At 36.4% G+C, this 72,089-nt stretch overlaps 4 protein-coding genes across 8 annotated transcripts; 3 read left to right on the top strand and 1 right to left on the bottom strand.

The window, feature by feature from the left end:
- The first annotated feature begins 17,009 nt into the window (after positions 1 to 17,009).
- On the top strand, positions 17,010 to 20,023 carry hint3 (histidine triad nucleotide binding protein 3). The gene is made up of 5 exons (XM_067393746.1): positions 17,010 to 17,150; positions 18,329 to 18,446; positions 18,638 to 18,707; positions 18,793 to 18,919; positions 19,343 to 20,023. The coding sequence occupies exons 1-5, from the start codon at positions 17,019 to 17,021 to the stop codon at positions 19,379 to 19,381; spliced, it is 486 nt and encodes a 161-aa protein (XP_067249847.1). The 5' UTR covers positions 17,010 to 17,018; the 3' UTR covers positions 19,382 to 20,023.
- A 2,601-nt stretch (positions 20,024 to 22,624) lies between these two features.
- On the bottom strand, positions 22,625 to 25,202 carry si:dkey-29b11.3 (actin-binding Rho-activating protein-like). The gene is made up of 2 exons (XM_067393734.1): positions 24,990 to 25,202; positions 22,625 to 23,890 (listed from the first exon to the last, which is right to left on the bottom strand). Exon 2 carries the CDS (start codon positions 23,842 to 23,844, stop codon positions 23,371 to 23,373), a length of 474 nt encoding a protein of 157 aa, XP_067249835.1. The 5' UTR covers positions 23,845 to 23,890; positions 24,990 to 25,202; the 3' UTR covers positions 22,625 to 23,370.
- A 300-nt stretch (positions 25,203 to 25,502) lies between these two features.
- trmt11 (tRNA methyltransferase 11 homolog) lies at positions 25,503 to 42,343 on the top strand. Of its 3 annotated transcripts, none has more exons than XM_067393714.1 (13): positions 25,503 to 25,580; positions 25,800 to 25,865; positions 25,956 to 26,029; positions 26,977 to 27,058; positions 27,146 to 27,238; positions 27,562 to 27,696; positions 27,890 to 28,046; positions 29,044 to 29,124; positions 29,221 to 29,385; positions 29,700 to 29,772; positions 31,663 to 31,797; positions 38,558 to 38,678; positions 42,132 to 42,343. In XM_067393714.1, the coding sequence occupies exons 1-13, from the start codon at positions 25,503 to 25,505 to the stop codon at positions 42,270 to 42,272; spliced, it is 1,401 nt and encodes a 466-aa protein (XP_067249815.1). In that variant the 3' UTR covers positions 42,273 to 42,343. The 3 variants fall into 3 exon arrangements, with proteins under 3 accessions (XP_067249815.1, XP_067249807.1, XP_067249823.1); XM_067393706.1 differs by having other exon boundaries at positions 25,503 to 25,655; XM_067393722.1 differs by lacking the exon at positions 29,221 to 29,385 and having other exon boundaries at positions 25,503 to 25,655.
- A 4,694-nt stretch (positions 42,344 to 47,037) lies between these two features.
- On the top strand, positions 47,038 to 53,673 carry LOC137026361 (uncharacterized). 3 transcript variants are annotated; one of them, XM_067393684.1, is made up of 8 exons: positions 47,038 to 47,515; positions 47,956 to 47,982; positions 49,501 to 49,637; positions 50,748 to 50,800; positions 50,898 to 51,860; positions 51,949 to 52,116; positions 53,026 to 53,121; positions 53,199 to 53,673. In XM_067393684.1, exons 5-8 carry the CDS (start codon positions 50,898 to 50,900, stop codon positions 53,523 to 53,525), a joined length of 1,554 nt encoding a protein of 517 aa, XP_067249785.1. In that variant the 5' UTR covers positions 47,038 to 47,515; positions 47,956 to 47,982; positions 49,501 to 49,637; positions 50,748 to 50,800; the 3' UTR covers positions 53,526 to 53,673. The 3 variants fall into 3 exon arrangements, with proteins under 3 accessions (XP_067249785.1, XP_067249776.1, XP_067249793.1); XM_067393675.1 differs by having other exon boundaries at positions 49,498 to 49,637; XM_067393692.1 differs by lacking the exon at positions 49,501 to 49,637.
- The last annotated feature ends 18,416 nt before the right edge of the window (positions 53,674 to 72,089 follow it).

Genomic DNA, 72,089 nt, shown 5'->3' with positions numbered 1-72,089 from the left:
CAAACTCAGAATATCGATGACTTGTTTGACTGGTTTGAGTTGGACAAACTTTTTTGAGTTCTGCCAACTTATTAGGGTTTACAATGAAGTAATAACTCATTTAATTTGCAAGAACTCAAAATGAAAAAAAGTTAATTAACTAAATCTTTTATGTTAATTGCTATCAAAATGTATGAGTTAGTTTACTCGGTACTTCAAGTTAGGAGTAATTAACATGCATGAGTGATGAGTGATTACCTCAAATTTTTTGAGTTAGCCCAACTTATTCTGGTTTACAGTGCTCTAAAATGAGAATACTTGCAACTGACTACAAAATAGTAAATCACTGTAATAACGAAAGCTTATTGGCTTTTTACAAAATGGTTGCATCTGAAATCACATACTCTGAGTATTTACTTGGATAAAAGTTCTTTATGTATGAATGTGTGTTTGAATGTAATCCAGACATACTATATTCACATGTTGTCATTATCATGTGACCTACCAGCGTCAGTTGTGTTGCTTCACTGCCATTCACAAATCCTCTCCTGTGGCCTCATGGGATAGTAAATGTAGAATCTGAAGTGTACACTTCAGAATCTCGCCGGAAGAAGTAGGTTATCTAGGTACTTTTTGCCTACTCTTTTTGAGTACTGTGAATTCTGACATAATACTCTTGTCACATGCTGTTTTTAACCTACTTTACAGTAGGGAAGTATGTGATTTCGGATGCAGCCAAAGTGACTTCAGTATGTCCCACTCAAACTTTCTGTTTCAACAGGAAATAAATCAGCACAGACAGAAAAAAAAACTGCTTATAGCGTAACCCCTTTTATACATTTTTAAAATTACATTTAATTATTAACATTAATTATTTATTGATAATTAAACAAACCAAATAATTATTTTAATTATTTTTGAATAGTTAATTTGTGTAAAGAATCACATATGTAGCCACAATTTATATTTGTCTAAAACATTATAAGAAACATAGCGAGTCCAAACTTTTGATTAGTAGTGTAGATGCAGTGCATAGATCCAGAAGAATCCCATCGGATACTCTTTAACAGTTTGGAGCTAGTGCGGTGTCAATTAAAGAACGATTTGTTCACTCAGCCATGAGTGACCGAATCAGCACATCGACAGCACACACGTCACATGGGTAACGGTTTACCTTTTTCATCCAATTTGTGATTGATTCCTATATTACCGATCTGATCAAATTACCCAGATAGCTGCGCATGTTTAACGCCACTCTGCTCTGACAAATTGATAACAGAGAAAAGACAGACAGCGAGTTTGTAGGGAAGAGAGCCTGAGGTCTAATCAGGGCAAAGCCTCTCTATGCTATAATTACGCAAATAACTGAGCAGAGTCACTCATATTTCAAATTCATACTCGCTTGTTTTATTTCAGCACAGCTGCTGAATGCAAATTAAAGTGTGGTATTGCAGAGTCAATGCTTTTTCAAAGCCATAGGCTGTCAAGCATCAGGGTTTTTTTACACTAATTAAAAAAGATTTTACTATGAAATGCCAGTTACTGACACACTGACCACTAGAAGTTTCATATAATAGTTTCCGAAATGTATAAGTCATATATATATAGCCTAAATCATTATAGGTCCTACAACAGTTTGTTCTAGTGTTTGCATGTTTCTGACAGACAGTGGAGATTTTACAGTGATTTTCTGTAGGTTACATTGATACACCAGTAGGTGGAGACAAGTGACTGACTTAATGAGTGAGTCATCAAAAACATTTATTCAACTGATTCATTAAAAAAAGAAAGAAAGAAGTTACTGTGTAGTTAAATCATTTGCTCAGTCAATTAGTTCAAATCACCGATTAATTCAGGAATAAAACCAGTGACAAAACCTGTTTTATAAATCTTCCAATTTTGCAGAATGAGTTAAAGGATTAGTTCACTTTCAAATTAAAATTTTGTAATAATTTACTCACCCACATGTCATCCAAGATGTCCATGTCCTTCTTCCTTTCAAAGAAATTAAGGTTTTTGATGAAAACATTCCAGGATTATTCTCCATATAGTGGACTTCAATGGCCTCCAAATGGTTGTAGGTCAAAATTACAGTTTCATTGCAGCTTCAAAGCATTCTACAATATCCCAGACGAGAAATAAGGGTGTTATCTAGAGAAACCATCACTCATTTTCTAAAAAAATAAATACAAATTTTATAAATTTTAACCATAAATGCTCATCTTGAACTAGCTCTCTTCTTCTTCTTCTCTATTAGAATTCCGGCAGTGTAGACACTCCTAAGTGTATTACTTATGGTTACTGTATGGTTTTCTTTTAGCATTTAGACCCTTATTTTTTCATCTGGGATCACTGTAGAACGCTTAGAAGCTGCAATGAAACTGTAACTGTAATTTTGACCTTCAACCATTTGGAGGCCATTGAAGTCCACTATATGGAGAAAAATCCTGGAATGTTTTCATCAAAAACCTTAATTTCTTTTCGACTGAAGAGAAGGACATGGACATCTTGGATGACATGGGGGTGAGTAAATTATCAGGAAATTTTAATTTGAAAGTGAACTAATCCTTTAAATTGTGTCCTAACCAGGGGTGCGTTTACCGTACAATCACATAACTCGCTGCTTCACTACCATAATACGATCCATCATTGAAGAAATCAACTAACTAGTCACGACTGTTTCCCAAAACTGTATTGTTGCAAACTTTTGTCATTCAACAACATTGGTTAATGATATCACACAGATGGTGGAGTAATAATTTATTTTAATGAATCTGTTTGAGATCAAAATAATGCTAGATCCTTTGCTATAAATTTCAGATATGGCATCTGAGGACTAATTCTCTTTTTTTCTCAGTAATTTTGCTTTATTTCCAGATTCAATCATAGGCTCGTTCTTATACATACCAAAGCACGTACGTACATGCACACTCTTCAAAAAAGGTGCTTTAAATCTCTAGACAAACTAAAAGACGTAAATGACATTTGTATATATTCAACATGAAAGATATAGATTGCACTGAATATCAGCTTGCTTATTTTGCTCAAAATAAGGATTTACTAAAGGTGCAGTGTGTAAATATTAGCGGTGTCTAGCGGTGAGGTTGCGAATTGCTCAGTCCACCGCTCAACCCTCCCTTTCAAAGCACATAGAGAAGCTACGTTGGTCGACACAGGACAAAGATGTTGTCGCCTGAGACAGCAGAGAGTAGCCAGTCAACCAATGAGGATTCTTATTACTTCTAACTATAAAAAAATGGTCTATATCTTTAATAAACCAGATGACTATTACTACTTCTTCTTCGTGTGTATTCAACATAGTGACGATGCAAGCTGCCTCTAAAAACACCAATAAAGAAGAACAACAACATTGCGATGAATCGTGCTCTGTAGAGCAGTTTGTCCGTTTAGGGCTACTGTAGAAATGGCGACTTAACATGTAAGAGGACCCACGGTGTATGTAGATCTGGCTCATTCTAATGTAATAAAAACATAATGTTCATTATGTAAGGTCTTTATACACCACTGAAAACACAGTTATTTGTATTATATTGCATTTCTATCAATAGATTCTCCTAAAATTGACATACTGCACCTTTAAGTCTACATGTCATAAAAACAGGAAACTATGCTTCTAACCACAGCTCGAGAGCCCACACAACTTTGCGATGCTGTTTGCGAATGTTCGTTAGAACTACGGTTTCGGAAAACACAGATTCGCTGAACTATGCTGATAACGACGGAACTTGTGACCATATGGCTAACGATGCTTTTGGGAAATGCTCCGCTGATTGGCTGTTCAGTGTAGCAAACAAGTCAGTGTATGAGAATAAAAGCCAAAGTGATAAAAAGAAGCAAAATAGTAAAGATGGCACAAGACAGAAGGCTGTTGTAATTTTACGTCATCTTCTCTGAGCATTCCAGTATGCAAATAACAGTGATTAACATTGCTACTGTAGCTGAGTTTTTATTATTGTCTAGTTTTTTATGTTGTTGTTCCAGTTGTGACATCACAGAAATTGAACACCGTTTCTAAAACAGGATCCCCCGTTTCTTATCGTGTATCACGGCCGCAGCTGGTTAGGATAAAAACATAGAAAAGATGTTTTTTTGTGTTGCTGCTTCATTGTTACAGTGTCAAAGGTGCTTTCACAGTCCAACAACACACAGGTGTATGAACATGATCCATCCTAAATTATAAACTGTTAATCAATGACATACAATTTGCACCCATTTCTGACAGCGATTTTTCCTTTTCACACAGCAATCTGACAGAAGCGTGTTTTTTCTCCATCCTCGCTGAGAGCTCAGTTAAATATCGCACCGAGCATTTGGTTTTTCCGTTTAAAAACTCCATGTCCTCCCGCATTCGTAAGACTAAATAGCATTTCAATCTGATCTTTGCTATCCTCCATCATCTCTCCATGCCCCTCTCAAATCTCCCAGTAATCCTGTTTAGTCAGGCTGTGTGTGTTTCTGTGAAGCGTGTGTGCGCGTTCAGAGATAGAAATAGGGTGCGAGGGAGAGAATCGGAGAGCAAGCGAGAGTGTGTGAGCAAAAGAGAAAGTCATTCAGCTGTATCAGAGTAGCTGGGGCCATATGCTATTCCTTCTCCAGTTTCCCAGCATGCCTGCTCAAGCCCTCGGCGCTTCAGGGAGAGACACTCACTTAGGGGATGTGAACGGAGTCGCATTGTCCTCTTGCACCAGATGTTATCACGCTCGCTAATTGGCTCAGCAAAAACAAAGCAAGAGGATGGAATGCCTGGCCCACAGGAGCAGTACACAGCCTTCAGCCTAGAGCACCAATAACAATCATACAGACCTCACTGACAGCCCTCTGAAGCAATTAGCAGTCCAGACATTCAACTTCCTCCAGCTCTACTTGTTCTGACACAACATGTCAGTTTTTTATCATTCGTGCCGAAGCTGTAATACAAAAAAGCATGAATAGTCTTCAAACAGGCCTTCGGTTGGCAACGCAGATTTGAGCGGCTGAACAGAGCTCGGTTTTCAACATAGTAGATTTCCCCACTGTACTGAGGTTTCTTGTTATTGTAACAATTAAGGTGTTTCCATAGCCATCCTGTGCAGACACAACTGCTAGAGTCATTAGCTGATTTTACAGTTGAAAAACAGAGAGAAGGAAGGAGGAAAGTGTGAAACTTCCTGCACGTGTACTCATAGTCGTGAACAGCAACATTACAGTTTGTAATTATAGTTTGTTTTTTTTTTTTGGCAAAGTATGATTACACACATACACATATATACACACACACACACACACACATATACATATATAGCTTCACTTTTTTAAACTTTAGTTAGTGTGTAATGTTGCTGCTTGAGCATAAAAAACATCGGCAAAGTTACGATATTATCTTTTACAGAAATCACTTTTTAAGGACTACAACAAATGGCTGGTAGGGACTACAACGAGCTTCTTCCCAGGTTGGTGACATCAAAAACTCCAAAATTTACATAAACTCTGCCCCCAGGAACACGCAACAAAGGGGGTGAGGCCATGTTGGGCTGCTTTAGAGAAGAGGAAGAGTTGTTGTAGTAGTTTGCCATCGTTTTACGCAAATTGCTTCACAAACAAGGGTCGATTCAACGCTGGATTTGCACAAAAGATTAACTTGATGTCCAGAGGTCTCCAAACTTGGTCCTGGAGGACCGCTGTCCTGCAAATTTAGCTCCAACCCCAATTAAACACACTTGAAACAGCTAATCAAGGTCTTACTAGGCATAAAAGAAACTTTCAAGCAGGTGTGTTGGAGCTGGTAGGAGCTAAACTCTGCAGGACAGTGGCCCTCCAGGACCAAGTTTGGAGACCTCTGGACATCAAGTTAACCTTTTGTGCAAATCCGTCGATGAGTTGAATCAACTTCACAGTAACTACATAAATGTATCCACTAACCATTCAGAAACATCCAGTTTCATTCTAAAAGTTGTAACTTCTTCCTGAGTTTCTCCATCAGTGTCCAACTCCGGTTTGAACAATATAAGGCTGAACACAGTTACTGACAATCGTCATTTTGGCTGCGTGAGATTCTCCAGCTTTGTTGTTGTTGAATTGTTAAAGCTCCTCCCTCTTTGGGAAAGTGGGCGGGGAGCAGCAGCTCATTTGCATTTAAAGGGAGTCGGGACACACACAAAAGCAGCGGGTTTTGCACACCCAAATAGTGGCAAATTTGACAAGCTATAAAAAAATTATCTGTGGTGTATTTTGAGCTGAAACTAAAAGGGGCATTACTTTAACCAATCACCACTTAATCATTATTTTAGCAAACTCACATTCAATCTGGCTCCATTCCAATCTTCAGCATCCAATCAATTCTCAATGGATTAAAATCAAGCTCAACCCTACTTTTTTCATATTAAATACCCTGTTTCACTCAGAAATATGTCACATTATGGAATTAAAACTGTTTGCTAACCGCAGTTCACCTTGACTTTTTATTTCTGAAAGTTCTGTTCTCTGGTTCCATGTCAAGTTCTAGTAGTGCTACCCCTCTAAGTGGTAGCAGATGTCTTGTGTGTGTGATCCAGGTCTGGCACTGTTAGCTTGGTTTAAAAACAGTCCAGGTCTTTTTCAAGGGGATTCACTTTGATTGAGAATGTGAGAATTTCACTGTGATGTGTGATAACCTTGAACAGTGTGAAGAGAGGCAGAACTCTAAATATCCTACATCACTCTTGGTGCCGTTCCACAGCCTTGTGCACTTGGTAAACTATTGGTGCAATCCTGCAGCATAACCAAAAGTTATTGAACAAACTGCTTTGCATATAAACATGCTCATCGGTCTTCATACAGCCAGACATAATAAGTGTGCATGTGTTCAATTTATTTTCATTTAAGGTTATGTTTGTGTGGCACAATATGACTCTGGATCATCCTGAATCCCGGATATTCCGCACAAAACAAACATTTTTGTCTCCAATCATTTAATTTGTCACAATTTCTGCTCAAGTTTCATAATTTCTACTTCTGTAATTCAATTCAAAGGGGTTGAAACAGTGCAATAAACTCATCAAAGTCTAAGGCATTTGGATCTGAAGCAGCAAACGTACATTTTCAATTGTATTGAGCTGAAAGGTTTTAGCAGAACAAATTATGTGTAAATCATGCATAAAAATATTTGTATGTAAATTGTCCCATTGAATTTAGGTAGGAATGGTTTTACATACAATGATCGCAGAAATTCTTCTGTAGTGCTTGTATTTCATGAATACGTCCCAATAAAACTGGGAAAGGGCAACAGTTTTTTAATTACAATTCTAGATAAGAGGCTTTTCTCTCATCTCAACAGTGTTGGAATAACTCCAGGTCAATATTATGCATTCATTTTCTGTTTGGCGGTATAATGGAATTACATTTTAACATTCAAGATACAGTCCTACTTTTTAAAGATTTCAGTTTTAAGGGGTTGGTTTCACTCTCTTCTCTGTGCTGGGAACTCAACTGGGGCTGTCGGCACAGAAAAGTTGTATTCTGTCAATCTCCTGTCGTTCTATGATAGATTGCCCTTTGCAAAATGAAAATACAGTCATGCATGATAAGTATTGCTGATATCTGGCCATGTGACTGAAATCCATACCTTATAAACAACTATATTTCAGTACTATGAGGCAAGCAGGGTTTAGCCACTGCTGGTAGATACTAACAAAGAACGTTCTCAGAACTTTAGCTAACATTCTGACAAGGGTCTCTCAAAGTTCTGAACAAACGTTCATCCAGTAACATTAATAGAATGTTCCTTCAAAGTTATAATAATGTTTTAAAAACATTAGCACAAAAATGTTATTTATATGCTTCATGGAGCTTTATTTCCTGTAATGTTACTAACTTATCTAACATTTTTTTTTTAATTATAATACTTGTTTCATAATATTCAGAGAATATTCAAAAGTAACATGTTTGAAGAACCAAGAAAAAACATATTGAGAATGTTCAGATATTATACTGAAATCAAATAATGTTTTCATAGCTTAATGGGAACGTTAGGATAACATTCCTAGAACATTTTTGTTAACCGGATGCATCATTCTGAAGGTAAAATGCATTTGTATTTAGAATATTAGATCAAAAGGGTTTCATTTCAAATGACAGATTAATTGCATAACTAGTTAAGATGAGTGGGGAATGCTAAACGGATTCACTTTCTCCAGGTATTATAAAACGTCCAGGCAATTTATGCCTACATGTGACAGTAAAGCACATTCATGACCCTGATTTTATGACAGACATATTGCATCCTAATATGACAAGTGTATCAGCAACTGTCAATCAGCATTACTGGGCAAATAAAAGCTGCAATCAACCAATCAAAAGAGAGCAATGATTAATTCAGAGGAAAACGTGGTGTGTGTTGGATCTGAAGGAAAGAGGAGAGAGAAATGAACACCAGGTGCATGCATAGACAGCATGTGCAAACCCACAGTAAATGGACTGTGCAGAGAGAAACGAAAAGGAGAGAATGCCTGAAAGAGTGACAGACAGCTGAGTAAACAAGAGAGTTTCATGGTACCTGCTCTCTTTAATTATGCTAACATTTCCATGATATATCTGTCTGGGTAAAAGCAGACACCGATGAAGCTACGTGCGAGAAATAACCATCAACAGTGCATTCATTTTAGCTATGTAAAATCAGTTAATGTGTTGATAGCGCTACTGCTGCTTAAAAACATGTCGTTACCTCAGATGTGGGTCTAGTACATCTACCATGGTTTATCTGAGATGCATACTTGACGGAAAGAATTAGCAGTGCAAATGTTTGAAAAGAACAAACGTGATGAAGCAGCTGAGAGTGAGACGCTGTTCACACTTCAAAGGTTGAGCTGAAGCAGTGTTGCCAGATTGGAAATGTCCAATTATCGTACCAGAAGCTCAAAATGATCGTATTTGGAAGAAAATTATCGTACACGACTTTTTTGTAAAGGTAAATGAACTAAATTAATAACTAATTATTTTTACAACAGAAAGAATCAATACTGAACTAACTTAAGCTGGACAATCACACTATTTTTGCTGCTGTACAGCCAAAATTATGTTCTCTCTATCTCTGTAAAGCTATACTTTGACACAATCTGCATTGTAAAAAGAGCTGTATAAATAAAGGTGACATGAGAGTCAAATGTACATAATACAGCTATTTATCTATAGACCAACAACTTTTTGACATGAACTGTAAATTACCACAATACATAAATAATTATTAGGCGTGCCTTAGTGGGAAACAACTGACCTAAGCGCCGCTGCAGAAACGTTAACTTGGCCTGCGTCTCAATGTGCATACTATCCATCCTAAATAGTATATAGCATTTTCAATACTATTTCGGGCGGATAGGGTGGACAGTATGCACATTGAGATGCAGGGCTGAGCTCGTGAGAGAGATTCATTCTCCACAATGATTGGCCGAGAACACGTAACAAGAGATGAGATGGAAGACGTGCCTAACAAAGTTCAAGTTAGGATCCACACAGCTAGATCAATGAGCCGATTATAACGACCATCATTTTAAGTGTCACAAAATACTGAAATTATCGTACATTATGGGATTTTTTCATTATTGATCGTACATCGTACAGAGGTCAAAATTATCGTACAAATACGATAATTATCGTACGTCTGGCAACACTGAGCTGAAGGATGTTATAACACTGCCTCCTGCTGGCAGAATTTGGCAATACTGACCTAACCTAACAGGTATTTTTTTTATGTTAAAATACTTTGCTATCCCAGTTTATGCAGAGACTACTATAAGTGAGCCATTTGGTGATTTGATTAAAAACACTTTTTGCCTCTGTAGTGCTATCAGAATACTTGGCTAAAGCTAGCTGTTAGCAGTTGCTCAGCTCATGCATGATTCTGCCATCTTTGCTGAATAAAAGTTGTTGAGAGACAATGTTAGCCGTAAATGCCAAGTGACTCTAGAGCCACAGGAAAATGACATCCTGACGACACTATTAACTGACTGATGGCACAGAGATTTTTTTACGATTTTGGAATTAAAGTACTACTTGGAGCTTAAAGTCAACTTGAAATAAAATATGACCCTGTTTACTTGTACATATTCCAGTCAAAATTGTGATTAATTCAGTGCATGATGTTACGAAGTAATTTATATATACACACACACAAGCTCACCATGGCTGCATTTATTTGATACAAACCCGATTCCAAAATAGTTGGGACACTGCACAAATTGTGAATAAAAACAATGCAATGATGTGGAAGTTTCAAATTTCAATATTTTATTCAGAATACAACATAGATGACATATAAAATGTTTAAACTGAGAAAATGTATCATTTTAAGGGAAAAATAATTAGATTTAAAATTTCATGGCATCAACACATCTCAAAAAAGTTGGGACAAAGCCATGTTTACCACTGTGTGGCATTCCCTATTTTATAATGATCTGCAAATGTCTGGGAACAGAGGAGACAAGTTGCACAAGTTTAGGAATAGGAATGGTGTCCCATTCTTGTCTAATACGGTCTTAAGTCTTCTTTGTCGCATCTTCCTCTTTATGATGCACCAAATGTTTTCTATGGGTGAAAGATCTGGACTGCAGGCTGGCCATTTCAGTACCCAATCCTTCTACGCAGCCATGTTGTTGTAATTGATGCGGTATGTGTTTTGGCATTGTCATGTTGGTAAATGCAAGGTCTTCCCTGAAAGAGACGATGTCTGGATGGGAGCATATGTTGTTCTAGAACTTGGATATACTTTTCATCATTGATGGTGCCTTTCCATATGTGTAAGCTGCCCATGCCACACGCACTCATGCAACCCCATACCATCAGAGATGCAGGCTTCTGAACTGAGCGCTGATAACAACTTGGGTTGTCCTTGTCCTCTTTAGTCCGTATGACATGGCATCCCATTTTTCCAAAAAGAACTTCAAATTTTGATTCGTCAGACCACAGAACAGTTTTCCACTTTGCCACAGTCCATTTTAAATGAGCCTTGGCCCAGAGAAAACGCCTGCGCTTCTGGATCATGTTTAGATATGGCTTCTTTTTTGACCTATAGAGTTTTAGCCGGCAACAGTGAATGGCACGGTGGATTGTGTTCACCGACAATGTTTTCTGGAAGTATTCCTGAGCCCATGTTGTGATTTCCATTACAGTAGCATTCCTGTATGTGATCAGGCCCTTAGACGGCACTGCAAGATCACGGGTATTGACCATTACGCACAGAGATTCTCTGAATCTTTGGATGATATTATGCACTGTAGATGATGATAACTTCAAACTCTTTGCAATTTTTCTCTGAGAAACTCCTTTCTGATATTGCTCCACTATTTTTCACCGTAGCATTGGGAGAATTGGTGATCCTCTGCCCATATTGACTTCTGAGAGACGCTGCCACTCTGAGAGGCTCTTTTTATACCCAATCATGTTGCCAATTGACCTAATAAGTTGCAAATTGGTCCTCCAGCTGCTCCTTATATGATCATTTAACTTTTCCGGCCTCTTATTGCTACCTGTCCCAACTTTTTTGGAATGTGTAGCTCTCATGAAATCCAAAATGAGCCAATTTGGCATGATATTTCAAAATGTCTCACTTTCAACATTTGATGTGTTATCTATATTCTATTGTGAATAAAATATAAGTTTATGAGATTTGTAAATTATTGCATTCCTTTTTTATTCACAATTTGTACAGTGTCCCAACTTTTTTGGAATCGGGTTTGTAAAAAAACAGTAATATTCTGAAGTATTAGTACAATTTAAAATTATAGTTTTCTATTTTAATGTATTTTAAGATATCATTTATTCCTGTAATGACAAAGCTGAATTTTCAGCATCATTACTCCAGTCTTCAGTGTCATATGATCCTTCAGAAATCATTCTAATTTACTGATTTGGTGCTCAAAAAGCATTACTTATTGTTACTGTTTTTATGTTGAAAATAGCTGTGCTTCTTAATTTTTTTGTGAAAACCATGATACTTTTCATTTATTGATAAATAGAAAGTTAAAAAAAAGGAATTTTTTTGAAATATAATTATTTTGTTATATATAATATAAAAATATATTAACCTCCACACAAACTGTCAGATAATATTAACCAAAATCCAAATAGCTATTTTATAAGCGTTATTTTGGCAAAATGTTTGTCTGCATTTGCAATACGTCACATTATGGAAGTTGGGATTGCGAACAGCAATTCACATTGACTTTGAATATACTACAGAAACAAGCAGAGGTGAAAAGTCAAAGAAAGCAGATTATATTTCTCATAAAATGCCTCTTAACCTCTCAAGCATGTTATTTGTCAGGGTTTTGCCATTTAATTTCATAACAGGCCAATTTTAGATTCATAAAGCATGTGTGACGGTGACCAGTGGCGATGGCAGTCTTCTCAGCGGGATGTATGGAATGAAAGAGGAAGTTGGAAGTAGGGCAGAACATGATTAAAGAAACTGAATATTTTCCCTTCATGTATAGCTCCCTCTCTCTCTCTCTCCAGAGATTCATGATTTGCAGTTGTCACCACCCCCCAACTTCCTCCATTTTAATCAACAGGATCTATTTACAAAGCCGATGCCTCATGAATAATTCTACAACCTCTTCAGGACAAAACATCGACTTCCTCAATGCTGGAGTTGATATTTTGGTCATGAATCATTTAGAGACGTTGTTTGTTGCCAGCGCTTAACTTCATATTTTCCCAGTTATTTCTAAGGCGTTTGTATTTTCCATTCACATCACGATCATCTTCTACGTCCCATATTTGCCAGTTCTCTCAGTTATCAGTAATTCTTTTTTTTTTTTTTTCCTTCAATCCTTTGCATTCCTACACTACCATAGCAGACTGTAATTGCATACAGTCATCTTCTGGCACATTATTTATCATATGGAACCGCAGAACAAGAGATAACATAATAGCTTTGGCCAGCTGACAACCTCCAATACAGTGGCTGCAAATTGTTGATTGTCACATAAATTATTTTCACATTCATAATGTAAATAGGGGAGGGTGTACAAGGAGAGTAAATTTGATGTCTTGAGTCATTATTATTTTTGTAATTTGTAATAATGAATCTCTGGATTGTTCGGAGTGCAAATGAGCTCTTAATTTAGAGACTAAACATGAACATGCATTTTAATGACATCATTTGCATACATTAAGGTGGTAAATGTGGCGTCCTGACATATTGGAGTACTCAGGATTAATTGCTTGGCTGACCCGCTAAACAGAGCAGTTTAACAGCGTGTGTTGTCACTCACTTATCCTTTCTGCCTCTCTTGATTAGTAACCTTTAACCGGTCGGAAGCTTCGTCTGAGTTATTCTGCAGGGAGATCTTTCTCAAAAACTGCTGCGCTGGCTGCTAGAAGACAGTGTAATAGAATTTCATAGACATAGGCAGTAAATAAAGAATAACACAGCTGTGTCTCTGCCATTTCTGTTTGAGATGCCCAACTAATCAAATACAATTTTATAAATTAATCAAATTTTTTCAGCTTATACATCTTAACCTCTATAAAAAACATTGGTGACATGCTGTCGGTTACTACAGACATGAATACGACTCTTTAAATTCAGCTTGCATTTTTACATGTTTTAGTAAGAATGTAGTTTTTTGGGTTTTAGGTGTTTTGGTTTATCTTTTAAAAACAAAAAAGAACAAGAGGGGCAATTAGGATTAAAAAAAAAAAAAAAAAACGTAAAAATAAATGCTGGTGAAACCAAAGCGAATGAATACATTTCTCCATGTTCTGACAATATCATCAATATCATATGAAAAACTGCTAGAAGCTTAGAAATATGTAATATTGCACAGAGCTGAATGGAAAATACTGTGTGAATATTGTGTGAGTTTGTTATTTGAGCTGTAAAGCTGTCCAAAAATCCCTTTTTGCTGAGACTATTTTAGGCTTTAAGTTTTGTGGTTATATTTTTGAAAACAAAATACAAGAACAAGATAGAACAAGAGGAAATGTAAGGATTTTTTGAACCATTAAAAAGAAATAAATGTAAAACCAAAGCTATGATGAATAAATACCTCTAGGTTCTGACAATGTCATATGAAAAAATATTCTGAAACGGCTAGAAGCATAGAAATATATAATATTGCACAGCTGAATGGAAAATATTTCCTATAATCAGAAATAATATTTCAAGAAATTCTTCTGATTTTCTCAGAATATGAATTCACAATGACTTTAAACAGAAATAAATGTGATTTAAAGTCTAGCATTAGATGAAGCAACAGGAACATCATGTTAAACCTATAATATATTCAGTGTTTCTTTTGTATTCACTGCAGGGTTTGATTTTGACATCCACATCAGGTAATGAGGGAAAAATTGAAGAATTAAAAAAAGTATATTGCTATAGGCCAATTTATAAATATTTCAAATTGTCCAATTATTATGTATTTTCTCCTCATGCACCATTGTCACTTGCTCACTGGCTGGATGAAAGTATTGTCTGTAAAACTGCTTTGTAAGAATATTTAGTTTGCTGACTGAATTAAACCATATAAAAATATTTATTGTAGGCTATATTCTAATAATGGTTTTATATATATATATATATATATATATATATATATATATATATATATATATATATATATATATATTTATTTATTTATTTATTTATAATACAAACTATATTTTTCCATGTAATATATTAATATTAATGTTATGTATTTAACAAAATATACAAAAACAACAATTTGTCTTAACCTCTTCCACTCTGCCGGCCCGTGGGCGGGCCGAAACGACGTCATAATATTTTCACTTATTTTGTTTTAAGATTTCTGCAGATACTACCAACCCATATATGGTACCATTTGAAAACTTAGAATCTAATCTTTACAAAGAATATAATGACTTCTGTGTTTATGTTACACAAATAAGTAAGATAAAGCTTAAATATACAATCATGCCAAAAACGCCCCTCCCCTTGACTACAATGAGGAAATATGAATATGAATTTTTCGCATATTTCATAAAACAGACATGTCATATATCAGAAGAAAGCTCTCATTCTCAGGAATTCGGCTATATAGTTTATTTTATTGTTTCACAACATCATTTGAACGATCTTCAAAAGAATCGCGCAATAAATTTGATAAATGTGGAAAAAACAAACACAAACGTCACATTTCTACCCCTTTCAATGCTTCTCTAAGATAAAATCAGCCACAAACTCTATATCATCTTTTACCTTATGAAGTTTTCTTTCAAATGAGCCTACTTTCACTTTTCTGTGAGCTTATATTGGTAAATAATCCACTGTTATGTCGCGGTTGTCCGAAACACAAAATGGAGACGAATGAAGAAACACGCGATCTTCACACCATCATCCAAACGGTCTGGCTTCCTTCAGTGATGACGATGATATACATATCAGGCACGTGTATAAAGCTGAGGATCCTATTTGTCCAGGGACATGTCAATCAAGCTTCTAGTCCAATCAGATGGCGAGATATTCAACAAATCATTGAGGCAGGCAGGCGGGATCACACAGCAGCTTTACACACACACACGCGCTTCAGTTTCACGTGGTGGGCGTGTGATCGCTTCGCGAGTGATGAGAGGAGCTGTTTGATGGAAGATTTGCATGTGTTTTCATAGTTTGTGTATTGTTTTGACTTCTAAAATGGCATATGGAGAGGGAAAAGCACCAATGGCACCGATAGAAACGTTTTTGAAGTACTTGAACGTGATGAGGCATGGACCAGTGACGCCGTGTTGATTCGGCGAAAATGACAGCTCGCTTTTCTCGAGGGAGACGAGAGGACCCTGCGCTTGACTGGTAAGCTCATATATTCCTGCATTTACAATGCTAATGCTTATTTAATGATAAAATTATTATTTTGAAATGGGAAAGCACAGCAACTAAGCCAATAAACCGTTACATTTGACAAAACATTTGACGAAACTGCGTATAAGTATGCATACTCATACATATTAGTATACAAGTATGCAGACTTAAATAAAATCGTCATTTGAGTAAATCTACATTTTGAAATCGTAAAATGCATATTATTATATTGTAAACAACTAACTAACAACTTTTATTTTTTGTTTCAGATGCTGCATGAGATCCTGGACCACCGGCAGGGATGGTCCTCAGCTTCACATCTTCAAGACAGGCCAGAGGAAGGTGATGCTCTCAACACAAGGGACAAAATATTATAGTGATGCACAGAATGATAAAAATGTGGAGGATTTAGATCATGTTTTACATTGTTAAAGACCACATACATTTTATTTTATATGTTATACTGTCTTGTGTCACCTGAAAGGAGAATAAAAAGTGTAAAACGCTAAACAAAATCTCATTCTTTTATGCTTTTTAGCATAGTACTTGTTTTGCATCTCAGAGACAAAGATGAAAATGAAGAAAATCAATAAATAATAAAATAAAGTGCTATACCATATAATAAAAATAGGATTTTTGGGGTAATGCAGTCTGAAAAACCTGTTTTTGCAAAGGACAATCCAAAGAACACTTGCATACGCTAAAATATCATTTTGCCTCCCTTCAGTTACATTTCAATAACTTCTGTTTAGAAGATGATAGATTCAAAATATTTTTTTCTAGTACAAGCTGTCACCTAGTGGAATCAAACAAAACAATCAGCAGGTCCCTAGAGCAAACAGAACCTGATTTACAGATTTTCAAAAATAGGATTTTGAACAAAAATAACAAAAATCGCCTATTTTTTAAGTGCTTATTACAGTATTTTAAATGCATACAATGTAATTTCTGAAGTATTACAGTCTGATTTTGTTATTTTGAGGGGTTTTCTTTACAATGACACCAATATTTTACATTTCTCTCACTGTATGTGTGAAGGGTGAACATTTAAACTTTGGTATGTCAAATTCAGGCGGAAATCTAAAAAATGCCTCAGAGTGGAAGAGGTTAATAATGTAGTTTTACACACGGGATCAGCATATTTCTTGACTAAAAAAAACTAAAACTCTGACTTGAGGACTTGTATGTTGAAATGACGTGACGCTCGTGCTCGTGATGTAATTAGCGCTGACTTCACGCTTTGAAGATGGCGGACGACATAAACACACCGACACCTGAGAGCGGTACATCGAGTCAGACTGATGATGGTGGATATGACAAAAAATGTATTTTCTGTAAAATCGTGAAGGGGGAGATGGGAACTGAGCTCCTGCACAACGTGAGTGTTCTGTCAGTGTTTTATCTAAGACAACTGAAGATAATGTATGACGATAAGACGAGGCTAAAGATCACAATGAGAAATGTTTCATGAAATCAGTTTTTGCGTGAAGTAACACACCGACATTGGTGACATGCTGTCGGTTACTACAGACATGAATACGACTCTTCAAATTCAGCTTGCATTTTTACATGTTTTGGTAAGAATGTAGTTTTTTGGGTTTTAGGTGTTTTTGTTTTACTTTTAAAAACAAAAAAGAACAAGAGGGGCTATTAGGATTAAAAAAACAAAAAAAAAAATGTTAAAATAAATGCTGGTGAAACCAAAGCGAATGAATACATTTCTCCATGTTCTGACAATATCATCAATATCATATGAAAAACTGCTAGAAGCTTAGAAATATGTAATATTGCACAGAGCTGAATGGAAAATACTGTGTGAATATTGTGTGAGTTTGTTATTTGAGCTGTAAAGCTGTCCAAAAATCCCTTTTTGCTGAGACTATTTTAGGCTTTAAGTTTTGTGGTTATATTTTTGAAAACAAAATACAAGAACAAGATAGAACAAGAGGAAATGTAAGGATTTTTTGAACCATTAAAAAGAAATAAATGTAAAACCAAAGCTATGATGAATAAATACCTCTAGGTTCTGACAATGTCATATGAAAAAATATTCTGAAACGGCTAGAAGCATAGAAATATATAATATTGCACAGCTGAATGGAAAATATTTCCTATAATCAGAAATAATATTTCAAGAAATTCTTCTGATTTTCTCAGAATATGAATTCTGTACGTCTGTACAGACGTCTGTAATGCATAAAAGTATTTCCTTTCATTTTTACTTTGACAAAAAAAAAAATATATATATATCTCAAGGTTACTGTAGTTCCATAGTTATTTAAGAATATTTTTACTACAAAATATAGCAATGTGGTTAATTTGCACAGCCGTCGTTATCACAAAGTAAATTATTATTAATACTAATAAAGAAATGTTGCATATTAATATGCATTTGATATGGTATTACAACAATTCAAGTCATGTTTTGTTGTTTATTAAGTCACGTTTATGTTAAGCACACTTATTAACAAAATAATTACAAATAACTTTTAACAAAAAATGATTAGACCCTATCACTGTTATTTATTTTAAATAAAACCTTTCTTCTCTTTTCAGGATGAGACCATTTCCTGTTTCAGAGATATCCACCCTGGAGCTCCTCATCACTATCTGGTTGTGCCAAGCAAACATGTGGGCAATTGTAAATCTCTCAGAAAAGAGCATGCACCATTAGGTAAAAACGCTGTGATTTATTAGAGACTGGTGTAAATGTTTATACATTTCTGACAGTAGCTATTCTTACAGTAACAATCAGAAGTAATGAGTCAGTTTTACCATTTACAAATAGTCACAATTCCCAATTTAGTTACACAGCATGTTTGACTACACAGTCATCTGCGTAAACTCTATTTTTGTGTTTTTTAGTGGAGAAGATGGTGGAGATGGGGAAAGAGATGCTTCAGAAGAACAATATAACTGATTTAAATGATGTTAGGTAATGGATAAAACATTGAATACTTTGCCAGTTATACTAAAATTATATAGCATGCCAATTTTGACATGTCAATCGTATTTCCAAGGTTTGGTTTCCACTGGCCTCCATTCTGCTCTGTCACACATCTGCATCTCCATGTTCTCGCACCCGTCAGTCAGATGGGCTTCATGTCACGCTTTGTCTACAGGCTAAACTCGTATTGGTTCATTACGGTAAGCAATCAAATTAACCACCCAACAATACAATCCACTATTCCCCTTATCCTCTAAGTAAATTACATCCACTAAAACTAATAATCACATTCCCTTGGAGCAGGTTATTGATGCATTAACAAACAATGTTTTCTGAGCGTAGCAAGACGTCGCCATTTATTACGCCTGTTGAATGAGACCTTTTGTCATGTAATTGGAACAAGCAAATTGTATTAAATTAAAATAGACAAGCTACAGTGGCAGGGGAATGAAAACCTTTTTTGTGTTTGCCAGCTCTAGCAGATACTGCTGGATGGATCTGTGTGGAGAAATGACCAATTCTAACACTAACATTTTTCTTTACGTATCAAATAATAGAATTGTTGATTTTCCCTTGCTTTGGAGCATGCAAATGTATAGCTAACTCTTGTTTTCATTTTGCAGGCAGACCAGTTACTCCAAAGACTGAACTCTATGAGCTAAATGTACAGAAAGTGAGAGGAACTCAAAATACATTAATGTTTGAGATGCCCCGAGCCTTGTTACTCATAACAACAGTCCAAGTCAATCTGTTTGTGATGACAAAAGGCCAAAGACGGGTGCCTCTGGGATGTAATACTCATTATTGCTACGTTCATTAGTTAGTTATATTGTTGGCTAGGCGGGCCAATCAAATTTGCAGCAACAAAATTGCAGCTACTTTTGAATTGATTTGAAGAAGAAAAAAAGCATGCTGAATAGTAATGACAAATTTGACAGAATCATTAATCTTTTATGGTGAATAGTTTGGCTTCTTTGCGTTTTATTCAAATAATAAGATTTTTAAGGATGCAAAGTAATGACAAAGACTTTTTAAAATATGAACAAGCTGAAAATGGCAATTAAGCTCAATAATTGGATTTAGCTATGGCCAAATCCACTGCTGAATGATTTCAGCATCAGTATACGGCAGTGTTTTCCTTCATATAACATTAAATGAAATGTTTTAACTGTTTATGCTATGACATCGATTGTACTGTATGGATATAAGGCCTGTTTGTCTCAGATGTATTTAATTATTGATTGATGTAAAGTTGTATTTGCACTGTATGATGTCCGTAAGCGTGTAAACAAAATAAATAATAACCTGCATATGTGTTTTCTGCTTTTTAATAGTTTTTTTGTGCTTCAAAACTATGATCACCACTCTAAATATATTTTATATTAAATATATTTGTAATAAATTCAAAGCAACTCCATACAGAAAAGTAGACATGTATTTTCTAGATAACACTTGTAATTTCCTTGCAATTGATTCATCATGAGAAAATGACTATTACAAATAGAAAACATTTAAGTTTCAATTGTATAACGTGTACCTTAACACTGTGCATCAAAGTGATGGCAAAGATGTGATTATGTTTTGAGTAATACTTCTTGTCAACACTTGTTGCATGTTATTGCAGGTGTTCACTTAAAGGGATAGTTCACCCAAAAATGAAAAGTTGTTCCAAACCTTCTGCTGAACACAAAAGAAGATATTTGAAGAATATGGGTAACCAAACAGTTGATGGGCCCCACTGACTTCCATAGCAGAGCTCGACATTAAGGACTGCCCCATGGCCCAGGGCCAGTGTGAACGACGCTCGGGACAGTAGACGGAACTGTCACTTGCCCGATCGGGCCAGTGCTGTAGGGTGTGCGATGTATATCGTCTATGTCTATGATATCGTAATTGTTAATTTAACGATCTGAAATTATCGAGTATGTCCCTCAATTTACAAAAAACAAACAAACCACATCCATTGAATGCACGCATGCACTACGTGACATAGTCTAGTAACAGTTTAGGTTAGACTAGTGCGCGTGCATATTTAGAGTGCACACTTTCACTGTGGTCTATTAAAATGCCTTTAGAATGCCCCAGAATTCAAGATATATCTTTTTTATTATATAATTTAATAGTTAATCAATATTACACAGCGCCGTTTTTCTCCAAATATCAACAATTACAAATGTAAGGTTAATATTGATTTTATACAAAGTAGCCTACAGTTTAATAAACAAGAATTTAATATCAAGTGACTTACATTTTAGACACCAAATCGCCTGTTTCGCTGTATTTTGCCTACGAAAACAGTTCCAATGTCTTGCGTCTCTGAGCAACACTTCCTGAATGAATTAGCCGTTGGTTGAATCCCAATGACTCGCTCATTAGCAGGGACTTGCTGCCACCTACTGGCGGGTTAAATTTCAAGTTTAAAGTGTCTTCATTTTTTTAATAATTTCAAATAACAGTATTTAACGTTTTATATTTCATTTGAAAACATTATTTATGCATTTGTAACTGCTCTCGACTGATTAATAAACTTTAATCTATAATTATATAGTTATTTATATATATATATATATATATGAGAGAGAGAGAGAGAGAGAGAGAGATTACAATTTCTGTACCTGAAAATCTCCTGTTTAAAGGGATAGTTCACCCAAAAATGAAAATTTGATGTTTATCTGCTTACCCCCAGTGCATCCAAGATGTAGGTGACTTTTTTTCTTCAGTGGAACGCAAATTATGATTTTTAACTGCAACCGCTGCCCTCTGTCAGTCAAATAATAGCAGTAGATGGGAACTTGAACAATAAGAGTCGAAAAAACTTCCATAGGTTTTTGGGTGAACTATCCCTTTAAGTCTACATGAAAAACTTGAAAAGCATTGTTTATTTAATTAATTTTTTTTTTGTTCTGTAGTATTCATTTGTGCTAGTACTCGTAATTTGATTATTTATTACTATTTTTTTACTTGCTGTTTATTTATCTAACAAAATTTAAGTGAGTTAAAGGAACACTCCACTTTTTTTGAAAATAGGCTCATTTTCCAACTCCCCTAGAGTTTAACAGTTGAGTTTTACCGTTTTCGAATCCATTCAGCCGATCTCCGGTTCTGGCGGTACCACTTTTAGCATAGCTTAGCATAGTTCATTGAATCTGATTAGACCGTTAGCATCGCGCTTAAAAATGACCAAAGAGTTTTGATATTTTTCCTATTTAAAACTTGACTCTTCTGTAGTTAAATCGTGTACTAAGACCGACAGAAAATGAAAAGTTGCGATTTTCTAGGCTGATATGGCTAGGAACTATACTCTCATTCAGGCGTAATAATCAAGGAACTTTGCTGCCGTTCCATGGCTGCAGCAGTGCAATGATATTACGCAGCGCCCGTGAGCCCCTGCTTGCACAGGGAACGTGCCTTGCAACCATGAAGACGTATGTGAGAGACGCTGTGTAATATCATTGCGCCTGCTGCAGCCATGGAATGGCAGCAAAGTTCCTTGATTATTACGCTGGAATGAGAGTATAGTTCCTAGCCATATCAGCCTAGAAAATCGCAACTTTTTTTTTTCCGTTGGTCTTAGTACACGATTTAACTACAGAAGAGTCAAGTTCTAAATAGGAAAAATATCAAAACTCTTTGGTCATTTTTAAGCGCGATGCTAACGGTCTAATCAGATTCAATGAACTACGCTAAGCTATGCTAAAAGTGGTACCGCCAGAACCGGAGATCGGCTGAATGGATTCGAAAACGGTAAAACTCAACTGTTTAACTCTAGGGGAGTTGGAAAATGAGCCTATTTTCAAAAAAAGTGGAGTGTTCCTTTAATGTAGTAGCTTTTGGTGTCATAACATTATTTAAGGTTACAAAAACAACAAAAACAATAACTTGGCTTATTTTACAGACCCATTTTCTTTGCTGTTACTTTATTAATTTTTTGTTGCGGGGCAATAAATAATAGGAACCACTGGCCCAACCGGGCCAGTAGAAAAAAATCCTTAGTGTTGAGCCCTGCATAGTATTGAAAACTATGGAAGTCAGTAGGGCCCATCAACTTTTTGGTTACAGACATTCTCCAGAAGAAAGATGAATTTTTTTGATAATTCATTTTATCCCATCACAGTTTAATGTGCAGAGATATCCAGAAATAAGTCACTTATAGGTTTTCCTGTTAAACCCCTCTTAAACCAATCTAAGCTGGTATTACAACTTGACCTCTACATGGAGAGTACTCAAAACCAGCAAATCGACCAGCCGAACCAAGCTTCTTCTTTTTTTCAGCAGGAACATGTGAAAAGTATAGTGTTGTTGCTTTGTTTCTATAGAAGCCCCTCATAACCAGTGGTATGAGAAGGGGGTTGGGCTTCTTGTTTGGTTGACCAATGACAGACAAGAGTGTTTTGAAATATGGTTTGAAAACATAATTTTTCCAATTCTGTTTGGTGGTACAGAAAGGACACACTTCACCTTTGAAAGCATGAAAAAGTAATAATATTGCTACATTTAAATTCAATACACTCAGTTTAAATCTCATTATCAATCGTTTCTTTGGCTGAAAAACTGACTCCTAACCCCTGTTCAAGTAAAATGGATGCCTATAAAGCAATGTTCCACAATATTGACTTTGAGGCAGGCACATGGTGTCCATCAATGCTGTAAATCACTGTAACAAGGTGATGAGGACTTCATCATCTCTCCCCTGCCACAGCATCTCTCCTTCAAAGTGCACCAGCCCTTGTTTGCGCGCCCGCAGCAGAACTCCCACTAGTTTATCAGAGATGGTGACGTATCTCTCAAACAGCATCCCAAACCGCACAGACGTCCTGCCGTCATCTCCGCTCTCTCCGATCTCCTTAATGACCTGGCAGAGCTCTGTGACCTCTCTGCTGATATTGGAGTGGGCGTCTTTTCCTCTCTGCTCTGTTTTGGAGCCCTCTAAAGGCCTGCCGTAGCCCTCCTGTCCTCGCTGGATCTGCGGGGGAGTCACCTTGCCGTTGCTGAAGGGATTTTGTTTCTGATACTCGCAGTGGTCGTTAGACCATTTCTGCCAGTTCTCTGTCAGACCTTTGACAGACACGGTGCAGGTCTCCGCCCTGTCGTCTTTATGCTGCACAGGTGCTTCATCCGTCTCCATGGTGACCTTTGGCTCACAGGATGGCTCTAGTTTTCAGCATGCTTTACTGTTGGCACAACAAAGGCTGCGAGTGAGAAGATTGCATGTCGTACAGGCTTTAAATAACTTAAAGCCTCATGAAGTCTACAAGTAACACTGACCCAATGTAATCAATACTAGCCTATGCACTTAAACTAAACTATATCATAAAGATATATTCATTTATAGACTATAAAATAAATACTGATCTCAAAATTTGAGGTAGAACCACACAAATGTCATTTTGAAATTTAAGGAAAAAATCTTCCAGGACACGGTATTATCATTAACTAAACCTAAAAAAAATGTTGTTCATTTAAATAGGGCTGAAATGAAACAAAATATAAATATTAGATGAAAAACTTCAACTAAACAAAAATTAAGTTGTTTATAACTGAAATATGTTTAAGATGAAGCAACTAAAATGACTAACTGGAGGTAAATAAAAACTAAAACTGAATTAAAATTAAACAAATAGAAATAAAAATAAAGTAAACCTAAATGGTTAAATTAAGGTTAAAATAGAATAAAAATGTCAAAAGCACATTAAAAAAAAAAAAAAAAACGTATTACAAAATGAAAACCTAAAATATAAAAAGACCTAGGCCTAGGGGTAAAATAATGCTTTTTGGAAAAATTATAAATAACCGGATATATATGTAAATTAAAAAGTTCACATTTTTATCAGCGACATTTCAAACATTGCTTATTATTACTATGTTTAATTACATGTATCAATTAAAATTAACTGTTTATGGAAATATCCCATATTCATACTGATTTTTTCCTTTATTATCATTACAAAAACAAAATAGATATATTTTATTCCATTTCAATAATACGTCCTCAAATTTGAATTACAATTCTGCAGTGCAACCTAAATTCGAATTGAATTTGTTCTCAATAGAATTCAATTTAGAAAGTAGAAAAAAATTCAATTCTATTCTGAAAGTCGCACAATATACAAAACACATAGGCTATACAACAATACGAAACTTATATAGAACACAGCACTGTATAAAATTGACAGAGACAGTCAATGACAGCGGAGTTTAACGATGCAGTCGACTTTACAAAGATTTATTTGACATCTAAATATATACACCACACGTTAAGTGTAACCTTACCGCCTTTGTTTGGGTTCTTGTGGATGGTTGTCATGCTGTAACTGCGATGGAAGTGGATACATTACAAGTTGTGCAGTGGACACTTTTCTGACCTCTTCTGAGAGTGATTGATGTGTAAACTAACCAATGAGAGCATGAGAATCATGTCACTGTACGAGAGAATGAGCCAATGACAGGGAAGATTTCATCTCCTTAAGAAGTTAATGAGTGTGTTAGGATTAAAAGATATTATCAGGTGACACTAAATCGTTTCCATTTTCAAAAAAGACTATATACATAAAACATAGGGAAATGATTCGGCTTTCGCGAACAGACACCTCTTTCGAGCACACAGGCACTTTACTTAATTTTACTCATGGGTATGACTTAGTTAAAACATGCATTAAAAACTACAAATATCTAATCCTTTTAGAAGATTTTCGAGTAGGCGATTTACGTACGGGGATGCCGAATTGGAACTGTTGTTACGAGCACAATATGCCCATCGGATGATGTTGAATGTTGCACACAAACATGGCGCTCCACTGTGGTCGGGCGTGCAGACAATATTTACTTCATCTGGCACATGATAACGTCGATTTTAGATTACCGGTACAAACTGTAAACCTTCCGTACACTCAGACCTTCGTGTCAAAATGCTTATTCTGTTGGATTAAACTGTCAGGAGTGTGTTTATTAACTAAAGAGCTCATTATTCATACATTATTTTGCACAGCTCAATACAGTATTGTAGAGATAATTATTTTGAGTCTAAGATAGAACTGTATTTGGTACACATTCATAAATCGCTATTTGAATTATTGATTGCAGGAAATAAAAGCATTGCTGTCTCTAAGGAACCAGCCATTTGATACATCAGAAACTTTCATTGAAAAGGTAATGCCAAAATTGTTTTTCACTTGACACAAATAATTGTCATAAATTATTAAACTTTTTTTTTAAATTATTAAACTTTTTCCTCATAAGTCTCCCTTTTGGCAACTAAATGGCTTATCAGAAGATGATATACGGAGTGTCATGTCCAGAACGGTTTGTGGCAAGTAGGTTGTAATATTTTATTATTTAAGGTGCATGTAAAATGCTCAGGATGACAAACTATTATAATTTATATAATTATAATTATATTAATCTAACTGCATTTACTTGGCGATATTTATACCGAAATGTTGAGTTACTTTGCATATGATTCCTTGATCCTATGATCCAGTACTAACTAAAAAGGGCTCAGCATAAATTTGAATGTAGTCAATGATTGGCTGAAGATCATTGTTATAATTATTATAAGTATAATATATTATATAATATTATAATAAGGTCTCATTTGCTATTAACATTAGTTAACATGAACTAAAAAAAAACTATATTTCTACATAATTTAATTATCTTAATGTAAATTTCACCATTTACTACACTTTTAAAATCAAAAGTAGTTATAGGGATAGTTCACCCAAAAAATAAAAATTCTGTCATCATTTACTCACCCTCAAGTTGTTCCAAAACTTTATGAGTTTCTTTCTTCTGCTGAAAACAAAAGAAGATATTTTGAAGAATGTCTGTAACAAAACAGTTGATGGACCCCAATGACTTCCATAATATTTTTTTTTTTTTTTCTCTCCATGCTATGAAAGTCAATGGGGCCCATCAACTGTTTGGTTACAGACATTTTTCAAAACATCTTCTTTTGTTTTCAGCAGAAGAAAGGAATTCATACAGGTTTAGAACAACTGGAGGACGAGTAAATGATGACAGAATTTTCTTTTTTGGGTGAACTATCCCTTTAAGGCACTGTAAAACTGCATGACCAAAGAGTGAACAATTGTATATATATTAACAAAGATTAATAAATACTGCAAAAAATATAATGCTCATTGTTAGTTTATGAATGAAACCTGATTGTAAAGTGTTACTAAAATAAGCCATAATTTAAAAAATACAGTGATAATTATTAAATTAATGGATTTATGTAAAGTTTCATATTGATTTCCAGGTCTGCTTTTGAACTTTGGGGTCATGGAAGAACAACAGACGAGTTGAGGAGGTCACTGTTGGAGTATCCAGCAGAAAACATGGTTTGTTCATGTTTCCCTCTCGATAAAGTACAGTGTGTCCATGAGATTTACAGGATGTATTTCTGAATAAACTGTCTCTTTTCACAGGCTCCATATCTACAACAGAATTCAACTTATAAGATCAATGTCTACACTTTCAACAAAACATTAGAGTTTAAGGACAGAATCAAAAAGATTGATGTAAGTATTTTTCTGTATTTTACATGTTTGTACATTTTGAATTCCTGATTCTGTGGCATACAATCCATAATTGGTGTTAATTTAGTATCCGCGTCATTTGAAAATGTTTAATGTCTTAAATGGTTAGTTCACCCAAAAATGAAAATTCTGTCATTAATTACTCACTCTCATGTCGTTCCAAACCATGACTTTTGTTCATCTTCGGAACACAAATTAAGGACTGTCAATGGAGGGACAGAAAGCTCTCAGATTTCATTATATCTTCATTTGTGTTCAGAAAATGAAAGAAACTAACCCTTTAACTTAATGTATTTTTGCCACAGGCTCTAGACTTCCTGCCGTTTGAAGGGAAAGTCAATCTGAAGGATCCAGAACATATTTTCTGTTTGCTGGAGGATTATGGCTCTGATCCTAATGACATCCCAGAGGAGCCTTTCCATGTGTACTTTGGGAGATGGGTGAGCAGCTCTTTCCAGATATATAATGGTTCAGAATGTTTCTGTGCTGGTGTACAGGGCTTCACATTTGACAACTGTATGGATTTGTAAAATGCTCGATTTGTGCCCTGGATACTAAAGCTGAATGATGTCCTTGAAATAAAAGGTAACATACTGTATCAACTCTTAAATGTTAAATAAGTTTTCTCTTCAGATTGCAGATGGTCAGAGAGAATTAATTCGCTCTTACAGTGTAAAGAAGAGACATTTCATTGGGAACACTAGTATGGACGCTGGCCTCTCTTTCATCATGGCCAATCATGCCAGAGTAAAGGCTGATGATTTGGTTTACGATCCTTTTGTTGGAACAGGTGAGGAAATCTTTGTGCAGATAGGATCTATAATGCTCACCATTCATTTGATCATTCTCGCTGTATTTATTTATTTAACTTAATATCTGAAATAACGTCACTTAAATTCTATATTAACCCAGGCATCATTAATTTAATATTATTAGCCTATAGCTAATAAAATATATAATTTGGTGGGAGAGTTTTTTTTTTTTTTTTAGTCAATTTAGTTCTATTTAATTTTTTTATTTAATAATTTTTTTATTATTGAAGGTTCATTGTCTTTTTAAACTAGTTGTCAGTGACTGCATATAAGTTTCTCATCCAACACATTTAAGAAATCAGATCTCTTTATTCTGCAAATGAATTTGTTTAGTGTTGCAGATTGTTTGTTTGGCATGTTGTTAATCAAAACAGTTTAGACTCTTCATTTCAGGCCAAACTGAAGCAGGTGTTTGTGTTTGTGTCTCGTTCTGAGAGAAATCACATCTGACAGCTTGTCAGGGTGATTGAGGATTTGTACCATCGTCTTCTGTTTCTTATTTGTGTCTAACGGGAACCAGGAGTAGATCTCTCTATAATGTTTTGTGATGGCTCACAAGAATTCTCACTTTTCCATCTCGGTTGGCCCACTTTTACTCTTTCTTTTGACTTTGAAAGTCCCACTTTCGAGTGTCATTAGTCAAACGAAGGATTTCTGGCTTTCTAAACAGCATGGGGTTGCATTTCTCTCTCTCTCTCTCAGGCTTTTTTGCTGAAGCGTGAGTTTGTAGCGTGCCATGATGTTGCCAGGCTTTATCATAAGTCTGTTGTCACCACATGCGCTGAGATCTGCAGGCCAGATGTGCTTATTTAGTTGAATACTCTCTGGATGGCTGGAAATCCTTATAAGCGTAATTTTTATAAGCGCCAAGCGTATATAAAGATCTACAGTTAAATACGTACATTCCAGAGACCACTTGTATAATTTTTTAAAATTCTGTCATGATCATTTTTTCCCTCTGTTTTGTTTTTCCAGGTAGTCTTTTGGTAGCATGTTCGCACTTTGGGGCTTATGTATGTGGGACAGACATCGATTATAACACTATCCATGGAATAGGTATGTTTTTTAATGGCGTTACAATCATTCTCCTTCGAGTATTCCACACAATGCAGGTTTAGTCAGTGCACCTTTTAGCATTTAAACCTGTTGCAGGAAAAGCCAGCAGGAAGAATCAGAAATGGAGAGGACCAGATGAGAACATCCGCGCAAACCTGCGGCAGTATGGGGCTGAGAGTCTTTACGTGGATGTCATGGTGTCCGATGCTTCCAAACCTGTTTGGAGAAAAAACGCACAGTTTGATGCTATTGTTACAGACCGTACGTTCCTAGAAACTGAAGGCCTTTAAAGATGAAGGGTGTCATTTTTTTCATGTTAAAATACAATGAGCTACCTGAAAGCTAAAAACCAGCTACCATGTTCCAAAACACTGCTTGTACTGTAGCTTAAGCTGGATTTTCAATCACATGGGAATACTGTTTGATTGTAAACTTTGTTCAATTACGTTTAGTGGTGTGGAAAGACACACTTAACCATTAAAGTCACATTTGTGGAGGTATTTTTATTTGTTACTATTAACTGTTTTTTTTTTTTTTTTTTGAAGCTTCAAGTGTTTTTCTTTTCCCTTGTGCAGCTCCATATGGCATTCGTGAGTCCACGAGGAGAACGGGATCTCATAAAGATATCATCAAACCTCCTGAGGATTTGTAAGCCTATCACTTTTATCCACCTGCATTTTTAATGGATCCACTTGAAACAGTCTTTAGATGTGAGCCAGTCATCAAATAAGTCTACTGCCTCACAACTAGCACAACAAATTGTACAAGACTATACAATTACACTACCATTCAGAAGTTTTTGAAAGAGTCTCTTATGTTCATTGCCTTTATTTGATTTTTATTTGATTTTCTTTATTTGAAAAAAAAAAAACATTTCTGTGATGGCAAAGCTGCATTTTCAGTGTCGCATGATCCTTCAGAAATCATTCTAATATGCTGATTTAGTGCTCAAGAAACATTTCTTATTATTATTACAGTTGTGCTGCTTAATATTTTTTAACAAACTGGGATTTTTGTATATATATATATATGGATTCTTTGATGAATAGAATGTTTAAAAACAGCATTTATTTGAAAGAGAATTAGTTTGTAACATATTGCCTATACTGTCACCTTGTTCAGTTTAAACATTTTTTTTATGAATTTATGAAACCCAAAACAACTTTTAAATAGTAGTTAGAACATGAAAGATAGATGAAAGATAGAATATATACTAATTACTAATATTAATTCGGGCCCGAGAAAATAAATAATAATGTCTTGGAGACATTTGATTATCAATGGAAAATGCAAGGATGGTTCTGTGTATTTGTTATCATTTACTCGTGTTTTAAATGCATATGATTTTCTTTTTTTCTTTTATTAGTCACCCTTTTCCGTTCATTACATTCGCACAGGATCTACATTTTTCAAAAAGGACACAACAGACCACAGTTTAAATTGATGTGTTCTTAAGGCTTTATAGGTGATGTGTGATTGTAACCGGGATATTCTTTTAACACAGATCTTTTCAATGAATCAGTTGATCCACTTCACAAAACTTCTGTGAATGATTTATTTACAAATCAGACTGACTCGATCCATTTGTGCTCGCTTGTCAGTACTCACACAAATAGTGCACAAATGCTATGGACTGCTTAAAGGGTTAGTTCACCCAAACAATGAAAATTCTGTCATTTATTACTTACCCTCATGCCGTTCCACACCCATAAGACTTTGTTCATCTTCGGAACACAAATTAAGATATTTTAGTTGAAATCCGATGGCTCAGTTAGGCCTCCATAGCCAGCAATGACATTTCCTCCCTCAAGATCCATTAATGTACTAAAAACATGTTTAAATCAGTTCATGTGAGTATAGTGGTTCAATATTAATATTATAAAGTGATGAGAATATTTTTGGTGCGCCAAAAAAAACTTTTAGTGATGGCCAATTTCAAAACACTGCTTCATGAAGCATCAGAGCATTATGAATCAGTGTATCGAATCATGATTCGGATCACGTGTCAAACCGCCAAACTGCTGAAATTACTTGACTTTGGTGCTCCAAACAGCAGTTTCGATACACTGATTCATAATGCTCCAAATCTTCCTGAAGCAGTGTTTTGAAATCGGCCATCACTAAATGAGTCGTTATTTTCTTTTTTTTGGTGCACCAAAAACATTCTCGTCACTTTATAATATTAATATTGAACTGTATACACATGAACCTATTTAAATATGTTTTTAGTACCTTTATGGATCTTGAGAGAGGAAATGTCATTGCTCCCTATGCAGGGCTCACTGAGCCATCGGATTTCAACAAAATATTTTAATTTGTGTTCCGAAGATTAACGAAGGTCTTACGGGTGTGGAATGGCACGAGCATGAGTAATAAATGACCGAATTTAAATTTTTGGGTGAACTAACCCTTTAATGAGGATATAGTACTTTTATGGTGCTTGTTTTCTTATGACAGGCTTTCCATTTTTTTGGTGAACTATCCCTCTTGAGTTTCTTCTCTTGATTATATTTTCTTGTGTTTCATATCCCAATGCAGCGCTGGAGAGAGTCACGTCCCTGTTTCAATGGCTTATCATCTGAGCGATATCTTTGCTGACCTCTTGAAATTTGCAGCCCACCACTTGGTTTTAGGTGGACGTCTCGTCTACTGGTTACCAATCTACAGACCAGAGTAAGTAAATCTAATCAGACTGAATGTTCACATTCACTGTACACGTATTCCTCCAGCATATGTGTACTGTATCAGTCACTAGGGGGCTATCTTGTACCTTCTTGCATCTGTAGATATGAGCTCAAAGCATATCAGTACTCAAGCCCCCTGTTTCAGTGGAGGGTGTTAAACCTGCTCAGGCTTGTTGACCTGCGGTCAGCCCAGCAATGGAGCAGGTGTGAAGCCGTGGGGTATTTTCCACTGACCACAAACAGCAGTGTCCACAGATCATGCTATCCACTGATTACAGGGCCCGGGAAGAGTAGTGACTCAAAGGAGGGACCCGCTGCTTGTGATCTACACCTTTACCTCACCTCCATCTCACTTGTAGACAGATTTTTCATTATGTAGTTATGGGATTCACTCCCTCAGGATTGCTGATGCCAACAATTATGAATTTAGCTTGCGTCGTCTGTGCCAATACAATCGTGTATCACAATTCTTTTTCTCATTATTTTTTATTTATGTGTTCATTCATTTCAAAGTGTGTTTGGCACAATATTAATAAAATACTTGTTTGATTCACACTGCCATTCGAAAATTTGGGCTTAGTATTTTTTTTTTTTTTTAAGAAGTTTATATTTTGATTCAGCAAGGACGTGTTTAATTGATCAAAAGCCACAGTAAGGACAGTTACTGTTACAAAATATTTTTATTTAAAAAAAATGCTGTTCTTGGTCTTTCTATTCATCAAAGAAGTCTAAAAAAAAAAAGTATCACGGTTTACACAAAATACACTGAATGACCAAAAAAAAAGTCACTGTTTCCATTTTAATAGGCAAACACTTAATAGTCTATGGAAGGATGATTATTATAGTGATTATTATATTTCTAGCATGTTATATGTTTGGCAACGGTTCTTTTAACCCTTAATGATGGAGTGTGTAGCTTTTAATTTCTTAAACAACCATGTTTTAAAGGAACACTCCACTTTTTTTGAAAATAGGCTCATTTTCCAACTCCCCTAGAGTTAAACAGTTGAGTTTTACCGTTTTCGAATCCATTCAGCCGATCTCCGGTTCTGGCGGTACCACTTTTAGCATAGCTTAGCATAGTTCATTGAATCTGATTAGACCGTTAGCATCGCGCTTAAAATGACCAAAGAGTTTTGATATTTTTCCTATTTAAAACTTGACTCTTCTGTAGTTAAATCGTGTACTAAGACCAACGGAAAATAAAAAGTTGTGATTTTCTAGGCTGATATGGATAGGAACTATACTCTCATTCAGGCGTAATAATCAAGGAACTTTGCTGCCGTTCCATGGCTGCAGTAGTGCAATGATATTATGCAGCGCCCGTGAGCCCCTGCTTGCACAGGGAACGTGCCTTGAAACCATGAAGACATTTGTGAGAGATGCTGCGTAATATCATTGCGCCTGCTGCAGCCATGGTACGGCAGCAAAGTTCCTTGATTATTACGCCTGAATGAGAGTATAGTTCCTAGCCATATCAGCCTAGCAACTTTTCATTTTCTGTCGGTCTTAGTACACGATTTAACTACAGAAGAGTCAAGTTCTAAATAGGAAAAATATCAAAACTCTTTGGTCATTTTTAAGCGCGATGCTAACGGTCTAATCAGATTCAATGAACTATGCTAAGCTATGCTAAAAGTGGTACCGCCAGAACCGGAGATCGGCTGAATGGATTCGAAAACGGTAAAACTCAACTGTTAAACTCTAGGGGAGTTGGAAAATGAGCCTATTTTCAAAAAAAGTGGAGTGTTCCTTTAAGATGTATCATGGCCATATTCCAGGATGACAATGTCAAGATTCATCAGGCTCAAATTGTGAAAAAATTGTTGAGAGGGAGCATGAAGAATCATTTTCACACATGAATTGGCACTGACCTTAACCTCAGTGTAAGTTTTTTTGACCAAAAAAGTGATGCACCTCTCGATGGAAATAAATGTTGTGATCTTATTTCCATCAAGAGGTGCATCAATTTTTGGTCAAGATCTTGTAGTGACAATGCAAGAGTCGAGCACTCTGTAAAGTCTACTCCAGCACATCCCAAAGACTTTCAATGAAGTTAAGGTCTGGACACAGAGGTGCCAGTTCATGCTCTCTGAACCATTCTTTCACAATTTTAACCCTGGTGAACCTTGACATTGTCATCCTGGAATATGGCCATGATGTGTCTTCCTACATGGTTGTTTAAGAAATGAAAAGCTACTACACACTCCATCTTTAAGGGTTAAAAGAACAGTTGCCAAACATATAACATGCTAGAAACATGATAATCACTGTAATAATGATCCATTCTTTGATTCGTAAGTATTTGCCCATTAAAATCAAAACAGCGACTTTTTTTTTTTTTTGGCCAGGCGGTGTATTAAGCAGCGCATCTGTTTTCAACACTGATAATAATCTTAAATGTTTCTTGAGCAGCAAATCAGCATATTAAAATGATTTCTGAAGGATCATGTGACACTGAAGACTGGATTAATGATGCTGAAAATTCAGCTTTGCCATCACAGGAACAAATTACATTTTAAAATGCATTAAAATAGAAAACAGTTCTTTTAATTTGTAATAATATTTCACAATAGTACTGTATTTTTGATGAAATAAATACATCATTGGTGAGCACAAGAGACTTCTTTCAAAAACATTTCAAATAAAATCTTGCCGACCCCAAACTAGAGTGCCAAACTTGACAGAAATGAACTCTAGCATATCTGGCCGATGGGTCAGAAGACGACATACTGACCCCTGATCTGAATATGTTAGAGTTGGATTTTACTGAGAACAATCAGTAACATCCACCACATGGAGGCGCTGGCGTCAGGAAGGAACTTTACGACGGCATCTTCAGAGCAGGCTTTAGTATAGCAACACTTGTGTTTATAAACGTTGGTGTCAGAGGAGTGGATGACTGCCGCTGGAATCTGGGGCTTCGATGTTGATTACCCTTGTAACAGTTAGAAGTGGAAACAGCCCTCAGTATCCGATTCATCCACTTCATCCTGTGGAGAAAGTTCACAATCAAGCCCAAAACCAGATGAAAACACATCTGCCATAGTAAATGGCAGGATTTCCCCATTTCTGGTGACGCATCAGGTCAACAAATACAATTAGAGGGATGATAGAATAACATATCGTAACGTATTTTGAATGGTGTCCACAGTGATGTAGACGTCACCGTGACGGTGAAAAGTGAGTCTTTTGATTCAATTGACACTTCGACCTTTACTTTAATTGTTTTGTTACCACTGCATATAGTTGCAAACAGAAGAGTAATCTCTCTTACAGGACATGGACGTCATGAAGTGAAGGCAAAGATGAGTGTAATGTCCCACATGGGACGTTAGTCAGTCATTAGTACCCCATAATGCACTAGTCTGTTCTGACTCATTGCCCTATATTCAGAAATGTGATTCTGTCAGGTGATTTCTGTGGATGGAGATCTCCAGAGGGCCCTTTACTGGAAAGCTGACATTTGTTAGACATTTCTCCAAGGTGACAGGAGTAGCTCTGTGTAAACAGTACGATGGAGAATATGTATGCTTCGTATGCCTCCTTGTTTTGCTTTGTCAGGTCCGTTGAAAAGAGGGCACATAATTTATGATTTGTTTGAAATGGAGCTAACTGCGTGTGCGCAATGGTTTGTGGATCAGTGGCTTTGTGTGGATGAGGTTCAGCTACAGCTAGCAGCCCTCGAAATGATTTTTTCATTGATTTCAGGCACTAGTCGTATTTACGTAATCGTCTGAAAAATGAAGGGAGTCGGTGCGTGCGAACGCGTCTGTCAGCGCGTGAATATTAACAGCCTACCAGCTCAACTCCCTGCTGAGTTAATGTCCCTACTAACTGTCTTCAGTCTCTGGGAACAATAAATAGTTTGGATGTTCTCAGTGTTTCTCATAGTTTCGGCATGGCTTCAGATTGTGATAAAAATGGTCAGGATGGTTTAGTCACAATTTGCGTTAAATGCTGTTTCGTCGGTAAAGCGCACACCAGTTTTTCTTGCACACAGCAAGGTTTCAACATGTGTTCACACATAAACATTGTACACAAATGTAAAAATCACATCCATCATCAATAAAATGATGGATGTGATTTTTTTTTTTTTTTTTTTTTTTTTAAAACACTGGCATCCTAAATCTCTGACCCGAAGGTAAAAGATCAAACTCTTGTGACACTGGATGCCTATGATCTGATATGATTTTCATGGCTTTACTAAGACATCTGGTTTTGTAAATTTGTTCTAAACCAGTCCGAGGATATCATGTAATTTACTCGCAATAAAAGTATTTGTTCAAAACCATAATCAGAGTTATACCAACTTACCAAGTAATTTACTCGCAATACTTAAATGGTTAGTTCACCCACAAATTAAATTTCTGTCATTAACTACTCACCCTCATGTCGTTCCACACACGTAAGACCTTTGTTCATCTCCGGAACACAAATTAAGATATTATTGATGAAATCCAAGAGCTTTCTGACCTCCCTATAGACAGCAACGTCATAACCAATTTCAAGACCCAGAAAGGTAGTAAAGACATTGTTAAAATAGTCCATGGGACTACAGTGGTTCAACTCAAGCGCTGTTTACAACATGAACAGGGCAGGAGACTGGGAGGGAAAAGAAGAAATTGTTGAATAAAGTCGTTATTTTTGTTTTGTTTTTATGCACAAAAAACTATGCATATTATTTTATGCACATGGACTATTTTAACAATGTCATTACTACCTTTCTGGGTCTTGAAATTGGTTATGACGTTGCTGTCTATAGGGAGGTCAGAAAGCTCTTGGATTTCATCAATAATATCTTAATTTTTGTTCCAAAGATAAACAAAGGACTTATGGGTTTGGAATGACATGAGGGTGAGTAATTAATGGCAGAAATTAAATTTTTGGGTGAATTAACCATTTAAGTATCGCGAGTAAATTACTTGATAAATTTGTATAACTCTGATTGGTTTTGCTTCCAATTTCCTACACACACCACTTGAACCTAAAATAATCATTCATAAAGTTCAAAAAGGTTGAATCAAATTACGAGGGTGTTCGCAGTGGGCTGTATTTACATTAATCTTGTGTCATAAAAGCATTCTGAGCTGAGGTGCAAGTATATTTAATCACTTGCATCACTCAGCCGAATGCGCGAGCGTTCTCCAGCACTCTTCTTCGTGAGCATTTAAGTGTGTTGTTAAAAACTAGCCTAGAGTTCCATTTGCTGTTAAAAACTATGCTCAGAATCTATTAGAGAGAGAATCGCGATACTTTCGGAAAAGATGCAATGATTCTGATCCATAATCATTGGATCGTGAATCGAGAATCGATTTATTGTCCCATCCCTAGTTTTGTCTGTAACTCAACAAATGTGGTCGCAATTTCACTGATATATATACATATATATTATATATAATATATATATTATAGCTGAAACAGTAGAGCACAGTAGAGCACAGTGCTAGCAATGGCAAGGTCATGCTTTCGATTCCCAGGGAAAGTAAGAACTGATAAAATGTGCACTTTAAATGCAATGTAAAGGGGTTCGCACACCAGATAAAAACGTCTACCAAGTGTGGGTACATTCATGCATTGCTTCTGTGTTCATTTTGGTAAACTTCAAGGTGCCCTAGAACGTTCTTGCACACGATGTAATACAAGATTTTTTTAATTAATATTTTTAACTGCCTATTTTGAGGCATCATTAACTATGCACCGATTCAGCGCACAGCCCCTTTAAATCTCGCGCTCCCTGCCTATAATATCGACTATAATATAGTTATAGTGCATAAACAAAGTTCACAAAGCTAATATAACCCTCAAATGGATCTTTACAAGATGTTCGTCATACATTCTGCATGCATGCTTTGGATCATGTGAGTATTGTATTTATTTGGATGTTTACATATGATTCTGAATGAGTTTGATTGTGCTCCGTGGCTAAAGCTAACATTACACACTGTTGGAGAGATTTATAAAGAATGAAGTTGTGTTTATGAATTATACAGACTGCAAGTGTTTAAAAAATGAAAATAGTGATGGCTCTCTTGTCTCCGTGAATACAGTAATAAACAATGGTAACTTTAACCACATTTAACAGTACATTAGCAATATGCTAACGAAACATTTAGAAAGACAATTCACAAATATCACTAAAAATATCATAATCATGGATCATGTCAGTTATTATTGCTCCATCTGCCATTTTTCACTATTGTTCTTGCTTGCTTACCTAGTCTGTTGATTTAGCTGTGCACATCCAGACGTTAATACTGGCTGCCCTTGTGTAAAGCCTTGAACATGGGCTGGCATATGCAAATATTGGGGGCGTACATATTAATGATCCCGACTGTTACGTAACAGTTGGTGTTATGTTGAGATTCGCCTGTTCTTCGGAGGTCTTTTAAACAAAATTATATAAGGAGGAAGCAATGGAGTTTGAAACTCAATGTATGTCTTTTCCATGTACTGAACTCTTGTTATTCAACTATGCCAAGGTAAATTAAATTTTTGATTCTAGGACACCTTTCAACATTGTTTGGCTTCTAAAGTGAGAAGGGAATATCTGTGAAAACGTTCAGCCACTCATTTAATTGATCACCCCTTTTCCATTGCTATGCAGTGCATGATGTGACGCACACAAGTGAGCAGTGGCGCAATTTTGACAACAACTGTTAATAGTTGTGACATCCCCTACCACTATCAAGGTGTTTCATTTGATAAGTGGGCAGCTGGCTGATCTAAAATTGTACTGTGGTCTGCAGGTACTGTGAGGAGATGGTGCCTCTTCACCCCTGTTTGACTCTCATCAGCAACTGCGAACAAACTCTATCCAGCCACACGTCACGAAGACTCATCACCATGGAGAAGACCAAGGAGCCTGAGGTATGTGAGGCTTTTTTGAGGTGGATACCCATTGCTCTTTAGATGAACTTGATTTATGCAAACTTGTCGGCGTGTGCTCCTGAATATGTTTAATACGGTTACGTCTTTTATGGCGCCGCATTGAATGCTGCCATCTGGCTGTGGTTGACTTGCTGTTTTTAAGCTGCTTTAATGATTTAATCACACATTGTATGGAAAATAATCCATCTTTGGATTTGACAGCCACTTCACTTCAAAACCCCAAATTGTTCCCATAAAAGCTTTCCTGAAACACACTCACGAATATCTACCCAGACTGACATGTGTCTCCTCTGACTTGTGCTCCAAACCTGGAACGAATATGTTACCTACAGATGTCATGTCCTTGTCTTCCTCCTGAACTTGCTTCAAACCCAAAAAAGACAAAAAATGACTATCAAATGAGTCTCTTCTGTGGAAAAACTGGCTCATTTCCCAAAGCTTCAAGTATGTGATCTTGGCATCGGATCCCTTAGTGCGATTATGGAGATCGCTGCTAAACTTCTCCTCATGTCCAGCAGTAGCTGAAAAAACATCTGAATAGTGTCCGCTGCTTATTGTTTATGGATGTTTATCCGAATGTCCTTGATCGGCTGTGTTAGACTTGTTCTACAATGCTCTTCACATGGGTTCTGTTGCTTTTGTTTAAGAACAGAAGGAACATGTCTTGTTACATTATGGGATAAATATTACCCAGTGAAGCTTATTTTTAGAACAGGACGCTGGACTTTCAGGAGCTTATCAGATCTAGCATTAGTCTAGTGCTGTCAAACAACTCTGAGTCCAGATGAGGCCCTGTTTCTGCCTTGTCTCCTTCGCTTTCTCTCTGTTTCCATCTCTTGCTCTGTTGTTTCTCTTTACATTTTGCTTTTTGGCACACAGAATCTGTGTGTCCTCATCTCCCCTTGTAAAGTATCTACACCAAAGATCTGTTTATCTTCCTGGTTAAATCTCACAAAGTAATCTCCAAGCCATGCTAACGAACTAAAACCAAAAGCAATAATATTATACATTATAATATACCTTGTTTTTTGTCAATTATTGACAGTTATTCACATTAACGTGATGCAGTAAAGTTAATTTGGATATGCCAGTGTTCAGTGTCACATGATCCTTCAGAAGTCATTCTAATATGCTGATTTGGAGCTTATCTTATTATTATAAATGTGGAAAACAGTTGTGCTGCTTAATGTTTTTTTTTCTTTTTTTTCACTATATAAAATTCTTTGATGAATAGAAAGTTCAAAAGAACAGCATTTATTTGTAATAAAAATCTACTTCGTTTATATATTTGCATTACAGTCAGAAGAGATTATTGTTCGTATTACAGTAGGGTAGTAAAAATAGAGAGAGCTGGGATTATATTTTTATTGTCTTTAAATAGGCATAATTTTCTTTTTCTTTTTTCTTTTTTTTTTGGAGTGAAATATGACTATTTGCATGAGATTCACTGTGCTTTTTATTACAGTGTTTTATTTACTGTGCATTTGTTCATCCTTTAATTCTGATTGACATTACAGCCCACTTAGGCTGCTACAGACACAAGGGTCTGTTCCTGTGGCTTGTGTGGTCTGTGTTGCGCAAGTTGCGTTGTAAACTAAGGGCCCGGCGCGTGTGACCTGAACTGAGTCCTTGCTGACTGGCAGAAGGGAGTGTGTTGTAGAAGGTGCCGTTGATGGTTTGCAGGCCCAGATCTGGAGTCATCACTTTTAGCTCACAGTCTTTCTGCCACCTCGTTAGCCTGTGGTGCAGTGTGCTTCCCTCCTGCCCTCCTCCAGCAGGTTCTGCTTAAGATCCTGGCCTCGACTCTGAGCAGGAAAATCTGAGGAACTTAACACTCTGCTGTCTGTCATTAGGCACTTGACTGTGAGTTTGAGAAGGGAAAACTTAAAAGTGTGCTTTATTCAGCCAAACATTTATGCCCGTTTCTTCCATGTTTCTTTACTGTGCCTTTTGTTTTTAATGTACAGTACTAATCAAAAGTTTGGAAACATTACAATTTAGATATTTTAATGTTTTTGTTAAGTCTTTTATGCTCACCAAGGCTGCATTTGTTTAGTCAAAAATACAGTAAAAACTGTAATATTGTGAAATATTATACAATTTAAAATAAGTTGTACAAATTTAATAATAAATATGTTTAAAAATGTAATTTATTCCTGGAATTGCAAAGCTGAATTTTCATAATTACTTACATGATCCTTCAGAAATCATTCTAATATGATTTGTTGCTCAAGAAACATTTATATTCATAAAAGATGTGATGTTTTTAGTTCTCGGATAATGCAAAGAAACAAAGTTCTTATTAATTTTTTAACTTCAGAAGAGTTTGGTGGAATAACACTGATTTCAATTGGACAAAATCACTCTTATGAAGTTAAAACTTTAGTATTGTGCTGTTTAAAGGTGCCCTAGATTGTTTTTTTACAAGATGTAATATAAGTCCTAGGTGTCCCTTGAATGTGTCTGTGAAGTTTCAGCTCAAAATAGCCCATAGATTTTTTTTTTAATTAATTTTTTTAACTGCCTATTTTGTGGCATCATTAACTATGCACTGATTTTATAGTCAAGCTCTCGACTATATACATTGCATAAACAAAGTTCACACAGCTAATATAACCCTCAAATGGATCTTTACAAGATGTTCGTCATGCATGCTGTATGCATGCTTCGAATTATGTGAGTAAAGCATTTATTTAGATGGTTACGTTTGATTCTGTGTGAGTTTGAGGCTATGCTCTGTGGCTAAAGCTAACATTACACACTGTTGGAGAGATTTATAAAGAATGAAGTTGTGTTTATGAATTATACAGCCTGCAAGTGTTTAAAAATGAAAATAACGACTCTCGTCTCCGTGAATACAGTAAGAAACAATGGTAACTTTAACCACATTTGACAGTATATTAGCAACATGCTAATGAAACATTTAGAAAGACAATTTACAAATATCACTAAAAATATCATGTTATCATGGATCCATGTCAGTTATTATTGCTTCATCTGCCATTTTTTGCTGTCGTTCTTGCTTGCTTACCTAGTCTGTGCACAGATCCAGCCGTTAATACTGCCTTTCCTTGTCTAATGCGTCGAATGGGCTGGCATTATGCAAATATTGGGGTCATACATATTAATGATCCCGACTGTTACGTAACAGTCGGTGTTATGTTGATAATTTCCGGAAGTCTTTTAAACAAATACATTTACATAAGAAGGAGGAAACAATGGGGTTTGAAACTCAATGTATGTCTTTTCCATGTACTGAACTCTTGTTATTCAACTATGCCGAGGTAAATTCAAATTCTGATTCTAGGGCACCTTTAAAACTGAATATGAACTACTTCTTTCCACCATTTCAACTCCTCACCATTGAAGAACTGCACTTTTTTTCTTTCTTTTTTTATTTTTATTTAAACTGTTTAAAATGCTTTCTTGCAGGATTCGGACAAACTAGCGCACCTTGCTGACCCTCGCTTCACCCCGTACCAGGGTCACAACTCATTCAGAGAGAAATACTTCAGTGGTCTCACTAAGAAGAACGGAAAGGACAGCAAAACCACCCCAAGAAATGAAGATTAAAAAATGGGGGAGAAACAGTTTTAAGTTGTGTTTTTGTTTTGATACTTTTTAATATTCTTTTTATAACTTAATTTTCACATGTAAATATGTTGTTTCAATAAAAACAATTTGTTTTATCAGTTTGCTCCTCTTCTTTTTATCTTTCTCTCTAAAGCGAGCCCTACAGACTCGATTGAATTTACTGCAGCATTAGCAATATGTGTTGAAGATAAATTGGCGACAGGGATTAGTTTAATACCTGTTTCTCCGAGTGCATGCGAAGTGGGAAGATGTAGGGGTGTAATGTAATGTGCCTACTGGACGTTTGCAGAGGAAGATGGAGCGCTGGGCCTGCTATCTAAACTCCCTTTAGAGTTTATACCAGGTCAGTTTGACATCTGACTAATGAATCTGTCTTAGACTTAAACTCACCTCAAAGAGAGCCGTCTAGTTCAACATAATTAAGATCTCCTATGAAAATAAGGAGAGATCTTGGGCAGAAATTTAACATGTGATGTCAAACTGGTAGATGCATCCGTTTTTATTAGGATAAAGCTGTGAACTGCCTTTGCTGTCTTCATTTTGCATTACTAAACCCTGAGTCTGATCCCAAACTTTATAAAAACGGTGATACTGTGTTCTGGCACAATTCCTATTTCTGGTTTCCCTGTCTTTTTTTTTTCTCTCTCTCTCTCTCTCTCTCTCTCTCTCTCTCTCTCTCTCTCTCTCTCTCTCTCTCTCTCTCTCTCTCTCTCTCTCTCATTCAGGCATTCTTTAGAGTAAGCAGAAATGAAATGGATCAAGGAGATAAGCATCCTTCCATTCCTCAACTCTCCCCTGTAGAGGATTGATGAAGTGAAAAGCCACAGAACTGTCTGCGTAGCCTTCAACTATTCCAGGCCGAAACCCACTTTCCATTACAAGATGAGCTGACATTAGTTAAATTTTACATAAAAGGGGTTATGAATAAAAAATGGACTGCAAACTGTTGCGAACAAGCTAACAAATCAATTAGTGGACAAGTTGTAGCAGAGTTGTGTTCATGTCGTTGGAGTTTCTTTCCAGTGTTCCCATTGATCCCCAGTGTTCACTAGTTGAATGATATTGAAATTCGTCTTATTTCTGTTAAAGGAATATATAGACCATCCTATCATCACTGTTCCAGGCTAGGGGGGGGAAAATATGTTCCAAAGTATGGAAACATGTCTAAAATGTCTAAAAGCTTAGCTTATTAGCTGATCTAGCTTACTGCAGCAACAAGTGTCTCATAGAGCAAACGTAACCACCGAGTATTGATAACATAACTTTCAACACACTCAAATGTATTTTTTGTATGATTGTTTTAACCAAGTAAAACAGCACTGTGTTACCCAACTATTTCAATTTGTCACATAAAGTGAGTAGTAATTCAGCACTTGCGGCTGTTTCATTAGAATGAAATAAAATAATATGAATTTAAGTGATCAAACATAACTGTAAAAAAGTTCAAAGTCAGGGAAGGAGGCGGTTGTTAAATATAACTTTAATCGTAAAATAAGCATAAACAACAAAACGAAAGGAGCAGCATATAAGCATAATAAAAACAGCAACGTTAAATGTCCCGGGCTCTCGGCCCCGCCCTGCTTCTTACCACAGTAATGTTAAAACTTTAATACTTTAGCTCATCCATGAACGTGATTTCTGCCCGAGTCCCGTCGGATTGCTTTCCATCGGCTGTGGAGGTGAAGACGACAACTCCCATGATTCCACGCTCATTTATGCCATCAGCAAGCTCTGCCTTTTGTTATCGTTTTGAATAAGTGATCTCTAGAGGCGAAACTTACATACTGTGACTTTAATATTATTTATCTCGGTGTAAGTGTTCTGTCAGGACTGGATGTTTTCAGTTATAAGTGCTTAAAAATATCTAAATAGACTCTAATACCCAACATTTCCCTTTTGTTTTTTAAATGAGCTGTGCCGTATAAATGGGGTGCTCACGAACAGCCAATAAAACTAATAACCAGCAAAAACAATAACCACACGCGCTCTCACCAGCACAGAGCCTTAAGAGATCTTTGAGTCAGTTTTATTAGGTTCATATGGCAACAAAACAAATACTGTTCATTCACCCACACGCACCAAAGAATGTTTAGGAAAAAGAGGACCAAATAACAATCAACAATTCTTCATAGTTAGGTTTAGCTTTTGTGAGTTCAGATGGTTTACATGTGCTAATGTCATTTTTCATCAACACTTTGTTTTGTGTGGTGTATCAACCTGCAGAAAAGAAAGTGAATGACATTTTTGGGCACTTTTTTGAGATTTGTGTTGTTTCAGGTTCCCTGTGATGATCTACTCAAGCCCCACCTCACCCCCGTCTCCCCTTTACCTCCTCCGACCTACACTAATAAACCCTTCAGAGGAACAGATGAGTCTAAGCTTGTTGTGCTTCATTAATTTCTTTCTGGAACTCAGCCATTTTGTGGCCCTTGTATGTTTACTCACAAACTCTGGTGTTAGGAGTTTGTTATTCTGGCTCTGTGATTCCTTACGTTTTCAGCTGTGTCTTGTTAAGCTGTCTTGCGATTCTCGCCCTCCCTGTCTAAATGACAAAAGTTTTGTTTTGTTATTTGGACCATTTTTACATGACATACTATTTATTTAAATAAGACATGAACTGCTATTTGTAACGCATTTTACTTCCGCAGTGCGACTTTTTATAGTAATACAGCATGTTCAAGAAATATAAGGCTGGACTTAATTTTATTGTTTAGGAATTAATTGGATCTTAGAAAGTGGGCATTACATATTAGAATGAATCTAGACTGAAAACAAATTTGCAAAAATGGCTATTATCCACCTAAGTGGCCATTTTTCTTCTTTAAAATAACATGTTAACTAATAATGAATCATTCATAGTAAGTGAATCGATTTTAATGTTAACTTTAAAGTTAATTTTGTATTCATATTTTTGTCACAGCAATGTAGAGGTACTGCTATTATAGCAAGGACTTTGAGACTTTAGGTAAAGGGTTAGTTCACCCAAAAATGAAAATTATTATCCATCCTAAAAGTAATCCATACAGCTCCAGGGGGTTAATGAAGGCCTGAAGTGAACAATGCATTTTTGTAAGAAAAATATCCATATTTAGTCGATTCCGGTGGAAGAATGAACTTTGACCTGATGCAAGATGTATTGATGAATGCGCAGAGGATAGAGCAAAACAAATCACCGGTCACAAAAATTATAAATCTAAAATGAGTATTGTCAGTAGGCCCAGCCCTATTTGTTTGAACCACGAGAGGCGTCTACTCTCACCTGAGATTACATGACCCCTACATCCTACATCATACGCTGGAACGCGACTCTCTCGTGAACACGCGTTAACGGAAGCTAGTGATAATAGTCTTTAAAGTCATAAATATGGATATTTTTCTTACAAAAAAATGCATTGTTTTGCTTTTATTAAAACCCTGGAGCCATAAGGATTACTTTTATGATGGATGGATTACTATTATAAATCTAGGCTACTATTCACTCCCATTATAAAGCTTGGAAGAGCCAGAATATTTTTTTAATATAACTCCGATTGTATTTGACGGAAATAAGAAAGTCATATACACCTAGGATGGTTTGAGGGTGAGTAAATTATGGGATGATTTTTATTTTTTGGAGAACTAAACCTTTAAGCATCTGGCAGTTTCAGCCTCAGACGTCACGCCCATGGACCGTTGGCTGAACATCTGGTGCATAAGGCACACAAAATGGGACACTTCAGGAGTTTCAAAGTCATCATCTGATTGGTTGAATTCTACAGGATTTTCAGGAGAAGTGTGTGTCACATTCTTTAATGGTCTACCTGGAAACAAAGCCGCTGTGATGCCAACCCCCCTCATGGGAAAAGAAAGCCATTGTGTTTAAACTGTGACAATGAGCACTTATCAGGATCAACTAAACGCTGGATTTTCAGAAGTATGTGAAGTTCACGGCATAGACAAATACACCGGTCTGTTATTGTAGGGACATCGACTTTACATTTTCACGTCCCTAAACATGACACAGAATAAAACGAACTGTGACTGGTTGCTTTTCATGTCAGTCAGACGGCCTCTTGGTGGTCCTTGGCCAATAAAAGCTTCTGCCATCAGTCTAGCATTGCTCATGAATATTAATTAGATTATATTGAGAAATTAAAATGTAATCATTATTTAAAGCCAGATATTGTAGTTACAAAATCTATCAGCAAGTGCTACACTCTTAAAAATACAGGTTCTTTATTGGCATCTGGTTCCTTGAAGAACCTTTAACATCCATGGAAACTTTCCATTGCACAAAAGGTTCTTTATAGTGCACTGTATTCCCGAACAGTATAACATACTTATTAAAAATAAGTGAACTGTACTCAAAACTGTGAAACAGTTCATTCAACTTAAAACTTTTAAGTGTGTTCAACAATTTGGTCATTTTAACTTCTAGTAACTCAAATAAAATAAGTTAAATATCTTATTATCATAGCCTCATTTTTGCCTCTTGGTGGGGGTAATGAGCTTTATTGCATTCCAATCTGCCAATTCAACGAAGAAGAGTCTACACTCAAAAACATTTTAAAGACTTTTTTTTTTTTAAAGAGTTAGTTAATAGTAAAATTCCATCAAATTGAACTGAATAATTCTTACATATTTTAATTGAATAATTGATTAAGGATTGTTAAATTATTCAATTAAAATATGTAAGAATTATTCAATTCAATTATATTACATTAAATTAATTTAATATTAAATTTGTGTGTGTGTGTACTCAATACACTTATTTGCCCATTTTTACTAGTCAACATGTAGGCTAGACTATGTTCGTTTATTTCATGGTTTAGCCTACTCAAATGACTAAAAATAACAATAGAATAAAACGAATCCAATAGCCTAATTTTTGCCTCTTGGTGGCGGTAATGAGCTATTGCGTTACAATCTGCCAATTCAACGAAAAAGTCTCTAACGTTACTTGTGCACTATTCGCCTAATTTTAAAACATAACTTTTAGCAGGTAAAACGCTGTGAAAAGAAATCTACATGTAGGCTATCATGCCATGTTTATTTCATGTTTTACTCAAATGACTAAAAATATCAACGAATTCCCATTTGAAATTGAGCGCTCAGATTTTAACTTTGGAATCCCAGCATGTAATGCAGGAGCCGTTGACTCAACGTGGTTCTGTGGAATCGATATCTGTCATCATCATCATCGTTTCTGTGTTTGCTGCAGTTTTTTTAGCGGCTATAATCTGGTAAGTACATTTAAGAAAATAATTAAAGCAATCTGGGTCAGAATTTGACAGTATAACGTTAATCATCAAACTGAAACGATTTACTTGTTGCTTGTTTAGCAAATAGACCTAATACAATGATCACGTACACTTTACATGTTGCAATGTAATTTGTAGCGTGATTAAAAAATTTAGGGAAAGAGTTGATATATTCATGGATATTATTTTGTGGCACTGTTGGTTATCGCAGTTGCTTCTTGAAGCTTTTCAGTTACATAACTTAAATTGAAACATAAAAAGAGATTAAAACCACTTTCATTCAACCTTAACTTGTTTTTTAACCAATGTTTAGAATTAAATTAGCCTGTAATTGAAGCCAAATGTTCCCCATTCTGAAACTGTTGTATGTCTTTGACATGTCTCTGTCTCAATATTAATTTGGGGTTTTATTTTCTTTACAGGTTAAAACTTGTGAGACCACAGCATATGTGAGTAAAATTACATTTTGGAATTTGGGGGTGGAGATACATCTGTAACGACAAAAAGTACATTTTTACATCTCCAAATGATTTCAGAGGATGGCATAGCTCTTATTTATATCTGGTCATTTTCATGATTTATATTTGAGTGATGGATTGGAAATGCAGGTTATGCGATTCCTCCTCACTCACCCGAGCACAGTTACTTAGACATTATGGTTTGCAACATAGCCATTTTTCAAAGGTTAGCCCTTTACCGTGTCTCTATGACTCTTGCATTTGCACATTTGTTTCATTCAATGCACTAAAAATTCATGTATCACGATTTCATAATGAGACGGATAAGAGGCACACATGTCAAGAAGTTCAGGTGGTGCACACATGTCCTTTATGTGGTTTCAAGCAACCTTTTTCAGAGAAAAATCTTTTTGGTCATTTAAGAGGGCATTTGAGAAGTCATGAAATGGTAACATGTCCATATAAAAACTGTAGGTATAGCACAAATGTCTACTCCTCATTTAATTCCCACAAAACCAGGGCCCATGGAGTAGATGTTAGTTCAACTTGGTTGGACCTTTTTGAGGATGTAGTTGCTGTAGATGATGATGGCAGTTCTCCAGCTGCGGAGCCTTCATATGAGGATCCTACTCAGTCTAAGAACGCAGAAATGTTGGATATTGATGACAATATACAGTGTGACACAAGCCAATTAAAAGCGCAACTAAAACGCAATTTAGCCTCTCTGTTTTTGAAGATGCAGGCTATACTTCATGTGTCAGATATAGCTGCGCAGGAAATAGTAGAGCATTTGTGTGATCTGTTTTCTTTGTCGAGACCTCTGCTGAGAGAGGCAGTTAATGACGTATTACAGAAACATTGCTATGCTGTGAGTGAAGCTGCTCTTGATGAAATTGTTAGTGTTGTTATGGACAGAAATGTGTTTGTCAGTGCAACTGCTAAAGGAGCAGAATTATCCTCAAATAAGCGACGAAAAACCTTTATTGAGAGAAACTACCCAATGGTTATGCCGTTTCAGTATGTTGTAGCACCTGGGCGCACAGGCGTATATGTCCCTATACTGCCTATGATTCAGTTGTTGTTTAAACATACTGATGTACTTAACAGAATTCAAGAATCACATTCTTCACAATTCAGTCAGTACACAAGTCATAGAGATGGTTTGTACTTTAAAAGAAAATGAACTGTTGTCAGCATCAGAGGAGTTTAAATTGCCACTGCTCATTTACATCGATGAGATAGAAGTTGCAAATCCATTAGGTACTTCGAGGAAAATACACAAACTCTGTTCGGTGTACTGGGTACTTGCAGATCTACCCAGCAAATACCGATCAGCTTTACATGTGATACAGCTGGCAGTTCTGTGTAAAGTTCCCGATGTCCAGAAATGTGGCTATGAAGCTGTGCTTGGCCCTTTAATGCAAGACATATGTACATTAGAACAAGATGGTGTGTTCATTGAGTCTCTTGGTCAATCTGTTAAAGGCACTGTTCTTTTTGTTGCAGCAGATAATCTTGCAGCTCACGGATTGGCAGGCTTTGTACAGTCATTTCGTTCTGGCTATGTGTGCAGATTCTGTCTGGCAACTCAAGACCAGTTTCAATCGCATGATGTTGCTGAGGGTGAATTCAGTCTGAGAACTAAGGTAAGTCATGATCTGCATGTCCAGAATGTCTCCAGTAGAAATGGGGAAAGTAATTGTGGTGTGAAAGCAGACTGTGTCTTAAAACAAAAGCTGCAGTATTTTCATCCAATCACTGGTTTCCCCCCTGATATTCTCCACGACCTCCTTGAAGGTATTGTGCCAGTAGAGTTGGCTTTATGCATTCAGGAAATGATTCATCTGAAACACTTCACGCTTGATTATTTGAACAGGAAAATTGAATCATTCCCATATCAACACACAGATAAGGTTGATAAACCAAAGCCAATTTCCAAAACTTATACCACAAAAATGACAATAGGTGGTAACGGTCATGAAAATGCTGCATTACTTCGGCTGCTTCCGTTTATGGTTGGCAGTGAGGTACCAGAGGAGATAGTGCATGGGCAGTGTTAATGGAATTGAAAGACATTGTGGAGTTAGTGCTGTCTCCAACATTTACTGAAGAGATGATTCAGTATCTACAGACTAAAATTAGGGACCACAGGGAAATTCTTCTTGAAGTATTTCCAGGTTTTAACTCGGCCAAAGCATCACTTCATCGAACATTACCCAGAACTGATCAGATGTTTTGGACCTCTCATACATTTTTGGACCATGCGATTTGAAGGCAAACACCGCTTCTTTAAGCGGGTTGTGCACGATACGCAGAACTTTAAAAATGTGCTAAAGACTCTGGCAACCAGACACCAGCATATGATGGCTTATCATCTAAAGCGCGCCAGCGTTCTTCAAACCACATTTGCAGGCATCAACAGTGACATCTGTTTTAGTTTCAACACTACCTGAAGTGGCAATACAGTACATAAAACAGAAGACTGATAGTAACACTATATACTCTGCATCTAGAATCACCATTGATGGGACGAATATTTCTACTGGGGAATATATTTCTGCTGGGTTTGATGCAGGGTTACCTCAGTTTTGTAAAACTGAGTCAATCCTCCTTGTGAACGATCACGTGGCCTTCCTATGCAGGGAGCACAAGTCACATTATGTTGAACACCTAAGAGCCTTTAATCTGAGTTTAGGTGATCTATCTGTTAAAACAATAACAGATTTGAGTGACACATCCCCCCTTTCTGCCTACAGCATAGAGGGCCAGTTGCTGTTGACGCCAAAGCGATTTCTACCTTTACAATAAGGTAAAGACTTCTACATTATCTAGATCCAATCCATGTCCTGTCCATCTTGAAACTATTTGTTTAACTTGTCTTTTACCTTGTTGTTTTGGTCTCCTAGATGGCAGAATCACAGAAACTTTTACTGAGAGTTTACATTGCTCCTGACATTGCCCACAAGATGACCCTTTCTACACGCCCAAGTACTGTAGAAGAGTTGATTACAGTGATTAAAGAGAAATTCAGACCTCGTCTTGATTTTGATTTCAGCCTCCAATATGAGGACCCAGATTTTGGGGGGCAACTCTGCTTTCTAACAGACATTTCAGAACTGCCGGAGAAGGCTGTATTGAGAGTACACAGATCTGAGACTGATGTCAGCTCAACTGCAACTTCAGAAACAGAAATACTCCCTAATGCCCCAGGACGCTACCAGAGTTGGCCTGATGTGTTCACAGTTCCTCAATTTTCATATGATGTCGAGCACACCCTAGAAGCTGGAAATGCGGCCTATGAAAACAGTGGAAAGTTCTTAAAATTAACAAAAGGCAAAAAACATGACATTCTAGAAAATATGGCGAAGGCAATGCACAGCTTTAAGGCTTACCCCAGTGACAAAGAAGTAGCTAAAGCAGCTGAGGCTCTTATTTCTAAGCACCCCTGCCTCACAGAACCTGGAAGTCACTGTGGATGGTATGGCTGGAAGACAAGTTTAAAGTTTAAGATGGGCAACTATCGCACAAAACTCAGCAGATCTGGTTGTGAAGAGGTGGCTGTGAACTCGGGGAAGAGAAGCCAAAATAACCCAGAGAGTGAGTCTCCCCACTCCAACATCAAAAGAGCTCGTCGAGCTGAGGTAAACTACCTACCAAATTTTCCAAAAGGAGAGAATGCTGAAAGCTTGGAACAACAAAGATTACAAATAGTTGAAGAAGTGTCTAAGACAGAAAGAAGTCTTGTGCTGATAGAGAGACTCATGCAAACAACATTTGCACTGCGTCGCAAACAGATCATTGTAGATAACCCATCACAACCAGTGAAGGACTTTTTGAAAAAGTGGCCTGCACTTTGTTTGGAATCTCAGGTAATTTTCTCTGTTGTGTTTGTGTGTCTGTTACTTTTATTTTCTTGTTTAACATTTTTTTTGTGTTATTTGTTATGCTTGCTTTCAGATTGCTGCAGAATTCCACAGAATTACTAATATCAGCTTGAAAAACAAGTTCTATGCAGAGCTGGACAAACATACTCCTCGTCTGATTGCTGTTTACAGGCAGAAGGCTGCCCGCACTGGCAAGGCAGCAGAAGCACTGAGAAGCATCTTTCGTGCCTATGATCTTCTGGTAAATTTTATGTTGATTACTTTTATAGTTAATTGCTTAAAGGGATAGTTCACCCAAAAATGTAAATTTGATGTTTATCTGCTTACCCCCAGTGCATCCAAGATGTAGGTGACTTTTTTTCTTCAGTCGAACGCAAATTATGATTTTTAACTGCAACCGCTGCCGTCTGTCAGTCAAATAATAGCAGTGGATGGGAACTTCAACTATAACAGTAAATAAAACTTGCTTAGACAAATCCAAATGAAACCCTGCGGCTCGTGACGACACATTAATGTCCTAAGACACGAAACGATCGGTTTGTGTGAGAAACTGAACAGTATTTATATCATTTTTTACCTCTAATACACCACTATGTCCAACTTCATTCAGCTTCCTGTTAGTGAGGTCAAAAAACGCGTTCTGATGACGGAAGTGATGTCTCGCCCATATACTTCAATGAGCGTGAGACATCACTTCTGCTGTCAGAGCGCGATCAGACCTCACACACCGGAAGCTGAATGGAGTTGGACATAGTGGTGTATTAGAGATAAAAAATGCTATAAATACTGTTCGGTTTCTCTCACAAACCGATCGTTCGTGTCTTAGGACATCAGTGTCGTCACGCAGTCAGGAGTTTCATTTGGATTTGTCTAAGCAAGTTTTATTTTACTGTTATAGTAGAAGTTCCCATCCACTGCTTATTGGTGACTGACAGACGGCAGCGGTTGCAGTTAAAAATCATAATTTGTGTTCGACTGAAGAAACAAAGTCACCTACATCTTGGATGCCCTGAGGTAAGCAGATAAACATCAAATGTTCATTTTTGGGTGAATATCCCTTTAATGTGCACAAGTATTACACCGCTATCTGTTAATTGTTTAAACCTGGTTTAAAACCCTTGGACCACTAACATAGTTCTGTCTTTTTCAGGATCACTATGATATTAACAACAGACGTACAGCTGCACTTCGAGCCCTCCCTGTCTTTTTGCGTGAAGATGATGCTGTGTTTTTCAAGATGTGGAATGTAGGTTTTATATATCTCATTTGAATTTTAATATTATTTATCCACTTATGCTCATGAAGTTCTCTCATGCTTTTCAGACTGAAGAGGTGGATGAGCCGGACATTGCGGATTCAGCCGTAGCTCTTGTCAGCATGGTGAATGGAGACTCGAGTTCCACTGCTCAGTTTGACCCTGCTGGGATTGCTATTGTGCTGGAAGGTGACATTGTTCTGAGGGACATTTCCAGGTTGGCTGAGGCTTTTCTTTTGATGTTTGGGTTGATATATGCATTACATCTCAACTACCCCAAAGAGCTGACCCACACCTTTAACTTCATCCAAAAAGTCTTAATGGGCTTGGATGACTCAAAGCCACTAGCACCCAGATTGCTGAGTCTAAAAAATGATCTTCTGATTAAGGAGTAAGAGGAATGTGTGTATGAGCTCTATACAATTTACATATTTTAATTTTTTTCAGTTGTTGTGACTAATGTAGGTGCACTATTAAGAACTGAGCTCTAGATTTTAAATTTCCCAGTGGAGATTTTCATGTTCATTTTAATATTCATTGGGACACGAGAATGTTTATTGTATTTTATTTCAAATGTGAATTTTCAAGAAAAGACTATTTTTGTTAACTTAGTATTTACTGTGATTGCGTTACTGAAAGCCACTAGCACCCGGATTGCTGTTTAAAAAAAAATTATTTACTTGGTAAAGAGTTTTTCTATATGTCTGGATACACTAGTCTTGTACACTTTATTATCTGTTCTTTTCATTTGTTAATACAGTTACATTCTATTGTATACAGAGCTCATGTTATAATGCTGAGCTCAGAAAACTGTTCTATCTGTGACATAAAAAGACATCAACAGTGTAAATGCATTTTGAAATGCATTGTTATTGTTTATTTCTAAAATGTTTATACATTGTGACACTTTCGTTTGCTGTCAAAAGGTAATGGCATTTAAGCAATGTTAATGCCTCAGGTTTGAATCGTAATTCCTTTTGCAAAATAAAACATACTTACGCAAATGGAGTTTGAAATTGTCTTCTTTCCTAATGTTTAAGGAATAAGATTTTAATTTTTAGGTAATATTTCTTGAAAATTGAAAATATTGTTTATATATATATATATATATATATATATATATATATATATATATATATATATATATATATATATATATATATAGCCAAACTATTTTGTATATTTAATTTCTGATTAATAAAATTTGAGTTTTAAAATGCATAGAAAAAAGTTTATTCAAATAAATAATTTTGAGTTCATCTGTTCTATGGATTTAAGTGTAACTAACTTAAAACAATTAATTTTATCTACTTAAAAGTTTTGTGGTAATAAGTTTCCTCAAATTTTTTGAGTTATCTTAACTTATCGGGGTTTACAGTGTGGAAAAAGGTTGTGTAGATTATTAAAATATTCTTCACATTAAAAAAAGGTTCTTTGGAAAACCCAAAATTGTTCTTCTATGGCATCAATGCACAAAATCCTTCTTTTTTTATAAGAGTGTCATCCAAACCTTGACCTATTGAGTGTAACTATGGTTGTTTTGACTTTAAAAGCTAAGAGGAGCCTCTGCGAATGATAGCAATGGTCAATGACTCTTAAGCTTTTAATACATTTCCATAAATATATGACAAAAAATTCTTTACTACTTCGGTGTGGGCTGTTCTGTTTTGACCGCGAGGAAGACTCTACTCATTCCAGCTGCTTAAATTATCATCTCACTTCCTCCCACTGGACATTCCACTACTGTGTCGACCTTTTCTCACTTCAGTAGAGTGGCTGGGATGCAATAAACCCGCTTTGATTATGACTTACTTCTTGAGAAAACCCAGATGAGTCTAGAACGCACGCCATGCTTTGAAAAAGTGGAAATTGAAAGTCACTGACCGGCCTGTCACAGAATCTCTTCCTTTATCGCGTCCGTTTCCTTGTGACCTGGCGTGACCTACAACTTATATAAGTCTTGCATTCAAATTTCGTTAAAAACAAAGATCTGTTTTCAACCCGTCGGACAAACTGCATTTTATTACCTCTAAAATTTCAGAGATATGCCACATACTTCCCTTTTACCCCATTATGAGGCGAAGTTAACAAACACTGAAAAAATGTTTTGCTGACACTAATAATGGAGTCGGAAGTCCCTAAAACATCTGCACGAGGCATTAGCGGAAAAAATGGCTTAACAATGGGCCGACATAATTATCCTCAATGAGGGGAACCTCTAACGGGTTCATCCCACCACATTTTAATGACTCGTGGGTGCCAAGTGGCAAATGTGGTTACAATGACACCATCCTCTGCTTGTTTCTCTTTCCAATCCAATAGGCATAAACAAGTCTGATCAGTTTCAACAGAGGGAGAAATCAGAGGTTCAATATTGGAAAATTCTCTTCATTAGCCTAATATTTTTTATAGATTCATTAAATGTTTGACCACACAAAAAATTCTAACAAAAACAGACTTAATTAAATTCTGTTCTTGCTGTTTGTCTTTGTCACTGTAAGATACTTTTTTGAGCAAAGATGCATTAAATTGATCAAAAGTGAAATTAAGGAATGCTCTTCTTTTGAACATTTAAAATTTATATAATATTATATAATATTAATTTTACAGTACTAATGTTTTTAACCAAATAAATTCAGCTTTGTGAGCATAAGAGACTTCTTTTAGAAGTATAAAACATCTTACCGACCCCAGACTTTTGGACGTAGTGTATTTATACATAATAATAACAATGAAAATTACTTGATATGCCAATTGATTAATTTTTAAAAAATCAAATAATCATCACATATATCATTATTTACTGAGAAAATCCCAAATGAACATTAGTGCGCTGTCAGGATAATATAAAGTATTTAGAAATTCATTTTTTCCCCTCTGGGTCATTAGGTTTGTATTTCTGTGATATGCTTAAGTGCTCACAGGGAGGATGTGATTGCAGCGTGAGGGTGTGTAATTGGGGGTGTCGAGCCGCCAACACCAGGCTCTCACGTCTGACTTGCGCCGAGGAATGTACAGTACATGTGGGTCTACGTTAGCCAAAGCCAGGAAATACGCAAGAGTCTGAATTCTTGCTTTCTCCCCCATGATTCCTCAAAGACCATCACCCCTATCGAGGCAGGCAAATTTGTGCAGGTAAACATGGCCCCTGGAGGCTCACCTTGGCTGCGGCAGCATCACACCTGTCTATGGCCCACAGGTAAAGGGCCTGCTGGATAACAGCCTCAGCCCGGAGCTTCCAGGCTCCTGAAAACCCTAGCCAGGAAAGTTTCTGTCCTCTGTGAACCCTGTGGTTTTATGGATGTTGTGTGCTGGGCACACCAGATGCATTTTATATCTGAAGGACATCAGTAAAAAAGAGTTATAATGCAGCTGGGGATCTTGGGTGATGTACTGTACATCCACACAGAGTCTGGGTAAATTCAATTTTCTAATGAAATCTGCACTCTCAAAAATAAAGGTTCTTTATTGGTATTAACAATTCCATGAAGAACCTTGAACATCCACAGAACCTTTCCATTGCACAGAAGGTTCTTTATAATGGAAAACGTTCCTTGGGATCAATTAAAATGTTCTTCGCATTAAACAAAATTAGAATGGTTCTTTGGAAATCCCAAATGGTTCTTCTATGGCACTGCTGTGAAAATCCCCATTTGGGAGCTTTATTTTAAGGGTGTGTGCTTTTCTAGTAGTTACTGAAGTGTTTACTTTGAGTTAGTGTGGTGTGAACAAATCAGAAAGTTCATTCATTCAGCACCTGCTCATTTCTAAGAGAGATATTCTGTTATGTAGATCAATTAACTTTGCGGATAAGAATGAAGCTCATTCATTCTTATTCAGAAAGGGTTAGTTCACGCAAAAATGAAAAATCTGTCATTAATTACACACCCTCATGTCGTTCCTAACCCATGCGATTTTCATTCATTTTTGGAACACAAATGAAGATCTTTTTGATGAAATATGAGAGATTTCTGTCCCTCCATAGACAGCTACACAACTGAAACTTTGACACTTCAAAAAGTTCATAAAGAGATCATAAAACTAATCCATATGAATTGAGCGGTTTAGTCCAAATTTTCTAAAGAGACAAAAACTTTTGAATAACACCAGATAGATGCTTCCCACTTTAAATAATTGATCATGATTTTAATAATGAAGAAGAAAGATGGATGTACCATGAATTTCAAAAAGTTCTTTGCCATTTTTTTTTTTTTTTTTTTTTTTATTTAGATCTTACCATGCTTCTTTTGATTAATGTACTTGAAAATGTTGACAGTTGTGTACTTTCATTGTGGTTGATTTAGTTTCATTGTAGTTAATGTTGCCGTAAGGCTTTCCTGCTTTGCAGCTGCAAATGAACCACAAAGCGGTACAGCTTGGTCATCAGTCTCTCAGTGAGACAAAATTACACTCAGAACTTTCTCTCATGGGGGCTATTTGATTTGGAAATGATTAGTGGGTTTTGCATGCAGGTTAATGCCAGATATGGAACTGGTTGCATGAATGAATGTGTGATAGCGTTCTGTTTAGGTTTCTTTTTTTCTTTTTTTTTAATGACACAATAAACAGCACAGTATTCTATATTGAAAGGGTTTGTGTATTTCAGCATAAATGCAGTTATGGGTTTGATGTGCGAATTCCATGTTTGTTACCAATATTTCTAGACCGTGATGTAAGTGTTTATTTAGATTATTCAAAGAAATACACATGATACAGCCTTTAGACCATCAAGAATCCATTAATCAATGTGCATTTATCATAAGTTTTTCCATGTGTCATATCCAGAGGAAGACAGACTTGTATACAATGGGGTCGAATAGTCTGGAACCACATTGAAAATCCACACCAGGTCTTTCAAAGGTAGGCAAAAACATGTCAGAACTCATATTTTTATTGTCTCCAGGTAAACAGGAGGAAAATAAATGAAACAGGAACATTTAAAAATGCAATAAAGTATAGCATGTGGCTTAACTTGGCAAGGTTTATGTTGCTTGGTTGCTAGCACCATAGTGATGGAAAGACGAACCTAATTTCTCTGGGTGTGCTGTTCACACTCATGCAGTGTTATGCCATCAGGGGACAACATCATAGGCTTTTCCATTCTGTTTCCTTTTGAATGTTATTGAACCTCAGCTTTATTGAATTTGGCTTCCTGTATGCACTTCATTTCCTCATCTGTGGAGATCCAACAGGTCCAAGTTTCCATTTTCTAAACAATTATTTTATAGGGGTTTTTACACCCTTGGTACTAAATCTTCAGGTCTTAAATGCTTTAAGAATTCCACCTTGTCGAATTACGATGAAGAAAAGTCAAATTATTATAGGTTTGGTGAATAAATTTAAAGTTTAGCCAAAATGAAATTCTGCCATTATTATTTACTCATCCTCAAGTCATTCCAAATCCATATGCTGTTATGTTTCTGACAAACAACATTTGTGAAGAATTTACACAGTTTTTGCTTAAAGGCAGCTTCAGTTTAAAGATTGAAATATGAAGTTTATTGTTTTGTCAAAACTATTATGTTTTGAACTGTAAAATATTGTTTTATTGTTTAAATTGTATTTTTTACATTCATTTTACAGTTTAGGATGTTACTATAGAAATTGGTGTTGTTTCAAAACAAAATAGCAAACTAAACAATGTTCTGTTATATATAATATAATATAATATAATATAATATAATATAATATAATATAATATAATATAATATAATATAATATAATATAATATAATATAATATTCTTTTATTGTAGCTTAATTATTCAAAGGTTTTTACAGAGGGAATTTTGGATATCTATTTTTATCACTCCATAAATCAGAAAATACTATCAACAGCCAGAAAAAAATATATTTTCACCATTTTTTTTAGGAATAAAATGTTGTATAAAATCAGGCAAATTATATATCAACAAATCCTTCAGTAAAAACCTTCAAAATATAGATAGGAATAAAACTGTAAAGTTTGGTGTATGTAAGTTCTGCTGAAGTGGATATTTCTGACTCAGAGCAGGAGAAAAAAATCATTTTGAGAAAACGGCCTTTAAAGATATTTACAGTAATTGAAATCTATAGATGCAAATAGATAAAGTGCTATAAAACATACACTTAAAAGTGTATTTTGAATGTTTTCTTTCCACCAGTCTGAAAAAACACTTTATGAAAAGCCAAAAAGTGCAAAATCTCAAAATTGACAGGTGCCTGAAAAAAACAGTGTTTTTGCCTGTAGTGTCTCCACTTAAATCTCTATAATTTTTTAAAAGAGACAGAACCCGCCAAAAAAATCACCAGTCTAGGTTGGTAAAATAATAAGTAGTTGTGACAGCATTGGTTGGAGCAATAGAGCCTTTAGTAGTATAGCGTAAATTGCAGTAGCTCGCTCTTTCAACAGTTTTCTTGGCTTATGAAGAAAGAAGAAATTCACCAAGCGAGTAATGGCAAATAATTTTTTTATCAGCACCTCTGACGATGCAGTTAAACATCAGTGCACTGTGTAATTATTTAAGCCTCAGTTAGCTCAACGTTTTTGAAAGCTGGAGAATAAAAGAGCCCTCACCTGATTTAGAGAGTGCTGATCTGCCTTTATGACACACTTAGCACCTCATCATACTTCCCCAGATGCAGCTGTAAAGATCTAGAGCCTCGCCCGCAACACTTGGAGCAGAGCTGATATTTACACAACAGATCACAGCCTGCTGTTCCACACATCAGAACCTATTGCAGTGGTAGGAGTCACATGTTACATTATTGCATTACTTCTAGTTAAAATAACTTTAAGCATTATTCATTTTATGTAAAGTAATTACTTCCTTTTTTCTGTTTCTGTCTCATTTAGTTGTAAGCTGTATGTGTCTGATTCACTAAAAAGAACCAATTCAATAGAGTCATTCATTCTGGAAAATGGCTGTGTCCGAAAGCCTAAAAATTCTTATTTTTTGGAGGATGCATTACAAGGTAGGAAGTCATCAGGGCACATTCGAATCCAATGTTAGCTTCACCACTCTAAAAAATGCTGGGTTCAGCCTGTTGGGTAATTTTATTGGGTTGTTTTTATTTAAATTTTTTACGCAAATGCTGGGTTCAGCCTATTGGGTAATTTTTATTGGGCTATTTTTAATATTTTTACCCAGGTGCTGGATAGTTTTTCTGTATGTCAGCAGCTAGGTCATTTTTAATGTCAATGAAGCCCCTCACATACCTACCCATCACTGGGAAAATGTAACCCAAGTCTGTGCCAAACCGGTTAAAACTGGAACTTAACAGTCATTTGTTTCCTGTTCTGAGAGAAACCTTCCTGAGGGGAAATTCCTGAATGAAATTAAAGTTTGAATTACATTGTATTCCTATTAAAATTATTACTGTACAAAGAAGAAAACATCTGTAGTCTTGACACTTTTTTGTTTACATGTAGCCTACACCGCAGTCTGCTTGGAACGCTAGCCTTCTACAAACGCAGCACACACCGGATCTACACTCAAAGCGAACGTCGCGCCGGCGCCATCATGGAAGTTTCACGGCCGTCAAACGATTGCGCGACCAGGGCTGAATCACGACGTAACATCGCGTATGTAACAAAGTTACACTGACTACAATAGGAGCGCTGTTGATCTAGTGCGCTAGCATTGCAGCTGTGCGTTTGACGGTTGAAACCTAAATGCCTGACAGATGAGATGGCAGAGCATGCAGTTTAAGACAGTTGTGTCTTTTATGTAACTTCAAAAATGAATATATAAAATTGCCATGTGTTCTGTCCAATATTTACCCAGCACTGGGTTCCCAAATTAGGTTGTTTTGTTTTTAATCCAGCATTTTTTGAGTGTGACTTCTGAGATACCTTCATCTGATCAATTTGTGAAGACAGCATAGCCTACTGTAGATGTTTAGGGGTAGGGATAGGGTTAGTACAAAATGTTCAGACAGGAAAGTTATTCCAGGATCAACATACTATTTTGACAGTTTGTGTGTAAATGTCGTGTTTTGACCAATGTTTTCCACTTTTGATGTCAATTCTAGTGAGAAATTTGTATTGTAGTAATTAAATATTTGCTTATCACCAAAGCTGTCTTCATTTTGTTGTCATTAAATAACTCAGAAGTCTATATGAAATCAGTTTCGTGAGGTACCTTGGTGCGCAAATGCTGTCTGAAAAGTCATTGCTTGATAGGGCAGCGAGGCAACTCAGCTGCCAAAGCTTTCAGATGCAACCTGGGACTTAACTGGTTGAGCAGTATGCTTTTGATTGATTTAAAAGATCCGGTTCATAAGAGTCTTTCGTTCTAAAATCAGACTACACTGGTCTCGCTGTAGATTTACTGCTCTAGCATTGTTGCTGTAGTGTTGAATAACCTTTTCTGTCAGAGTGTTTCAATCCATTTTTCTCACAGAAGAATGATTCTAGGAGAGCCATTAACAAAACTGAACATCATTCGGTTGTAGTGAGCATGCTGTTGTAAAAGAAAAAGAAAAAAAAGACTGGTGCTTCCAAGTTATCAGCAATACTTAATGTCCAAAGAGCAACAGAAAGGCTGATATAGGCAGGAAAATATGATTACCTTGTAATAAGTAGCAGGTGCTGTGTCTGGTTACTAATAAAGCCTTCCCCTTGATCCTGTTAACAAGACTGAAATATGAACAAACGAATTAGCCTTGAATGCAGCAGATCTGCAACTATGTAATGTTGGAACACATGACTGAATCTGCAAACAATGCACTGTATAGTATGTTTCGTGATGTTGAAATCTCTGTACATCATGCATTATACTTAATAGGTCAAGAATGTGGTCATACACTATCTAAGGATCAAACGCAGAGTGTTGAATGCTGAATGATGTCAGGAACTTGAAAGTATGGCAGTAAATCTGCATCATTTTCATCACCTACTTCAGATGACGTCTAAGCATGAGACCATCACTAGAAAAAAATGTGATTATTTATTGATGTCAGTGAGTGATGTTTGAAAACTGTATTCACCTAGGCACTAAACATTAGCTGAAAGTCATCTCCAAGCATTATTTCACCTTTCACTTCTTGGTCTTTGTTTCCAGCTTCAAATGTGCGCTGACAGATGTTCTGCTTGTTAGCATCTCTGAGCTCTGGTCTGAACTTCAGAGTGCTGGACGAGCTTTGGCTTACTGGCCAGGGTATAAAGAAAAGTGGCAATTATTCTTTTGGACATTATACTAGTCCATAAAACGTCAAAGGCATGAAATCTGACATTTTTAACGACAATGCCTGTTCAATATGAAAGTGGTTGAGGGATTTGCTGTGTTTTCATTGAGATTTAGTTTCTGCAGAAATGAAATTAGACAGACACAACAGAAATGTTTCATGGGAATTTTGATGCAGCGCAAGAATATTGTTGTTAAATACAACTATGTACATTGATTATTGATTTTAGTATAATGCTGAACCTTCATTCTTCATTCTTTTTGCACAATATATCTATTATTAGACCATTACGCAATGTTTGTCTTTTCCATATCGTCACCAAATAACTTGTGGTTTGTATCACTCACTAACAGAATTAATTTTAGAGATGTTGGTATATCTCCTACCAAATATGCTTAAGTAGCCAATGTGCAATGTAAACAAGGTAAATTGTATTATTTTATCTCAGAAGGGTTGTCAATTTACAGACTATGTAGCCACTAAATGCACATAGTGTTGGAAAAAAACTATTTCAATGCTTTTGCATTCCCCTTAGAAAATTTGTGTTCGCTCGCAAACGATTTGCATTCCCCAAGAAACTTTGTGTCCAGTTCACACTGTATTTTGTCCTCCGCATATAAGCTTAATAAAGCCTGAACCTCATTGTTAGTCCATTGGTCGTAACTCCATTGCTGATTCGAATAGCAAACAACTCTTACTGCACGCACCACAACAGACTTTTAAAAACGATGGTTGAAATAAAATGCTGCGTGGAGTCAACCAATCCAAAAGCTGTGTGAACTCATCCAATCAGCATGTTCAGCACCCAAGTCCCACCCCTGAAAGTTCCGGAACTTTGAGAAAGTACTACTTCACGAGCAGGTACTTTCTGAGGGGAATTTTTTTAACAGGAACTTCATTTATACCTTGGTTCCTGTGGTTGAATCGTACCAAGTACCACCACAATAGTTCCTGGGTGAATTTCCTGTGGTGGAAACCCAGCTCTTGTGGGCGAACGCAAAGTTTCTTGGGGGAATGCAAAACGTTTGCGAGAGAACACAAAAGCATTGATGAATAACTTAACTTCACTTCATTGACGAGCATCTCATATTTGTTTTCCATCACCATGATGGCTCTGTATCAGTGGTTTAATAATATCTGTTTTTTGCCTTTGCAAATAGTTCTGCTTACTCAATGTGTTTCAAAAATTTGACATGAAGATTATGACCTTGATCATTTCAAAATGTGTTTTAAGCAATACCCAAATTATTGATTTTTGCTCATTACCCTCATTTCACTCTGGTTATTCAAAGTGTTTCAGCTTTCAATTCAAAGTGTTTTAACTCGGTTATTCAACTGTTTACATTTTGACATCAAGAGCGTAGTAGAAGAACTTGCATTGTCCATTTGTTTATTTGCATATAAACCCTTTGTAATGAGCTGATTTTTGTCATTTTCAGCAATTATGGTGATCTGTAATACCTGAATGCAGTTGCTCAGCTAGTACAGGACCCCAGATGCAAGGTTTTTTGGCAATAAATGTCCTGTGACTATACACTTTTATATGCTTATGGCACCACAAGGACATGAAAAAAAAACAGTAAATTTTACACTTTTGAGAGCCCTCCAAAAAATTGGCACTGGTAAAATATCTACTATACAATTAAATATAATTGGACGTTGGATTTTTTTGACTAACAGACACCAGGCTGTTAAGCTCGGCAACCTCCCCCACTCTCATCATGCAAACTGGTTTGCCACAAGGATGTGTGTTGAGTCCTCTTTTATATTCTCTCTTCACTCATGACTGTGTCACTGCATATGATTCAAACACCATTTTGTTGATGATAGTACAGTGGTTGGCCTGATCAGAGGGAATGACGAGACAGCTTATAGGGCTGAGGTCCAGCGCATGATTGGGTGGTGTTCTGATAATAACCTGGTACTCAACACCCAGAAGACCAAGGAGATCATCGTGGACTTTAGGTGAACTCAGAGTTAGGCACATGCCCCCATTTACATCAATGGAGTCACAGTGGAACGTGTCCCTAGCTTCAAGTTTCTGGGGGTTTACATCTCTGATGATTTCACCTGGTCTCTGAACGCCTCCAAAATCTACAAGAAAGCAAAACAGCAGCTTTATTTCTTGCAGAGCCTTAAGAAAGCTCAACTTTGTCCCAAGATATTGGTTGATTTTTATTGCTGTTTTATCGCTGTATATTAACCAATTGCATCTCAGTATGGTATGGCAATTGTTCAGCATCAGACCGTATAGCACTCCAGCGGGTGGTGAAAACAGCCCAGAGGATTATCGGTATTCAATTACCGTCAATCGAGGATATCTTTAGGAAACACTGCTTGAGAAGAGTGAATGCCATCATTAAAGATGCATCTCATCCTAACCATGGTTTGCTCTCTCTTCTTCCATTGGACAGGTGTTTCAGAAGTTTATGGTCCCGTACCAGCAGGCTCAGGAAGTGTTTCTTTCATGAGGCTGTACTGAACTCTCAGCCCTGAGACACTATCACCATTTCACACTGTATTTTAGTAGCACTTACAATCTGCTTTTAGCATCAGTTGAACACCTTCCAGTGTTCATATAATTTATTTATATAGTGAATTCATCTAACTATACTTTTTTTTAATGTTTGTTTTTTTCCTGCATTATGTGGAATAATTGCTATTTTATGATTTATCCTTGCTGGATATTAACTGTATTTCATTGGCTTTGTCTTCATACTTTGGCTCAATGACAATAAATTGAATTGAACTGAATAAATTATATATGTTGCTTGCAAAAAAAAATAAAAAAAATAAATGTATTTCTTAAGAGTATGGCTACTTCTGAATAGCTTTTATTAGTGGAGAAATATGCTATTTGCTGCCAAATGGGGGTTACAGCATAGCAGGGGCTAATGAAGCCATTCTAACCAGCATAACCTTGGCCCTATGGGTTCAGACAAAACATTTTGAGATATGACAGTTGTTTGTGTGCCATTATCGCTCTGAATGAGCTGCTCTTCAGTACTCGAAGCATCTGAATCCATTTGTCACAGCTAAATTGAATAATCCCATCATATCCTTATATATGCCAATCACTCAGCTGAGGGGTGAGCCCTCTGGAAAAGCCCCATTGTTTGATTTGACAGAATACAGTTAAGAGCTCTTCCTTTGAGTTGCAGCTGTTGGCCCGAGTGGACGGGAGTGAGTCTTCGGACTGCAGGTATGTGGAGGTGAGCAATGACAGGCTTTTTAAGCCTCTTCTTTGATGTCCTGCCCCCCTCTGGGAGCTAAAAGGGTAATGTGAGAAGTCAGGGAGCACAATGACTCTCTCACCTGCACCCTTTGAAGATCCAAGCATGCCTAGGACATCTCCATCAGAGGATCCACAGACGTTTATGGGCCCTTTTTCTTTCTTTCTTTCTTGTTTTGAGTGCACTAGTCAAACTACTCCCGAAGTCTTTGTGGCCGTGTGTTTCTCAGCACTCTGGTTACAGCGGCTCTTGTTCAGGATGAGACCCGGTGTCAACCTGCTCCATGGCCCAATCAGCATCAATCGCTCAGCCTCTGTATGTCAGTGAACCTTGAGGGTCACCTCCTGCACTGACCAATTCTCCAGCCAGATTCTCTTTCCTGGACGGTTTCTCACAACTTACCTCTGCAACTGTGACCTGCCCTTTTATCTATAAAATACTGTTGCGTCTCAAAATTTGCCTTAGGTATAGACTTATAGCACGTGATGCAAGCTCCGGTTTGCTATACTTCCCAGGCAGAAGTCACTGTCATTGACAACAAAATTGACAAAGTTAAAGCTAAAGTATGTATTTCCTGCACCACTAGCGTTATAATTTACAGCAGTGGTTCTTTAAAGAACATAGGTTAGTTATGATAGGGCCACAAACAGCATGCTAAATTCAATTTAATTTAATTTAATTTACATGTTTTATTAACAGTTATTAGCATGTTATGTGGTTCCTAGGGTGTTCTGGGTGTTTTTTTAGCATGTTGTGGTTGCTAGGATGTAGCTTGGAGGTTGCTAAGGTTTTGTTGCACTTGGCTGCTAGGTTATTGTAGGGTGTTACTATAGCTGTGTCCCAATTCAGAGGCTGCATCCTTCGAAGGTCAGACGGACCAAGCATTTGCACACAATGAATTCTGGGGTCCATCTGTTGTATGCTTCATTGCCCGGGAAATGAAGGATTCATTTCAAGGAGCCTTCGAAATGGGACAGCCTTCATTGTGCCGTTGTGAAGCAATCGGGCCTTCAAATGCAGCCTTCGAAAGACACAGCCTCTGAATTGGGATGCAGCTTATACCATTTTTTATTTTTTCTGGGTGGTTGCTAGGGTGTTGCTATGCATTTGCTATTCTGGGTGGTTTCCTACTGCCTCAAGACATGAGTGCAAGTTTTTATTTATTTTTTTATTTTTTTCTTGTTTTATAAGGTTAAAATTGTAAGTGTAACTGCTTAGAAATAGTAGAATTAATTGATTAGATTAATTTAGTTGAAAATAAAATTCTGTGAATAATAAACTTTCATAATAAGCAAAACAAATCCAGAGTTCAATTGATTTGCACAGGATATTATGTTACTATTCTTTTTATTTGACAATTTTCTTATTCAGCCTATAAGTTATGTTACAAATTTTGAAGAGTGCTGGCCCTATAATGCAGTTCTTGAAGACATGAGTACATTTTAATGTAGGGCTGGGCGATTAATCGAAAAGTATTGGAAACCGAATTTCAAAACCTGTAACCGACTTAATTTTCCCATATCGGTTATTTCGTATTTTTAATCCTGTAAATTCTTTCCCCTTAAAGGATTAGTTCACTTTGAAATGAAAATTAGCCCAAGCTTTACTCACCCTCAAGCCATCCTAGGTGTACATGACTTTCTTCTTTCTGATGAACACAATCAGAGAAATATTAATAAATATCCTGGCGCATCCAAGCTTTATAATGGCAGTGATAGGGATCAATGAGTTTAAGCTGAAGAAAGTGCTTCCATTTACATCCATCCATCATAAACGTGTACTCCACATGGCTCAGAGGGGTTAATAAAGGCCTTCTTAAGCGAAGCGATGCATTTGTGTAAAAAAAATTTATCCATATTTAACAAGTTATGAAGTAAAATATCCAGCTTCCGCCAGACCGCCTTCCATATTAAAGTTACGAAGAAAGTGTAAACTGGTGTCACGTTAGTTGAATAGGGAAGGCGTAGGATATAGCGTAAGCTTTGAGAACTGCAAGAGTTTTACACTTTGTTCGTACGTTGAATACGGAAGGCGGTCTGGCGGAAGCTAGATATTTTACTTCATAACTTGTTTAAATATGTTTTTTTTTTTTTTTTACACAAACGTATCGCTTAGTTTCCGAAGGCCTTTATTAACCCCATGGAGCACACATTAATGATGGATGGATGTGGATGGAAGCACTTTATTCAGCCTTCACATTGACCCCTATCACTGCCATTATATACCTCGGATGCGTCAGGATATTTTTTTACATTTCTCAGATTATGTTCATCAGAAAGAAGAAAGTCATGTACACCTAGGATAGCTTGATGGTGAGTAAAGCTTGGGCTAATTTTCATTTCAAAGTGAACTAATCCTTTAAAAACCTACTACCATGTGTAGTCACGTGACTCCGCCCCATCTAGTCAGTGGCATGGAAGCAAACTCAAGTCAACACACACACAGACAGCACGCAATCCCCGAAGTGAGATCACTTTTGAAAGTTTGTCAATTGTATGTGTTTAAAGGCCTGCCAGTTTGGACATTCAAGTGATTTTAGACCATTGAATTGGTTCAGTGGCACATGAACACTCATATGCACATCACATGAAGATTGCACGCACAGAGAGGAGCTCAGAAACTAGATTTCAAGGCTGTCCTGTGATTTATCACTAAAAGTAGGTTAGAAATTCAAAAGTTACAGCACGTATTTTTCTACTTTTGAAGTAACTACTTACGACTCACAGCTTCACAATCAATAGTGAGAGAGAAACGCAGTCGCTCTCTCATCAATGCATTAAAATAAATCTGATTTACAGTGAGAAGAAACCATAGATAAAATAACTGCTGAAAGTGAGCTGTTATGTCGGAGCACTCTTTCATTAGGAAAAAAAAATATCCCATCTTTAATAGTTAAGCATATTTACAGTACAAACCTTGTCAGTGAACTATGAAGGCAAAAAAAAAAAAAAATCGTTCTATTCGTAATCGAGGTAAAATGTTCAATTAATCGAGATTTTGATTTTAGGTCATATCGCCCAGCCCTATTTTAATGTTTGATTTCTAACAGAACTGGAAAAACTTCACTGATCAGACAGGTACCTCTAACCCTGACATGGCCACAGGAGGGAGTCGGAGGGTCAAGAACATTTTCCAGCTTTGTTATTTTACTGTACTAACGGATACTCTTGTTGTAGGATGCTCTACAGCCAAACCAGAGGAGCCAGTGTGAATCAAAGCAACTATAGCCAATGGCAACAGGTCATGTGCAGACAGGTGAAAAAGATACTTCTGTAGGTCAGCACAAGGTCATCAAGCAGAAGACAGATAAGTGACTCTGCATGAGGTAATACCACATCAACCACACACACCTATTTGGCTTGGCAAAGGGAGCTCTTTGTTAGTGCAGCGAAGTGCTGATGGCTTCTGTCCCCCTCTGGTAGGGTCACAGGGGCCCTTTTCTGAAACAGTATAGGCCATGCACCTGACAAAGATCCAGCATCATCAAATATTGATCTATATTTACACTACCAGTCATAGGTTTGGACACACCTGACTGAAAACCTTTTGATCTTTTTCATGAATGCTTGAAAGTAGATTTGTAGACTTAAATTGTGCCTATGTATTTCTTTACAAAACTAAAATTTGAATTCTATTTTTTTCAAATAGATGAGTTTTGTATACATGAGAACTTAAATACTGTTCAATATATAACAGATATTTAAATTTATTTTATTTGATACTTAATTTTATTTTATTTTCGAATATTGTATATTAATATTATTATTTTTTTAATTATAAAAATTCGAAATGATAATTTCCTTATAATTCCATTTCATTATTTAAAAGTTTTAATGACTTTTCTGTTATTCTGAAATGTGGAATATAGAATGAGTAGGTGTGTGCAAACATTTGACTGTGTATATTTATGTCAGATATTATATATATTGCAAATGTATGCATGCATATTATTTAGGGGGGAGTGGGGTAACATGTCACCCACTTAAACTGCAAAGTGATGACATTTTATTCTTCCTCTTTGCAGTTTTGTGTCACTTTCAATGTCCTATCCTATTTCCATCTGGAATTAATGACCACATGAATCTGGTCTCTCTGTTACTCATCACCCATAATTCTCTTCTGCGACCTCTATGACCCTCACCTCCTCTTGTGTCTGTCCTCTTCTCCTCGTTGTCCTCTTTTCCAGCAGCATTCACCTCTGAATGACTCGAGGATCTGGCAGGGTGACAGCCCCTGTCTGTCTCTCCCGGACCAGCCTGAACCAACACCAGCCTAATCCCCGGGATCACCTTTCCCCCATGGGGACACAAGTGTGGATCAGTGGGACAGAGCTCCAGGAATCTCCTCTTTTCATTTGGGTACAGAACCACACAGCGTTATACATGAAACATCTTTATTAGAACTGATATCATATTTTGAGCCCCATTTAATGAAAGTTGGAACAGGCACGTTTTGGTACTCAGGTGTGTCCTTAAAGGGATAGTTCACCCAAAAATGAGAATTCTGACATTATTTACACTCAGCCTCATGTTGTTCCAAACCTGTATGACTTTCTTTTTTCTGTGGAACACAAAAGGAGAAAGTTGAATATAGATGGAGCTGTTTTGCGTATGAAGAAAGGAAATGTTAGCGAGACTCTTATCCTCACAAAAATGACCACAGAAGTACTATAACAGTATATTCCACGTTCTGAAAATGGTATGATATGACATTTTAGCTGTTATTCACATTTTCAGTAAGTTAATTTAATGTTTTAGAAATAAGTCTCCTATATCTCACAAAGGTTGCATTAATTTGATCAATAATACAGTAAAACAATATCACTGTGAAATATTATTACAATCTAAAATAAGTGTTTTCTATTTTAATGTATTTTAAAATGTAATACATTTTTCAATATCATTGAATATCAGTCTTCAGTGTCACATGATCCTTCAGAAATCATTCTAATCTGCTGATTTGCTGATTTGTGCTGATTACCAATATTAAAAACAGTTGTGCTGATTAATAATTTTGTGAAATTTTTTTGATTAATAAAGTTCAAAAACAGCATTTATTTGAAAAAGATGTTTTGTAACAATGTAAAATACATTTGAGCAAATTAATGCATCATTTCTGAATATAAGTATTAAAAATATATACACAATATAAATATAATATTTACTGACCCCAAACTTTTGAACAGTGATGTACAGTATTTAACAATTTAAAGAGGTAAAGAAAACAAGACTGAAAATATTTTGCATTTTTTTTTTTTTTTTTTTTTGTAGTTTAAAAATCATTGTGTGTGCATGTATTGATCTGAGCTCCTATTTAGATTGTTTTGTTGGTCTTTCAGAATGCATCATGTTAACATATTAAAGTGAAATATCAGATCTACAATCTGATATGGTACAGAATAATTGCCATATTCATAAACCATGATATTTGCATGATTTCCAAGGAAGACCATGAAATTACAGCACTGCTAATACGTTTTTGCTATGTAAGATGAAAGCAAAAGAAGGTTCGGATCTAATTTGGTTCAGATGAGTTTGACAAAAACTGCTTGAACTGAAGTGAGGGAATGTTTCTTGCATGGTATCTTAAAGAATTTAGTTCTCCATAGCTGACACAGGCTCATCCAGATACAGCACTCGCACCGGAGCGGAGTGGTGTCAGAATCAGTAGCTCTCTAACCATGAAAAACTACTCGCATCTGCTTAATTTCACTTCCCTTGTGGCAAGTCAGAGAATGAATTACCGAGAGGGAGGATTTATTAGCCATGCTGATTTAAACCCATGGGTGATCTCTCTGTTTTGCATCTGTTGGACTGTGAGAAGCATACATAGGAAAAACACGCAAACCAAACGCTAAACTTCTGGTGTCCAATGGTTGGTCGGATGAGGAAATACCCTAAGACACTAGTAAAGGAGAGAGGGTGTGTGTGGGGGGGGACTCCAGTCATGAGAGGCATCTCAGCTCTGTACACTCATATGTTCGCAGGCTGAGGTCAGTGAACCTGAGAGTAAAACAAACCGTTAAGCTAACAGAGGGCGCCATGCATCACTGCACATGCATTCTTGTCAGTGGGAGATCTCATGGCTCACAGAACCAGACTGGTGGAAGCGTTTTTTTACAGCATGGTTTACCAAAGTCAAGGAGACTGCAAAGATTTGCACATTAGCCTGGTTAGATAGTATTTTGTGTTTGCACCAATATGTTCTCATAACACATGGGAGCACTTTATTTTGATAGTCCATTTAGACATTCTACTATAAGTAACTTTATAAGCAACACTTTATTTTGATGCTCTCCCAGCAGACATTCTACTGACTATAAGCAAGTTTTGCAAGTACATGCCAGCTTATTCTACTAACCCTAACCTACAGTAACAGTCTACTACTGTGAAAGTTAGTTTACATGTAGTTGCAAATTAATGAGAGCTAGTTGGCATTAGTTATAGTTAGTAGAATGTCTAAAGTGAACTATTGAATTAAAGTGTAACCTAACATATTTTTAAAAAAAAAAAGCGCAAGATGCAATTACTCGCAAAGATGCGATTAATCCAATTGAGTGT

Source organism: Chanodichthys erythropterus, chromosome 2 (genome assembly GCF_024489055.1).
Source record: "Chanodichthys erythropterus isolate Z2021 chromosome 2, ASM2448905v1, whole genome shotgun sequence".
In the NCBI taxonomy this organism is placed as follows: Eukaryota; Metazoa; Chordata; class Actinopteri; order Cypriniformes; family Xenocyprididae; genus Chanodichthys; species Chanodichthys erythropterus.
The sequence above is the reverse complement of the archived record's forward strand: the minus strand, read 5'-3'. Positions and strand labels throughout refer to the sequence as shown.

Bases quoted from the DNA above. Each gene is read 5' to 3' on its own strand.
- si:dkey-29b11.3 (XM_067393734.1), bottom strand. From the start codon at position 23,844: ATGGAGACGGATGAAGCACCTGTGCAGCATAAAGACGACAGGGCGGAG.
- LOC137026361 (XM_067393692.1), top strand. From the start codon at position 50,898: ATGGCAGAATCACAGAAACTTTTACTGAGAGTTTACATTGCTCCTGAC. The intron at 51,861-51,948 runs GTAATTTTCTCT...GCTTGCTTTCAG, and splicing joins CACTTTGTTTGGAATCTCAG to ATTGCTGCAGAATTCCACAG. The intron at 52,117-53,025 runs GTAAATTTTATG...TGTCTTTTTCAG, and splicing joins TTCGTGCCTATGATCTTCTG to GATCACTATGATATTAACAA.
- hint3 (XM_067393746.1), top strand. From the start codon at position 17,019: ATGGCGGACGACATAAACACACCGACACCTGAGAGCGGTACATCGAGT. The intron at 17,151-18,328 runs GTGAGTGTTCTG...TTCTCTTTTCAG, and splicing joins GAACTGAGCTCCTGCACAAC to GATGAGACCATTTCCTGTTT. The intron at 18,447-18,637 runs GTAAAAACGCTG...TGTGTTTTTTAG, and splicing joins AAAAGAGCATGCACCATTAG to TGGAGAAGATGGTGGAGATG.
- trmt11 (XM_067393706.1), top strand. From the start codon at position 25,503: ATGGCGCTCCACTGTGGTCGGGCGTGCAGACAATATTTACTTCATCTG. The intron at 29,773-31,662 runs GTAAGCCTATCA...ATCCCAATGCAG, and splicing joins ATCAAACCTCCTGAGGATTT to CGCTGGAGAGAGTCACGTCC. The intron at 31,798-38,557 runs GTAAGTAAATCT...TGTGGTCTGCAG, and splicing joins TTACCAATCTACAGACCAGA to GTACTGTGAGGAGATGGTGC.